This window comes from Spea bombifrons, chromosome 3, assembly GCF_027358695.1.
Source record: "Spea bombifrons isolate aSpeBom1 chromosome 3, aSpeBom1.2.pri, whole genome shotgun sequence".
NCBI lineage: Eukaryota > Metazoa > Chordata > Amphibia > Anura > Pelobatidae > Spea > Spea bombifrons.
In genome coordinates, this window is record NC_071089.1 from 85,313,294 (window position 1) to 85,374,241 (window position 60,948).

At 38.4% G+C, this 60,948-nt stretch overlaps 1 protein-coding gene across 1 annotated transcript; it reads right to left on the minus strand.

Annotated features, from left to right (window-relative positions):
* Positions 1-19,682: 19,682 nt before the first annotated feature.
* LOC128482972 (probable cation-transporting ATPase 13A4) lies at positions 19,683-57,431 on the minus strand. The gene is made up of 30 exons (XM_053458993.1): positions 57,245-57,431; positions 51,526-51,699; positions 50,525-50,659; positions 48,948-49,018; positions 47,830-47,910; positions 47,615-47,684; positions 47,164-47,298; positions 45,619-45,691; positions 44,273-44,401; positions 43,487-43,657; positions 42,597-42,754; positions 42,049-42,237; positions 41,739-41,800; positions 39,962-40,112; positions 38,369-38,449; positions 37,815-37,971; positions 36,198-36,315; positions 35,238-35,362; positions 34,886-35,049; positions 33,641-33,763; positions 33,382-33,461; positions 32,844-32,886; positions 32,619-32,728; positions 31,609-31,705; positions 30,678-30,750; positions 27,814-27,988; positions 27,295-27,485; positions 26,718-26,806; positions 26,434-26,514; positions 19,683-20,020 (listed from the first exon to the last, which is right to left on the minus strand). Exons 1-30 carry the CDS (start codon positions 57,305-57,307, stop codon positions 19,802-19,804), a joined length of 3,588 nt encoding a protein of 1,195 aa, XP_053314968.1. The 5' UTR covers positions 57,308-57,431; the 3' UTR covers positions 19,683-19,801.
* Positions 57,432-60,948: the final 3,517 nt, after the last annotated feature.

Consider the following 60,948-nt stretch of genomic DNA (forward strand, 5'->3'; position numbering starts at 1 on the left):
AACACACACACATACACGTACACTGCCCTTACACACAAACATATACACGTACACTGCCCTTACAAACACATATACATGTACACTGCCCTTACACATATGCATGTACACTGCCCTTACACACACACATATACACTGCCCTTACACACCAGCTAAAAAATACCATATTTGCTCGATTATAAGGCGACCCCCCAAAATCTGAATATTAATTTTGGAAAAAAAGAAAAAGCCTGAATATAAGACAACCCTATAGGAAAAAAGTTTTACCAGTAAATGTTAATTCATGTAAACTATTTTTTTTAATAAAAGCTATGATTGAGAAAAATATTTTGTTTTTAATTCCTTTTCTTTTCCAACCTGCCCCCCAGTTATGCACATCTTCCCCCAAGCTTGTCACTCTGCCCCATAAATGCCTTAAACCCCCTATATGCTACTGTGCCCCATGATATGCCTTTTAACCCTCTAAATGGGGTTAAAAGGCATTTCATAGAGCACTCTGCCTACAGAAATGCCTTATTTAACCCCCCCCCCAAAAAAAAAACTTACCGGTGCTTCTGACTCCCGGTGTGTTGTCCGGGCAGCGTGTAGACGTCTACACGATTCGCATAGGCAACTTCTGCTGTAGCCGCTGCGGGGGATCTGTATCCTAACCCTGCCAGACCTCGAGCTCCCTAATGTTGGGCTAGTTAGAGGGAGGTCGGGATCTCCCCAACCTGCCCTGCTCATCGGGCGCCCGCTGATCAGGGCTAGTTGGGGAGATCACGATCTTGCACCTACCTCAGCGCGGCCATGAAGACCGGCCCAGGGGAGGCGGCTTCTCCGCTCCCCCACCCCTAGAGACTCATGATTCTCCAGTCCGGCTCGGTAAGTTTTAGTACCTGGCGTATAAGACGACCCCCGACTTTTGAGAAGATTTTCACGGGGTAAAAAGTCGTCTTATACGCCGGAACATACGTTATATGTGCAAGAGTGTATGACGGGGGTAAGGGGCAATGATAGCACTGATAAGATGTTTGAGGGCATTGATGAGCTGGAGCAAATATGGCACATGCAGGCTGTTTGGGGGTTAGGATGGCACTGATAAATTTCTTGTGGGCAAAAGTGGCACTAACAAGCTGTTTGAGGCAAAGGTGGTACTCACATACAGTTTGGGGGCAACAATGGCACTGTGGGACATGTTGCTTTTTGGAAGAGGGGGTTCTAGTTACACCCCTGGAGACAAAGTATTTTGATGAACAGGAAAGGGGAATTAAATATGTTGTAAAGGAGGTTCTAATTAAGACACTTGGCTTGGATCTTAATGATATTTACTGCCCGCAGGACCAAATTAGAGGAACATTACAGTAACGCTGAACATTGGAGTATGTTTCAACATCTATAAGCACCTTAGACAGAAAAGATGACTCTCGACAAAATGGGCGTGTCTTTGTCTTCGTATACGTTTTGCGGGCGCCATGTTCATATGTTCGGTATTCGGGCTGAACAATGAAAACGCACCCTTCGTGTTCGTTTTCATGTTCGCCCAAATACAAATGCACAAGTCTAATAAGTCTAATATTCAAGTATGATTATACATATCACTCCTATTGGAAATAATAGCAGTTAACTTCACATTAGGGGCAGAGCTCAATCAAAGACAAGCCAAAGTCAAACCAAGAAATTAATGCCGCAAAGCACACCAAAAGAACACCAAAAACTGTCTCACTTCATGGACAGAGAAGAAAGATAGTGTTTGGACTAATAGTTTGCAAGGTGTGAAACACTAGATGTGTGAGCAAAGTCATGATGTTAAACTGTGCGAAGAGCAAAGTGCACAAATAACCTAAAAGTCACCAGACGCAGTTGCCCACATGCATGATGCATTGGAATTTGCACAGATGCTATGAGGGACAGTATATTAATTGTGGACATATGCTTCAAACCCCCTATATCGTCCTAAGGATCTTTTTTATAAGAACATAGGAGACTGGATTAAGAGACACATTTGGTATTTTATTTTGTGTAACTATTTTGTGTATAACACTTTTAGCACACAGTTTTCTTCATATTTTTGGCATCTGGGACAAGTGTTAATCACTGGATAATTCAATGACCCAGGCGTGATGATAAAAATAATAATAATAATTTTTAATTAATAATAATAATAATAATGTTCAGCAAAGTGGAGCAAGTTTTTAAACCTGTTAAGTGACAACTCCATACCTCAATTAGGAGACACCAATTAGACAGGCTAGTGTAATTTTAAGTATACAAGTAAAATAATTATTTATCATTTATAAAATACAAAGATTCTAAGAAAAATGGTAAATGTCAAAAAGTGGTAACACTGCTTAATAAAGGTGAAATAGAATAAGCCTCAGAACCAAATTGTATAGATCTTCCGTTTTTTTGGGGGAACATAGCCAAGAACTTGTTTGGTATGGTGCCAAAAAATTAGAGGGGATATGATATCATACAAATACATACTACTGTCCAATGGATTGTGCAAGGGACAAGAGGTCATCAATTCAGACTTGAATAAAGGAATTGTCTCCTAAAGCAGCACAAAAAAGGGTTATTTACAGTAAGAGCAATAAACATGTGGATTTCACTACAGACAGTACATTGTGCATGAAAATTCAATTGATGAGTTTAAATATTGGCTGGATATTTTTTTCAGCAAATAATATAAAAGAGCTTCATAAAACAATTAATAAGGATATTATGAAGAGAATTGTTAGACCAAGAATTCATAATCTTAAACTAGAGGGTCAAAGGTTTAGATGCAATTTAAGGAAATTTTACTTTACTGACGGGCTGGTAAATGAGTGGAACAGCCTCCAGCGAGAAGTAGGAGAAGTAGAAGAGGTTTTGCCGGGAGACTCTGGGAGAAGCGCCATTTCTTCGGTTCTCTGGGTCATCACCTGAATCCTCCTGGTCGTGGGGTCAAAAATGGTGGTGTGTGCAGCCAAGTGATGATGGCAGGAAGGCCCACCGTCAATGGTACCACCAACAGACATCAGAGTGACTACAAGTGACATCAGCAGGACCACCCAATGACATCCGCAGGTAGTACTGGCTGTGTACCACAAGGGTAGGTTCTGGGTAGCTACTAATACTAACAATGCCATACTACTAACACTAAAACTTATTGTATTTATTGTATTAAATCTGCATGTCTTCCCCAATTAGATAAATATTTTTTGCTAAAGATTTTGTAACCACCATGTACAGCAATTGGCAATAAATTTAAATTTTCTTCATCACGGAGTATTGTATAGAGTTCACACTTTTGCAGTGAACAAACACTAACTGGAGAAGTGCAGATCGACTTGTGCTGAATATACATGCACACAATAACACATGTATAATAACAGTTAAACTTCAAAAGCATGAGCTGTTAATGTAAGAATATCTAAACTAAATATGTTCCCAAAAATGTATATTTAGGCAGCACAGAAACCTATTATTTCCAGTCAAATATAATTTAATTTTAATTAAGAAAACTATGATGTGATAAAATGAAATAAGACAGAAACCTAATCTTTTAACGTTATTTATATTTTTAGGAAATGCCTTAAATATCAGTATTTGCTCGAACGTAACTATTAAAAAGACCAATGCCATTTTTATTTATTTAAACATTTTTAATTTATTTCAAATAATATTTTTTCACTTAATACTTAGTCCAAGCCTATTTCGGCATTATACACAATACACAGGCAATCTACACAAATTCTAGTCAAACTGTGAAACAATGTTCAGCAGTTAGACATTGTATATGTGTTTGCCTATGATTAATATATCGATAGTTAATATTAACATTTAATAACCTACTTATTTATTATTAAAATGCCATAAACATTTAGTCATGACATCTGTATGTTACTCTTTTGCAATAACCCGCAAGAAATGTCAGAATTTTAAGTATCCCTTATTTTCCCAAATGATTATGACTAACCGTTAGTCATTTATATTAATTTTATAGGCATGCGTTATTATAGTCCAGTTCTGATGAGTCTGTTAATGTCTTCACTTTGATTTCGTGTTTTCTGAAAAGTCACAGATATATCTTTAAGGAACAAGAAGCACAATCCCTTGAAAAAGAGGGGGCTACAATTTGGATGTGGATACCCTGAAACTAAAGCTGAGAGACTGCACTTTAAGCCCGTATTCACTATTCATTATTTTACTGTAACTTGAATTTATTTTGATAAATAACAAAACTTGTGTCAGTGTCCAAATTACCTAACTGTACATCCGACAACCATCACTGCTCTTAAAAATGACACAATCTTCATAAACCAGAATGTAATCAAAAACTTTAGTAAAGCCTTGATTAATCCATTTTATTTTATTATGTTAACATTCTTACTGCAACTTAGTTGCTTTCTTTTTGCCACTGGAAACTGAATGATGCCCACTGAGGGGGGGGTGCATGGGCTATAGTGGGCCCTGACTGTTGTGCAGAGGAGGGGTAGATTATATAAGTGTCTGTTTTCCCTGGCTTGGGAACCATTTTGTGGCCAGCCTACCTGGTTGCGTGGTCCACCCTCCCTCCTGTTATGTTTGTATTCTAGCTGTGGGTTTGTGGTATTTGTCACAGTCTGTGTAGCGGCAGCTTGTCAGGTATCCAGGGGTTAACGTGATGGTAAGAGAATTGTTGGTAACAACTGGTGGGAGGTTCTTGGCTGTCAGTGCTGGCAACCTCAGGTCAGGGTGGGGGCATCCGGGTATGTCCCTTCCTTAAGTGGTATTTGGTTCTGGTACCTGGATTACTTGGCAAGCTTTGTGTGTTTTTTGTATATATTTACATGTTTGTGTTTTGAGTCAATGTCCTTGTTTAACACACCTATGTTTATTGTTTCAGATTTTGGCGTGACAATGACTTTAATAAATAAAATTGGCTGTGGCCTCTTCTTATCCATATTCTATTGTATGTGGTTTCATTATTTGGGTTAATGGGGGGGTTAAGCCTAGCCCGGATGTCGAGGCAACAGTCATTGTTTTTCTTTTAACATTCTGCATCAACAAGACAATACTAAAAAATATTTAGCAGATGTAAAATTCTAAAAACTCCAAAATAAAAAATTGTGTCTGTCAAGACATCAGTAGTAAATGTAAGTTTAATGCGGACATTGATGGCTTACCGAAATATACTTTTTATACCTTGTAACCATAGAAACAATGAGAGCTAGATATGTGCAGAATGTTGGAACATCTACACCATTTGCTAAATATATTAAAACCTTTCGCCTACATGTGAATGGCTATTTGCACTGACTGTATGGGAGGTGTTCCTCACCCAACTAGTTTCACCCTTTTAATTGATTGTGTTAGTGCCAATTAATTTATAATTTATCATAAACGGCCTCCCACAGAAAATAACAGCTCCTTTCATTTTCCTGTCCTCAAGCATTCCCGGAAACCTCAGCAGGGATGATAAAAAAAACAATATAGTATGAATATGTGATCTGCTTTGGAATAAAGCTTGGGAAATTGAGATAGAAAAAAGTAAAAGTGGAATCTTCACAAAAATCAGTGCATCACATATTCCAAACAACCCATAGTTGCATATTCAACACTAATAACTGAATTCCCAACTTTGACCAGGTTGTTCGAATCCTCAGAACATATAATAATAGCAATGTACTAATGCCTTAACCATTATTTATAATATGCTTTATGGTACCCTACAATAAAGGGGCATCTGGTCACCTAATTGTTTTTACTCCATCAACGCAAACCTAGAGATTCAACTTGATATGTCATATGAGGAAATCTCAACAATTAGATATAAAACTACATAAAAAAGCACTATATATCATGTCATCATCAAACCTACAACAATATATAAATTCATACTTAAATAATCTCTTGTATAGATTTATGTTATGCAGGGGCCATGCTAGAGCCTATAGTTGTGCCTTTATCTTAAAAATGATACCAAAAAATCTGCATATATATAGTCCATAAACACATTACACAAACCCTTATTTGATCCAAAAGAAGGCAAAATAACCCAATGAGACAGTAAGGTCATCTCAAAGGGTAAACAAATCCTTCTTGACTCCAAGGCATTTGTACTCACTCTGGATCAACGTTACCTTATTTACTTTTGTCTGGGGTATTTGAATCTGTGAACATGTGTCTTTGGCTATGTTAGTATGTGTGTGTCTAGGTATGCTAGTGTCTGAGCACTTTGTCTGGGTATGTTACTGTGTGTCTGGTTGTGTGTGTGTATGTGTGTTAGTGTTGAGTGTCTGTGTGTGTGTTGGTGTGAATGTATGGGTGCGTGTGTTAGTATGAGTGCCTCTCCTGAGGTCAGGCTCTGGATCCACCCTTGATTTGAGCTGATAATTTATGGCACTGCTGTCCTGCTTGTACTTTTCCTCAATTGACTTTATTAACAGTGTCAAGCTGGGTATTATTGTTATTATTTATTGTTTTATATAGCGCCATCAAATTCTGTGGCATTGTACAATGGGTAGACAAGGCATAACAAGTGTGGATGAATTGTGTGAATGCGTGAGAATGAATGAATTTGTGTGTGGATTCATTTTGTGAATGTGTGAAAAAATAAATGAATTAATGTGTGGATGAACTGCGTGAATGAGTGAGAGTATAACTTAATGTGTGGATAAATTGTGTGAATGAGAGAGAATAACCAGGGCTGGCTTTGGGGAGTGCAACCTGTGATCTATGCCTGCAATTTAGTTTTTTTTATCCATACCTTTAATGATGAGTTTAAATGTGATTTCCAGTTGACCTATACCTGAAAAGCCAGATTTGTGTGTTATTCTGTCGATCAATATCTGCTATGCTATGTTTCCATGCATTATTTATGTATACCCGCAAAAACAGGGATTGTAGATCTTATTTAGTTGATCTATACCTGCAGTGCTGTTTCCATGTGTTGTTTATTTGATCCAAACCTTCAGTGCTGAGTTTGCATGTGATCCCCAGTTGATCTATACCTGCAAAGCTGGGTTTGTGTGTTAATCTGTTGGACTATACCTGCAATGCTATACACGCAAGTGTTGTTTACATGTGTTGTTTATTTGATCTGTACCTGAACTACAGGGAGGAAGGAAAAGAGAGGTGTGGCTTAGTGAATGAGGGGACAAAAGGACTCTGGGGAAGAGTATGGGAGAGAGGACCTTTCAAAGTCACAGTAGAATCAGAAGGAGGGAAGACTGCACTAACTCTCACAGTCTTCCCCTAATCTGCAGTCAGTGTGGAAAATATTTTTTTTTTGGTGTGGGAGCAGAGGGAGTGATTGCATGCTAGAGTGCGTGGAGGGGGTGCAAAGGAAATAATTGCCTAGTGTCCAATATTTTCAATATTTAAAGGGAAAATGTTTTTGTTACAAAGATTGCACAGTTAGCTGTCTTTTTTCCTATATTTAATGTATTTAAGGTACATTATTCTTACCAGTGTTTCCAGATATATATTATTGTGCTTGTTTGCACTTGCACATAAATAATTAGGAATTTTTAAAGCTGCTTGTGTTTAGCATGTATGGAGAGCTTTAGTTAACTCTCCAATAGCACTCAGAGGATAATGCCATGTTGGACAACTAAGTTACTTGGTAAAGAGTGGTTTGCTGGTGAGATTTAGGAACATATATGTTATAAGAGTGAGTGTATGATCAGTGAATATATCATGGGCATGAAGGGACATCACTAGGATTGTCTAAGGGGGCTGATGCTCTGAGTGTTTCAGTAGGCAACAACACATGGAGATTCTGGCGTCTGAAGTATACTCCAGGCATGACCAGCATCATACAGCACTTTAGCTATTACAGGGCTCTGAAACTCTTGAAAGTCTTTAATTGTGAAAATGATAGTATGAGTGATGGAGAAGGGGATTGTGTTACAATGGCAGGGAGGAGAGGCCAGGGGTCAAGGGAGAGGAGCACTGCTGGAGGAAGTAGAGGAGTGGGTCCTTAGTAGGAAGTTTGGAGGGAAATGGGACAAATACGAGAAGCACACCTTATATTGGGACGGGGAAAGTAAGTTCTGCAGCACATGCTCAGTTCGGGGCAGATCAAGGAGGGATTTGCCATCACATGGCACCTGTAAAGCCATGTCTCAGGAAATGAAGAGGGGAGACCTAGATGACCCAAATTCACCTATGAGGAGAATTTTGCCAAGTAGTGCAGACTATCCTGGGGGAAAACAATTAAAAGTGCAGCTCTGCAGAAGAATCAGGCATGGATGTGAGTGGAGGAAGCTGCTGAAATCTTAATCGTAACTTACACAGGAACATGAATGCTATAAAGAAGCACTAGACAGAGTGGAAGAGGTCTGTAAAGGCCAAAATGGAAGAAGTGGCACACCTGAGCTGCTGTGGTGGGCAAAGCCATGTGGCTTTATCAGGAATACCTGAGGGTTCTGACATAGGGAATGGGAGCACCCAGTAGGCTCCTGGTAAGTACCTCAATCATACATGCCATGATAGCTAAATATCATGTTCAACACCTCAGCATCATGAATCATGTGATCTTCTTGACATTCAGTCATCTATCTTTTTATTGTAGTGTACGTAGCCTCTACTACATTGCAACTCAGCCAAAAGATGACGACACTGATCCAGGTTACAAAGGACTTTTTATTTCAGGCTTGACAGTTTCAAATCATCATTAACAAGTGCTCTGCTAGGTTTCACAATGTTTTGAAGTTTTAGTATCAGTATGAAAGTAGATTAGGAAATATAGTAGCTATGAGGCAATGTCCATTACAACAGGATAACAGCATGTATATACCCGAAGAACAGCATGTAAATACTGAGGTATATCATCAACGACCTTGTATACTTAGAGTAATAATGTCAACTCTATTGTCTAATAATAAATACATGTTTAAATTAGCATTCATGTATTAGGGCTTGGACCATCCATACTCCATTATAACAATAGGTTTAGATAGAGGGAGATATAGGTATAGCTCACACCACAATACACATGTATGCCGGACATGTCTATGGTACAATGCGTATGTTACATATTCTTCTTTTGCTCACAGTACCTACCACAATACAACAGCAGGAGGTACTATCCCTCCCTATAGTATATAGCAGCTGTTTGTTACTACCACCAACATCTGCTATGTGGATACAACTACCATCTTCACACAAATGTGGCTACCATCTCCACTGCCTCGTCATCATAATCAGCAGGAGCAACAGTGCACCACATTGCTGGTATGACCACATGGAACAGCGATGTACATTCCATCCAATGGGCTGCACTGCGTGCTGCCACACACCAGCCCACCCTATCAGGCATCATATGCTGCAGACTCAACCAGCAAGAAGAAAAATCAAACGATACACTCATGTTTTATATGTTCAATAAATCTGCATTTAACTATACATGCTTCATCTTACATATGACTGCTTTTTTAGTTTTAGCTGAAATGTATATGTGTTTTCGGTGCAACAAATACACATTGAATGTACCGATGGATGAGTCTGTCATCAGTCCCAAGGTCTCCTTGCCACATCTATCTATGTATGACAGGTACCCTCTGGTGTTTGGTCAAAGGAGTAAGGAGCCGACATCTGCAGCCATATTCTGCATCCATTGTTTATGCAGATGTAGCATGTGTGATTAGCAATGTTGCTTCATTATATTTAGTGCATGCATGCTCTATTAGTATCAATGACTTACCCAACAATCATCGTCTAGAATGTATTCATTCATAAAATATCTATAAATGAATGCTGCAGGAAATGCTGCATTCACAATTTGGGTACTGACTGAATGGAAGTTCTTCCAGTTGAGTTAGTGTAATCGATGCCACCCTTGATAGAGGGCATGCATTCCATCTGGAAGACCACCTGCTTAACCCTAATTCAATCCATATGTGTCAGGGAATCAGATGTACCTCATTACCTTCCTTTTTATAGCTAGCAGCACCTGAAGCAAAGCTGAAACATGCTGGCTGGGTGCAGTCTGGAGACATATCTGTCTGGATCTGTACTGTAATGATCCAGAAAATAGATGGCAAAAAGCATCTTCATCATTCCATGGATTGCATGTTTAAGCAATGGGATTAATGTTTTCCCTTACCTCATAAAAGTCTGTGAGACTGTGAGAAGTCAACCTGTAGCAGTTTCTCACTTCATCACAAGCCATACCAAAGAGTGCCGCCTTGGTCCAATATATCTGTGATCTGTGCATCCTTCCCCTCCACAGAGGACTAGGCTTCTGAGGTCCCCCAACCACTGGAGCCTGTGGGCCAATGATACCATTTTTCTGTATTGTATTGACAGGTGTTCTGCGATAAATGAGTAAGGGATATACTGCAACAGTCATGTGAATGAGAGTCAAGGTAATATATCATGAAGTGGGTATGTGTAATGCTTGGATGAAATACTTGTTGTATTGCCAGCATAAGTAATGCAAATTCAGGTGCTCTCCTTCTAGTGTCCTTGGTGGTGGAACAACACCATCACCATTATACATATGGAAGGTCGGATAAGTGTTTTTAAAGGTGGAGGTAGGTGTATATAGAGAAGGTGATTGGTTATTAGCTGTGATTCACAAACGTGATTTCCTGTGGCAGGACATAATGGTCTACATGAGGTAAAAAGAAGGCATATTTATCTGTCAGCCAATAGTAATGAATTCCGTGTGACACTCCCAACAAACAACTAGTGTCCAGGAAAAGTTGACATAATTGAGGATTGCCATCAGCTTTTGCATGGACATTGCCTGCATCAGCAACACTGTGCATGCAGAAAATAGGACATAACTATACAACATCACCTATATATTGTGGGTAGAGCCATACATGTCATCATGTGTGATCCTGTGTCCCAAGAGACCGATGAAGGTTGATAAACTTGACCTATGTTTCCCAAGATTTATGCCAGCCAGATAAAAACACTACTTGTCACATTCCATACTGAGACAAAAGCAAATTACTCCATATACTTACACATTTGGTAAGGCTGAGGAATGAGATGCTGGCACGTAAGATATGTTTGTACTTTTCCTATTACTCAGTTGGCATTACAAAGGGTGACCTATTTTGTGTGGAAAAATTATCATACTCAATCTATGATATCAATATTAAGAATTTTGTGCCAACAGAGAAAAATGAAACACCCATGCCTTTCCATATAGCTCGTAATATAACAGAAGAAAATGAAGTAGTTCAGCTGTTGTCCCACAGGCCAAATGGACCCACCTTGTCAAGGATATCACATGATTTAAAAAAATTAAAAATCCACAAAAAACGTGATACTGGTGCCTACTTTGCAGCAAACACAAAACTATACTCCAAAACCACTCAAGCAATAGAAAAGGAAATGTTTTGTGCATTAACATATATTAACCCCATCATGACAATGGCTGTTTTAACATTTCTGTGGTGCTCGTGTTAAGCTGTGATTTTCTTCTTTCTGATTAAGTGAACCAAGTTATATATTGTTTTTCAAGACAAGAGGGACTTTCTTTAGATGCCATTATTTTGACATCATATCATTTTCTATAAAGAATTATAAAATATAGTGAAAAATTTTGAAAAAAAGCACTCGAAAAATCTTTTACTCATCTACAGAAGCTAATATCCAATGTTTTTATGTATTTTTTTTTTGCTTTTTTGCATACCATAGGGCATGCTAAACGTACATATTTATATAAAAGTAGCATATAGCTAGTTCAAACCCCTTATTTTTCAAATACGGTCATTCTGCCCCATGTCCTATTTGGGACATTTTTTAAGTTGGTCAGTTCAATTTACCCCCATCATGTTTGAAAACTAGACACTCCAGGGTATTTCAAATGGTAGTATTTTAACTCTTCCCATGCAATAATTCTACCACCAGTCTTTGTCAAACTTTGTGGTAGTGTTTTTTCGCATTTTTGTTTCCCCCACACACATTTTACTTCAAGTATAAATTTACAGCTCATGGTACATATCACTGTCAAACATCACTCCAGTATGTGTTCAGCAACATCTACTGAGTACAGTGATACCCCCATGCATGAGTTTGTCAGGTTATTTGGGAGGTAAAACATCACCTTTGCAAGATGTGCATTTTCTTGGAATTTGGATTTACCCCATCAAAGGATACATTTTTAAAAACTAGACACCTCACGGGCATTTAACATGCCTGTATTTTAACTCTTTCTATGCAGGAATTTTTGTGAAGAGCTAGCGTTAATTTTAGGACATATATATATATATATATATATATATATATATATATATATATATATATATATATATTTATATTACATTTTGTTGGAACTGGGATTTTAGCTACCTTTGTTTTTCTGTATCTTTATGCAACCTGCAGGTGGGAGCTCAGTGCTCTCAATAGGATCCGGAGAGACTGTCTTGGAAACATGTTTATTTTTTTAAAGAGGCAAAGTCTCTAGCAGTGTCACTTGTGACTGTTCTCCGGAGTGGTCACAGTGCGTCCTGAGGTGCATTTTGGGTGTCACTGAATGCCTTGTTATTGAGGCATTTCGACACCATTTAAGCTTAGGAGGTAATAGTTGACCCTTTTAAAGTCATGAAGTACCAGGCATGTCAATTGTCTCCAACAGGATGTTTTTCTGTGACGTGTCTAACACATCAATTGTCGTGAAGGGTTAAATATACAATATCAATATAAGCTTCTTGCTGTGTGGGAATTTGGTGAGATTTATCTTTAAAATTGCCACATTACAAAAAGCATATATTAATAAGTATCTTTAATATTATATGTTTATGAGCAACACATTTTTTTCTACATTATATGATTTTCCTCCTTTTAGCAGGATCTCCCTGGGTTGGCAGAAAGTTTTACTGAAGTATTCGCTGTAACCAGCATAGTACCTGGGCAAGATAACCGTAATAAAATTAATAGCCTGTTGGCACCAGTGGTATTTTAATATTGGGCAGTGCCCTAGGCCTGACCCAGGGCAGTGCCGACAACCACCCTTTCCGCAGCTCCTGTGCTCACTGAACAACCCTAGGATACCCTGGCACTCTGTGTCTTAAGATCTATTAATATATCCTATGTTAGCATGTACTGCCAGAGAACTCCCTTGCAACCAACCCATTAGCTCAAAAATTAGATACATTTGCAGGTAATAACTTGAATTATTTTTCCACTTGGCAGACCTATCTTCTCTGATCATCCTCTGTACTCTTTGTCATACCCATAAAAATTGAGAAGGCACCTGGGTCATGTTATTTATGAATTTATTCTTGGCTTTAGTCATGCATTTCCCTGCAGATTCCCTTTTACACACTTTTTCAGCATGAGCCAGATGCAAACTATAATGTATAAAGTGTTTCCTCCCTTTCTACCATTGGGTCCTGCACCCTTCAAAGGGTATGAACCTCAGGCAGGAATCTGGCTTAGGCCACACTTGGTTCATTTCTCCATCTACAGCCGGCTCATCAACCTTTGTGTGCATTACATAAAATACAAGCATGTGGTGATAGCATAACTTTTAAAATATAATGATAAACAGCACACTGCCAACAGAAAGAACTGATTTCCTGGTCTACGCAACTATGCATGCCAAAAATTATAGCATTTAATTTTAATGATCTAAAACACTGTATAATTTATAAATAGACACCTTCTACGTCTATAACGAGTTGGTTATGAAACAGACTCCACCATTACATATTTAATGATGCTTCTTATTCCTTTTGTTGCAACACGGTATTATTTGCTTGTACAGACAATCCCAAAAGCAAGAATTAAGCAAGTCTGCGACTTTGAATCCTTACCCAGTTCTATTCATCCAAAGAAAATAGATTTATTCTTGTCAAGGATATCAATGTAATATTTCTCATGAATTAAATATTAGCACATGATTACAAAAGCTACACAGATAGACAGGATGATATGCTTTCCCAATTTTTATGTATTCACAAACATATACACACATTGCCTTCCACTGGTATAGGGACCCTTGGTAAGTATGAGTAAAGAATGCTGTGGAAAAAAAATTCTATTTTGTAACTCTTTGATCTTTTCTTAAAACAATACACAAAAATACTCTGCTGTCGTGGATATCAAGGAAGTGCAAACACAGCACAGGTTTATAAAAAAAAAGTGTTAAATGTATGCGTTGCACAATTATTGGTTGGCAAGCTTTTAGTCAATTCTTTCTGCTACCTCCCTTTGCCAACAGAGCAGCTGTGAGTCTTCTTATATAATCAGTGGGGGCCATGCCCCCACCTACATCATGCTGTGCCCCACTGTGTGTCTCCCCCAATTGAAATGCCGTAAAAAAAATGTTTCTACTGTGAGGGAGGAGAGAGAGGGGACGCCAAAGGAGGCCTCTGCTTTGGTCGTGCTGCCGGCATTTCATGCTGAGAGACAGAATATAATGTCATATCCGGCGCTCAGCAGTGAAGCACAGCGCACCGCGGCAGCAGCAGATGCCTCACACTCCCACCGCAAAGGGGGAGAGTGTAGATAGTGAGAAAAGAGGGGATTGGGGTAGATAATGAGAAGAGGGGGTAGATAGTGAGAAAAGGGGGAGAGGGGGTAGATAATGAGAAAAGGAGGATAGTAAGAATATTTAAATAAATAAAGAGTGAGAATGAACATGGATTAATATGTGTATGAATTGTCTAAATAAGTGAGAGTATAAATTAATTTGTGGATGCATTGTCTGAATGAGTGCGTATACATTAATGTGTGGATGAATTGTCTGAATGAGTGAGTATATGCAGGGGCGTACCTAGAGTATTTGGCACCTGGGGCGGATCCTGTACGTGGCACCCCCCCCCCCACACACACAAACACTTTAAAACTGCATAGCTTCTATTGTTATATACTGGCGCAGACATTGAAGGTGGTACAGCATTACACCTATCACTATATACTGAGGCAGACATTGATGGGGGTACAGCATAACATCTAACACTATATACTGAGGCAGACATTGACGGTGGTACAGCATAACTCCTATCACTATATACTAACCCAAACATGGATGTGGTGTAGGCCTACCACTTCATTGTCTGGCTTAGGGATGCACTGGACTGAAACCGAAAATCCAGCATTTACCTGTCCGAAACCAAATATGACCCCCCCACCATAAAAAAAACTCACACTTTTATTAAAAGTAAGTAACACAGCAAAATAGCGGTCCGCCCCGGGTGCCGCTCGTCAGGGGGGTGCCACGGGCTAGGGTGACCACATGTCCCAGATCCCCGGCAGCCTCGTACCTTTTTTGCTAGGCGTCCCTCTCTCTCCTCTGTGTAAAAAAATAAAAAAGTGACGAGGCTGCCGGGGATCCGGGACATGTGGTCACCCTAGCCCGTGGCACCCCCCTGACGAGCGGCACCTGGGGCGGACCGCCCCCCGCTAGGTACGCTACTGAGCATATGAATTAATGTGTGGAAGAATTGTGTGAATGTGTGAGAGAATCAATGAATTTGTGAGAATGCATTAATGTATATGTCTAACTGATTTGTGTGAGAGAATAAATTATTGTGTGAAAGAATTATGTGAATGAAAGTGTGAATTAGTGAGTGACTGTAAAGGTTTGTGTGTTTCAAAGATGACACAAGCAGGGTGTTTAAGCCTTGGAGACCAAGATGGAACAGGCAGGGTGTTTATGGGACAAAGATGGCACAAGTAGCGTGTTTATGGGACAAAGATGTCGTATGCTGGGCTGTTTGGGGACAAAGATGTTGCATCCTATGTGTGTAATTTGGGTGCTTGTCAGGTTCTATGTGGGCAGTGTTGATGCCAGGGCTGGCCTTTGGGGGTGTGAAACCTGTGATCTATCCCTGTATTTTAGAGGGTTTTATCTATACTTTTAATGCTAATTTTTTATGTGTATTCCAATTGATCTATACCTGCAAAACTGGGATTTTGTGTTATTCTGTTGATCCATATCTGCTATGCTGTGTTTCCATACATTATTTATATATACCTGCAAATACAGTGTTTTATTGAGTTAATTTGATCTATACCTGAACTACAGGGAGTAAGGAAAAAAGAGGTGTGGCTTAGTGAATGTTGCTAATATTAGTATATATTGGCAGCAGGGTCTAATATTTATATATATTGGCAGCAGGGGCTAATATTAATATATATCAGCAGCAGGGGCTAATATTAATATATATTGGCAGCAGGGGCTAATATTAATATATATTGGCAGCATGGTCTAATATTAAAGAATGAAAAATAACTGCCAGTTCAGCTGTTATTTTGTAATTATATTGCAATCAAAGCGATAAGCACATATTATATAGTTAAAAAAGAGGTGTGGCTTAGTGAATGTTGCTAATATTAGTATATATTGGCAGCAGGGTCTAATATTTATATATATTGGCAGCAGGGGCTAATATTAATATATATCAGCAGCAGGGGCTAATATTAATATATATTGGCAGCAGGGGCTAATATTAATATATATTGGCAGCATGGTCTAATATTAAAGAAAGAAAAATAACTGCCAGTTCAGCTGTTATTTTGTAATTATATTGCAATCAAAGCGATAAGCACATATTATATAGTTAAAAATGCATGTCTAACGCATATATATATATATATATATATATATATATATATACCATATTGGCTCGAATATAGGCCGCACTTTTTTCACTAAAGACTTAAAGTGGGGGTGCGGGTCTAGTGCCCGACGCCCAGGACATGCATTCCCGGGCGCCGGGCAGGCAGCGGGGTTAGGACACAGATCCCCCGCAGCGGTGCAGGGGACCTGCATCCTACTCCCCGATACGCTTAGACAGCCTCCCTTGCCAGCACTTCCCACGGGGGGGGGTGCCGGCACGGGAGGTTGTCTAAGCGCATCGCGTGGAACGCCCCCCCCCCCCCCGGACTTACCGAAGCAGACTCCCGGGTGTCTTGCGGGGCCGGCGGGGGACGTCTACGCAATACGCGTATACAACTTGTATTGCGTAGATGTCCCTCGCTAGCCCCGCAAGACACCCGGGAGTCTGCTCCGGTAAGTCGGGGGGGGCAGAGGAGGACAGTGGTAGCATAACTCGGGGAGTGAGGACAGTGGTAGCATATCTCGGGGGGGGAGGACAGTGGCAGCATATCTCAGGGGGGAGGACAGTGGCAGCATATCTCGGGGGGGGAGGACAGTGGCAGCATATCTCGGGGGGGGAGGACAGTGGCAGCATATCTTGGGGGGGCAGAGTGGCAGCATGTTTTTTTGGTGCTTTTTTAAAGAAAAAAACTTTTTCTTTAAAAAAGCACCAAACTTTTAGGGTGCGGCCTATATACGGGGACGGCCTATATCCGAGCCAATACGGTATATACACATACACACAAATAGAGTGTATATGTTTCGTTTTATGATTTATACTTTGATCCCTGTGCCCCCATGTGCATGTATAAAAGCTGGAGACGCCACTGCGTATAATGCCTGATGAGATTGGAAAATACATGGCATAGGATCTGAGACCATTCCTCCATACAGAATCTGATCAGATCCTTCAAATTCTAAGGTCAATACTGGTAGACTCTCCTCCTCAGTTCACCCCACAGGTTTATCATGTTAATCCCCTGAGGCTGAAGACACACAGGGGTAGGTTTGAGTTTGGGAGGGGGCACTGATCGATTCCTGGGGAAACATTTATGGAACTGTACAGCATTTAGGAACCACGGCGATGCCCGCCAACAATTGGAACTGCATTGCTATGGACATCCAGCCGCGGCTATGAAACTCTGGCCTGGCTACCGCGCGTACTATTCACGGGGACGCTGTCACTCAGGGAACATAACATCTTTTGGGAACATAACATCCTCGGACCCTGAGCTCTTCATTGGCGATTATGTACCAGTCAGTCCCATCACAGGGTTCAAATCAGGGGTTTGGGATGGCCATGGTAGGAACTTGACTTTATGGTCACTAAACCATTTTTGTGTTGATTTTGATGGATGTTTTGGATTATTGTCCTGCTGGAAGATCTGACTTGCCCATTTTAAGATTTTTTGCAGAGGCAGTAAGGTGTTCATCGAATATCAACAGATATCAATGAATACATGGAATCATGGAAAACATTCCCAAAACATCAAAAAGCCACCACCATTTTTAATGAGGTACTTTTCCTTGTGGCTACATTTCTGTGTGCACCAAACCCACCTCTGTTGTTTATTGCCAAAAAATTATATATTTTGGTTTAATCTGACGATAGAATCCGATTCCATTTAAAGTTCCAGTAGTATCTGCCAAACTGAAGACAGCTGAGTTTATTTTTGGATGAGATGCTTTTTTTTGATGGATTGTAGTTTTGGGGACTTTCTGACCCCAAGGCGCATCTTACTTCTGCAATTCTCCAGCTGTGATCCTTGGATTTTTTGGCCACTCAAACCATGCTCTTCACACTGCATTGAGACAATATAGACAGATGCCCTCTTGCGGGTTGTTTCATAAGATTGCCAGTGGACTGAAACATCATAATTATTGCCCTAATAGTGGAAATAAGCTTTTTCAATGCTTTTGCCATTTTCTTATAGCCACTTCCCCAAAATTTTGGGGAAGTTTTTCCGCACATCACAACTACATTCCTTGGTCTTACGCATTGTGATGAATGGCTAAGGGAATTTAGCCCATATGCGTCCTAATATTTATACCCCTGTGAAACAGGGAGGTCACAGTTAAACAATTTCCTATTCCTAGTCGCCCCAGTATACTAAAAAATTATCAGATTACCTTACATGGTTTTTCAACTCCCAGATCAGGCTCAATAAGGTAATGAGTTACACTAGTGCCCTCTAGTGGCCATTCTTGGATTTCCTCATCCTACAGCAAACTGACAAATTAAGTTCTTCCAACAACTTATTGCACTAAAACTAAAATGTTCTTCTGTATTTCATTCTTTCAGAAATTTTCATTAACAGTGCTCTTTTGCTTGGACTCACACTTTAGACCATGTAACAAAAACTTTGGCTCAGAAAACTTTGTCTCATCGGTTCACAAACGTTATTCATTTTAGTTATAAGATATGGTTTAACTGTATAGGAGTGCTTATTTATTAATTGAAACATATACCGTATTTAGCAACTGTTCTATGTGGGCCTGATAAGAACTCTATGTTGGCTGTAACATTGTTGCAATGCCTCTACATAATGTGCTGAGCATCGTGTGACACTATAACCTGGCCCCACATATCAGGTAGTGACCAAAACCGTAAAAACCATAAATGACACACAAATTATATTTTTCACCACATTTTTCAAATTATATTATGAACTTTCATCGCATTTACTTTTGCAGCTAATTATTTTGTTGTCCAACATTTGTAATACAGACGGCTATATGTTATTGGGAATAACAAGCTGTGTGGCCAGATACAGTAAATTATGTAACATAACAGGGTTATGTCATACTATTGAACCACAACAGAGATAACCATTACTCAGCATTAAACATTAAAGAAGAGCTCTAGTCCTGTTTTTATGTTAAAGGCATACTGGAGTCTATTTTGCATGGACTCCAGTGCATTTTCCTGCATGCAAATCGGTACAGGCAATTTTTAGTTATTTATTCTGTCTCATTGAACTCCTCCTCTAGCTGACTTTACTGAAAGCAGGGAGCATACCACAGTATGCTTCTTGCACATGCTCAGTAGTCAACATGAGCTGAAGGCCCAGCAGTCAATCACATGAAAACTATCTGATCACTGATTTTTTTTTTAAACCAACTTGCATGTTCATAATGTGAATCAAATTAAATCAGAAATAAATCTACGTGATTTATTTAAAATTATTTTATTTTGTGTCTCTATTTACAACATATTTGAAAGCAGCATCTGGTCCAGTATAATATTTCCGTTTTCATTAAAAATATTTTATATACGTATGACCAATAATGTCAGGAAATCTCATTGTTCTCAAAACTTGGATTAACATAGTCTCCCATTGTGCTGGTCAGCAGCAATCCCACAGGGGCAGCATGGTCTTTTCTATTGAGTGGGGGCCACTCGGAGTCTTTCGCTAACAAACGTTGCAGCTTCTTGTATGGGCTCTTTGATCTATACTGAAACTTCTCTTTCAACCAGTTCCACAGTGTTTGGTTTTCAATTACTGCCTCCTGTAAGAAAAAAAGAAAACAAGAATCTACACAAACCATCATCAACATTGTAGGATAAAAAGGCTGATATAATAATAATATTATTGTAATTTTTACCAATGTTTTAAAATGTAAGTGTTTCTAGCGTGTATACTTCCACACAAAGCATTCTACCGCCAAAGGTTCTAATGCCACGTGACATAAAAGAGTTGGTAGATAAGAATAGCCTTACAAGATACACATTGAACAGTATATTGCCAGAGTGCTGTTTGTCCGTCTGAGCGAGTTTAATCCTGACGTGTAAGTTTATATGCTCCTCTGGGATTCTTGTGATTTTATGGGGTGCATTTGGCTTGATTTATACAAATATATATCTATATTTATATATGTCTAGACATGTAAGTTTTTAAGCAAAGGTTTATATATTTGAATACAGCTTGAAAATCCCTGGCTGAGGAAGTCATGGATTGATGAAACACGTCCCAGTGAAAGTATTGAGCACTTTTATCATAATATATCTTATTTTAAGTGGTTATTTTTTTTTTTTTTAAAAACTTAATTACTTGAAGTATTAATAAATTGTTTAAAAACTTTTAAATGAATACGAACATCTTGAGTGATTATTCTCAGAAAGGGGCAAGGACACCTCCTTAAGAGTGTCCATGGGTCTTTTATGAGCCAAATTTTTTTATTTGGCTCTGAATACGGTGAGCAGACTGTGTATACACTTTAACATTTTCATTTTATACAGTGATGTTTTTTTTTTTTGCACAATGATGTCTCTCTTTGCCTTTTATATTTCATACAATATCTGCATTTGAGAGACATCGATTGAAAACACCGACATATGCACGATTTAATTTAAGTATTTTAAGGTTACTTTATAATCTATAGATTTAATATTTTATAAGTGCTGGGTTGTTAAAGAAATACTTTTTTGTTTGTTTGTTTTACATTTGTACTATTGCATATTTAGTTGGGGGAGTTTTTATATGCACTTTTAAGAGCTTCTCACCATAGCAGCTTATTAACTATTATTGGTTATCTCATATCTTATTTTAAGTGCAGCCTTTTTTTTTTTTTTTTTTACCTCTTTTTGATCTACAGAGTGTTTAATATCCCTAAGATAAAATCTAAAATTAGTTGCGTGTCATTTTCATCTCCATGCGCATCATGCATGAAAGCATGGCCAGGTGCTATTGTGTTGACATATTTATGTTGATATATTTATGTATACATGTGCTAGTATACTGTATCGATTAAATTACATTATTTGAAAGGTCAAAGCTTATATCTGTGTGTCTGCATGGGGAAAAAAATGGGTGTGTATTTTTTCATGTTAAGGATTAGTGATTAGAATCAAGCAAATACAGTGTTGGCTCGAATATAGGCCGCACCTGAATATAGGCCGCACCCTTAAAGTTTGGTGCTATTTTAAAGAAAAAAATATTTTTAAAGAAAAAACACATTAGTGGATTGGTAAAACAGTATTATCTCTAATGAACCGGCATACATGTATTTTAAAATTTTTGGTATCTATTATACAGTTTGTCAGCATACCTTATATACAGACAGAAAACCAATAGCCATCTTAAGGTTCCCCCTTAATTCATAATGCACCTTACTTATAGATATTCCCCTCTGCTCCCCAGATATGCCACTCTGCCCCCCAGATATGCTTTTTTTTTTTTTTATCAAGTCTCAGTTTATTGAAAAAAGATAGTAAAAACAGTACAATACAGACACCAGTAATAAAAAGGCATAATACACAATGGACCATAGTGTGGTGTGAGCCACATGACAAGTAATAATACAATCATCAGGCACAGTAGTAGTAACGCCGTAATGAGAGGGTAAATCATACACATAGCGATAACCCAGACAAGCAAAATCCTCTCAAATGACATTCGGCTTGTGTAACAGAGGAAATCATGGGCAGGAGAGCCGATGAACAAGCGACTCGGACTAAACCGAGACAGGCTAAGGAACACAAAACAGGTTAACAAATAAATGGACGTGATGTAAACATGGCGAGGAACCACGCCAAATGTAAGTGGAGCTGGGGAGCGAACATATGTGCTGTGACAAGCAAATCCAAGTGACCACAACAGAGGACCGTGAGAACTGGCTATACATGAGCCGAAGCCTGGGGAGCCCAGGGAAGACCCGGTAAGATCCTCTGAAAGGCAGGGGATCCGAGGAAGGCCTGCCATGGCAACCACTTCAAATAATTGGCACAGCCAGAGCCCCTAGAGGACATCACTAGATCCTCCATTTGACAGAGGAAGTTAACGTATGACAGCCAAGCAGAAATCGGAGGAGTGAGGGGTTGTTTCCAGAACCTAGGGACAGTGGCTCTGGCGGCGTTAAGGAGCTGAATGACCAGAGAGCGTTTATAGGAGCCCAGGCTCGACTGCGTGACGTTAAGGAGGGCACCCCCAGAAGTGAGACAAAAAACGGGATCTACAACCTCCCTGAGTACCGCCTCTACCACATCCCAGAAGGGCTGTACCAGAGGGCAAGCCCACCAGATGTGGAGATAGGAGCCAACGCCCGCCTCACATCTCCAACATTGCGGGGAAACCTGAGGGAGGAAGTGGTGAAGCTCCGCCGGGACCTTGTACCACCTAGTTGGCAATTCATAGGACGTTTCCTGCAGTTTAGAAGAGGTGGCCCCCTTATGGGTGAGAAGGATGACTTTGGACCAATCCTCATCAGTTAGAGAGAGACCCAGAGAAAATATGGCTTAGCCTGAGACCGGTGCGAAACATATAAATTATACATGGTGGATAAAAGGTGGGCATGACGGTCCCTGTCCAAGCAGATAAGTTCAAAAGGGGTATACGGACGCGCCGAATCATAGACGGGAAAGTGCCGACAAAAAATGTTTAATTTGATGATACAAAAAAATTAAGCTAAAAGGCAGCGGAGTAGTCTGGGACAGGGAGGAGATCGGTCGGAGCGCACCATCCAGAAAAAGACGGTGAAGCCGAAGGACCCACACACCGTCAGGCAGCAAGTGACGAATGACACCCACACCCAAACCCGGAGGGAAGGCCGGATTGGAGGATATCGGGTACAGATGACTGGGGGAACCCAGCCAACCCAACCGCGAGAGATGTGTGCGAAGTACCCGCAACGTGGGAAGTAAAGTCGGGTGACTGGGAATCACAGGGCGGCGATGGACGTCCGCCAGCCAGGGCACAGCCGAAATATCCACCCCGAAGGAGGAATCCTCGATGTGTACCCACTGCTTAGTGGCGCGGGCCGCCCACTCCACCACCCGACGTGCATGGGACGCGATCCAATACCCCTCGACATCCGGGAGGCCCAGGCCACCTCGCTCCTTAGGACGGGTCAGGTAAGAGAAGCCAAGCCTGGGGGGACGACCAGACCACACAAATTTGGCAAACACTCTACGCCACGCCCGCAGATACGACCTAGGGAGATATACCGGGAGGGACTGAACCAGATATAAAAACCTCGGGAGGACGTTCATCTTCAGGACCCCAACCCGACCGAACCACGAAATATGTGGAAAAGACCAGCGCCTAAGGTCATCTACAACCGAGGACAACAGTGGGTCAAAATTAACCTTAACCAAGGCAGACAGGTCGGCGGGTATGCGAACCCCAAGGTAGGTCAAATACTCGTCCACCCATCGAAAGGGAAACAGCGACTGAATAGACGCCCGCAAGGACGAGGGAACGTGGGAGCCCAGAATCTCAGATTTTTGGATGTTTATCTTGTACTGAGAAACCGTTTGAAACCGCCGGAGCTCGGCCGTGACGTGTGAAAGGGACGACAATGGGTCAGAGAGCATGCAGAGCATATCGTCCGCGTAGATCGAAAGCTTATATTCGACCCCAGACACCCTAAGGCCAGTGATATCGGGATTCGAGCGGAGAGCGTTAGCGAGGGGTTCCAACATTAAAATAAACAATAAAGGGGACAGAGGGCAACCCTGTCTCGTACCATTAGCCAACAAGAAGCGCTCAGACAGAATTCCATTAACCTTCACACAGGCCGAGGGCATGGCATAGAGTGCCCGCACCTGATGCAAGAAGCGGGAGCCGAGCCCCAACCTCTCCAGGACGCGGAACAGGAAGGCCCACGAGACCCTATCAAAGGCCTTCTCCGCGTCAAAGGAAACTAGCAGGAAGGGAGTCTGCCGATGTTGCGCCAGCAGGTCCAGAACCTTAATTGTGTTGTCCCTAGCTTCCCTCCCAGGGACAAAGCCCACCTGATCACTATGAACCAGGTCGGGGATAAGCGGCGAGAGTCTGAGAGCCAGAACCTTCGCAAACACCTTAAGATCAGTATTGATCAATGAGATAGGGCGATAACTGCTACATAACTCCGCGTCTTTGCCAGGTTTCGGTATTACAGTAATATGCGCTACATTAGAGAGGGGGTCAAGGGAGCCGCCCGTAGCAAGCGAATTGAAAAGGGTGACCATATGTGGACCTAGTACTGAGAAAAACTTTCTATAGTATACGGGGGTCAACCCATCCGGGGCCGGGCTTTTACCCTGAGGGGAGGATTTAATAGCCCTCTCAACCTCCTCCAAAGTGATTGGGGAATTTAAAACCTCTCTATCCGCGCTCGGAATACGTTTACGTAAATGCTTAGACAAATAATCATCCATGAGCGACGCGATACGGGAATCAGGAGAGTGACCCTGAGAGATGTTATAAAGCTCCCGATAAAAGGACGCGAAGCAGGCGGCTATGTCCTTAGTGGCGTGATGCAAATTGCCCCCAGCGTCCCTAATCTTGGGGATAAATGAAGCAGCTCTTTTAGCGCGCAGCGCACGGGCCAACAACTTCCCAGGCGTATCACCCAGTTCATAAAAATGTTTGCGGAGAAGAAGGTAATTTCTCCGCAATTTGGAATCCAGAAGGGTCGCAAGCCGGGACCGAAGCGCCTGAAGCTGTTCCAAAACTGTAGCAGACAACGAAAGCTTATGCTGCAGCTCAAGTTCCGCTATGCGACACGACAAAGAGGACAGCTCAGCCTGATTAAGTTTCTTACGGTGCGAGCCCAACCTAATGAGGTGTCCCCGAATAACGGCTTTATGGGCCTCCCAGATCGTCGAGAAAGGGGTTTCGGGAAGGTGATTTTCCTCAAAATAGTGTTGCAGATGCAATGTAAGATCCGCAACACCCTCAGGGGTATCGAGCAAATTTTCATTGAGACGCCAGCACCAAACCCGTGGGGGAAGCAAAGGCAGGCGTAAGGTGAGGTGGACAGGGGCATGATCGCTGAGAGTCTGAGACCCGATATCAGCGGAGTGGAGGTAAGAGAGATGATGATGGGAAAGGAAGAGAGAATCAATGCGGGAATAGCGAGTATGAGGGGGGGAAAAGAAGGTGTAGTCCAATGTAGAGGGGTGGAGGACCCGCCACGCATCCACTAGCTGATTGAGGAGAAGCATACGCTTGACCCGCTTAATTTTCACAAACGGGATATGGGAAGTCCCTGCAGAGCAGTCGAGCCTGGGGTCCAGGATCATATTGAGGTCTCCACCATAAACAGTAATGCCCTCCTGAAACTCCGCCAGTCTAGAAAGAAATTTCACTAAAAAGGGGACTTGATCCCTATTTGGAGCGTAAACCGTAGCCAACGAAATTTTGTGAGCCCCCAAATATATAATAATATCTTTATAATAATAAAGATATGCTTTATAACCTCTGATATGCTTTATGCCCCCCAGATATGCCACTCCGACCCCCAGCAGGGATAAATGAAAAAGAAAAAACACTCGCCCAAAGCCTGGAACTGTGTATCCCGGGCGTCACGAATTGCACATCCCTGCTCTAAACCTCGAAAATAGGCGGCACCCCCACTTTCACAGCCTGAAGTGTGGGGGGGTGCAGCCTATATACGGGCCAATACGGTATGTTGCTTTTGAAAAACTTGCACTCATGCAGCAGTTTTAAGCAGGGGTAAGGTGAGTGTAGTGGGAAACTAAATGAAATTTATTTACGTCATCAACCTAATAAAAAGTGTTACCAAAAAAGTTAACTAGGTACAATAAAATATCTGCATTGTAGATGCCACTGCCCACTCTAAAGGTATACGTTAGACCTTTCATTTCATACATGTCTCATGATGTGTCTTGCTTAACACAGCTAAAATTCATAGCAGCAGAAGTTACAATAAATGCATCTGGCCACAGAGTAGACCACGAGTTAGACGTCAATATATGGATACCCTTCACCCATGTAATAACACATTACACAAAAAACCAATTATCACCCCAAAATGTTTTACAAGTACTAGATTGCCTTCTTCAAGAACAGCACTTAGGTTTTTTTATATGGTTTCACTTTTGCATCACATTTTTTTTGCCAAAGGCATTGCGATTATAACGCTGAATACAGCCCAAGACCATAACAAATATCTGAAGTCAAGACGTATTTCCCACTTACCTCAGTAATATAAGAAAGAGCCAATATTATAAGCAGCATTATCACCATAGACCACCGCCAGATGACAGGGGTGCAGACAAGCTGAAGAAAATCAATGGAAACAATTTAAACCACATTCTTTGCATGAATTAGAGCTTAACAATTGGATTGTGTTTGTTCCTCTATACAAATATAGGGGTTTGGAAACATTTGCATATATAATACAGTGGTCGTACAGTGGTTTGAATTGAATGCATGAAACACAAATGGAGTTAGGAGGACATGCATGTTCTTGTGATACTCACTTCCATAACAATGTACAGGTTCTCTATATGAGCAAACAGGAGAAAAAGGCAAACTGCTATCTGGACTGAAATCACGATCATGAATATATCTGAAACAGAAAAGCATTGTGTTATTAGTACGAGATTTTAAACATTTCCCTTTAAACGTGTGTCATGTCCACAGGTAAAAGCAGTGCCACTGTAGACTTATTGAAGTATTTATAATCCAAAATTTAGGGTATACAAAATCAGAATCATACAGAATAAACCAATGTTGACTTGGTTATAATGACATAAGTTTGTTACCATTGATTTTTTTTTATCTATTTATCTATTAGGCGATCGTTAACATAATAAAAAGAGGGAATATAAGAGGGCACTTTTTATTTAGACATGTTCAGTTTCACTGTGTGATGTCATAGTATCCCCCCCCCAATATTCTAGCTATAGATGTACATATTTGAAAAGCACTCTTTTGTTCTGTTGAAAAAGAAAAGTTGGCACATAAAACCGCTATATATATTTTTATCTTTTTGAAGAGAGGAAAGCAACACAAGAAAGCATAAAAGGAGACCGGGAAAAATCCCTTTGTACTTACAGTTTGTATATATAGGTTGTCGGAATGGCTTCCCTTTAGAAACCACAAATGCGATAATGAGGCAGTTTAAAGTGCCCAGCAGCCAAATGGTGGTGTTCTCGTAGCTCTGGAAACTATCGGGGTTCTGGGCATGGGTCACATTGCTCTCACTACTAATATTTGGGCTACTCTGAGTAGCAGGACTGCAAGCACTGTAAAGATAAAGGTCTGTGATAAATACTAAAGCTCCATTTTGTAAAAACATTTATAAAATTATTATATTATATAATAAATACTTTGGACTTGGGTTTTTTTTAATATTTAAATTGTCCAGCAGAGAAATCTAGATTAATACATTTTTATACAATGCTTGAGTTCACACTTCTTCTCTGACATAAATACTGAAACAAGTGACAAATGTAGTGTAAGAACATTGCTAAATTAGTTTATGCAGTCAAAAACTAGATATAATTAATTGCATAACCACTAAAACGTCAAATTCATTCTACCGTCCCAGAAAACACGACAGACCTGAATTACCTGTTTATATCATCTGAGTTGAACCATGTCTGTTTTTGGACAATGAGGAAACCACATATTTGTAATATTAAGCTCAAGATGATATTGAAGATCACAGACATGAGCAGTGGGGGGGAGACGAGTTGGGCTGGAGGCCTGTATGGGGCCAGCTTAGGAAACGCATTGTTAAGACTCACTGAAGAAGGGGGAAAAAAAAGAAAAATAACTATTAGAACAATTGTACACACACATATGCGTCACATTACACATTGTTCTGGATCCTAATTCAGAGATATAGTTTTCACTGAGAGAACGTGGAAAACGAAGGAAAATTTGTGAGGATTCCAAAGCTATGCCTTTTGTGACGGCAGATATGATGTCAGGGCTATAACCCTCATTTACTTAAACATGGAACATTAAACCAATTACCGTATATTCCGGCGTATAAGACGACTGGGCGTATAAGACGACCCCCAACTTTTACAATCCAAATATAGAGTTTGGACTATACTCGCCGTATAAGACTACCCCTCTACCCAGCGTACAACAACCAGCCAATCACGGCAAGCGATGTACCTTACCGGTGATTTGCTGGTTGATTTGCTGACATATACATACATGCACTGCCCTTACACACACACACACACACACACACACATATATAATATATATATCTATATATATATCTACACATATGCCTGTCCATACATACACATTTATACACTGCCCTCACCACACACCCCTGCCTTTACACACACATGTATATGTATATGTATATATATATATATATATATATATATATATATATACATATACACACACACACACGTATGTATATATATATATATACACACACCAGTGTGTATATGTATATATGTATATATATATATATACACACACACACACACACACACACACACACACTGGTGTGTATATATATATATATATATATATATATATATATATATATATATATATATATATATATACACACTGGTGTGTGTGTGTATATATATATATATATATATATATATATATACACACACACACACACCAGTGTATATATACCGTATTGGCTCGAATATAGGCCGCACTTTTTTCCCCCACTTTAAGTTTTTAAAGTGGGGGTGCGGCCTATATTCGGGGTCTAGCGCCCGACGCCCGGGACATGCAGTCCCGGGCGCCGGGCAGGCAGCGGGGTTAAGATACAGATCCCCCGCAGCGGTGCAGGGGACCTGCATCCTTCTCCCCGATACGCTCAGACAGCCTCCCCTGCCAGCACTTCCCACGGGGGGGGGGTGCCGGCACGGGAGGTTATCTAAGCGTTTTACCTCTGCCCACCCCCGACTTACCGGAGCCGACTCCCGGGTGTCTTGCGGGGCCGGCGGGAGACATTTACGTAATACGCAAATGCAACTTCCGGTAACGGTACCGGAAGTTGCATACGCGTATTGCGTAGATGTCCCTCGCCGGCCCTGAAGACACCCGGGAGTCTGCTCCGGTAAGTCGAGGAGGGGGGGCAGAGGAGGACAGCGGCAGCGTATCGCGGGGAGGGAGGACAGCGGATCTCGGGGAGGGAGGGCAGCGGATCTCGGGGGGGGAGGGAGGGCAGCGGATCTCGGGGGGGGAGGGAGGGCAGCGGATCGCGGGGAGGGAGGACAGCGGCAGCGTATCGCGGGGAGGGAGGACAGTGGCAGCGTATCTCGGGGGGGAGGACAGTGGTAGCATATCTCGGGGAGGGAGGACAGTGGCAGCATATCTCGGGAGGGAGGACAGTGGTAGCATATCTCGGGGAGGGAGGACAGAGTGGCAGCATGTTTTTTTTGGTGCTTTTTTAAAGAAAAAAAACTTTTTCTTTAAAAAAGCACCAAACTTTTAGGGTGCGGCCTATATACGGGGGCGGCCTATATCCGAGCCAATACGGTATATATATATACATATATATATATTTCTCCCCCCCTTTCTCCCCATCTCTTACCTTATCTTCTGTCTTCTTTCTTCCATCCAGTTGTGGGAGACCGAGGTCTGGCACTTCAGACCTCGGCTTCCCTGCTCTCTAATCACTACGCGCCGGCTATTGATGCCGGGCGCCGGGACATGACGTCATCCCTGCGTTCGGCATCAATAGCCGGCGCCTAGTGATTAGAGAGCAGGGAAGCCGAGGTCTGAAGTGCCAGACCTCGGCTTCCCTGCTCCCTCATCACTACGCGCCGGCAATTGATGCCGGGCGCCGGGACATGACGGCATCCCTGCGCTCGGCCTCAATAGCCGGCGCGTAGTGATTAGAGAGATTGGTGGCTTCGTGGGAACCTCCGGCTTGGTAAGTACCCGGCGTATAAGACGACCCCCCACTTTTAAGAAGATTTTTTGGGGTTAAAAAGTCGTCTTATACGCCGGAATATACGGTATAAGGACATAAGTTATGCATGCTTTTCAGTTCTGATTTAATTATGGGTTTTTTTGGTTTTCAGATAAAACAATTTCTATTCAAAGTGCTGTCTCTGCAGGGTCATACTGTGCTCATAAATTGAATGGTTTTAAGGTCAGGTATGAGAGGACTCATTCCATCATTGTCTTTCTTTCAGCACTGCCACAAACATACTTTGATATATAGCACAAGGAGAGGAACATAATCAGCTACACAGTTTAAAAACACCCTGACGACAGTAACCCGTTACCCGTTTACAAACTTAACCCAGCTTAGTGTAAACCTCTAAATTAACTAGGGCATGTGGATTACGGATTCAGTCAATTTTGAGTTGAGGATGGCGCCGCATTTAAAAGTTCTACTTTGGGACAGTGGAGCACAGAACTTATGCATTCACCTTGAGATTCAGTAAAATGGCGTACAACTATAAAAATACAGCAAATCCAAAATCACTTACTTGTTACACTAATCAAAGTGGTTATAGCCAGATCTTGGAAGAGGAACTGGTAATTGGAATATGTTTGTAGATGCTGAGAGTAAAAGTAAGAAACAAAAGAAAACAAAAAAAAAATATATATATATATATATATATATATATATATATATATATATATATATATATATATATATATATATATATATATATATATATCACCAGTTAGGCCGGTTACAAAATCACTGGTATTAGGACAATATTATTCGAACACAAAAAATGACTAAATATTTAAGTGTTAAGCTATACTTTATATATCATTTGTTTACATTTTAACAAAGTTGCCCCAGCTCACAAGGCAGACTCATGGTGAGGAACTTAATCATCTTAATGCTAAATGACTATATAAAATATAACTTGTATTGAAGAGGGGGTAGCTTTTATGTTTTTGTACAGTAACACAAAATATTAAAAAAAGAAATACAAGAAAAAGAAAAACACAAATGTCCATTCAGGGTTATCCTGGGGGTAAAAGGAAAGTTTTTATGGGAAAAGGTTTTTGGAAAAAAAATGTGTGAAAATGTTTAAGGAATAGACTAGGGATAAAAACTAATCTTAAAACTCATCCCATTCTTTGCATGTGCTACAGCTAGGCTATTAAATTGTGAAAATTGGGAGGCACAAAGGGACAGTCCAAGCCAAATACGAGTACTCGGCCTTACGGACAGTAAGGAAGAGAGCCAACTAAAATAGAGCTTGTGTAGAGTTAAATACTATGTAGTCCTAGACAGTGTCTGGTCACTGCATCTCTTTAAAGTAAGAGGCTAAAAACCCAACATTTTAGTTCTGTTGAAGGTGCGATAGCAAGTAGGCCGAATGCAAAGTAAGGGATCTTGGCAAATTAACCTCAAAACCTTTCTAATTGTGAAATATGAACAGCGTATAATTTTCTTACCCAATAGAGCAGCAATACCCCAATATACTGAATCATACTGTAAATAGCCATGTATTTGAAAACACAGAAAGAGGTAACAAGAGCAGCTCTTCCTTCCCTGGAACAAATTGCAATAAGGTTAGAATTAATGGATCCAGAGTAAATATTCAGGGATACAGATTTGTAAAATATAAAAGGGAATAAAGGGGGAGGGTGGCACATACATATATATGCACAAGTATGCACTTTGAGAAAGAGGTCTATTATAATAAATTGAAGAAATATGATTATAACATGAAAATAGGTGAAGATAGACAGATAGAGGCTTTGCTTTATTTAAGGATCCAAGTGTCACGCAAGCTTAAGTGTATATTCTAAATTAGTGGAGTATAGCTGAAGCGCTTAACGGACGTGCTGCTGAATCACTGGGGATAAACCCCACAGTTACCCCAAAAGAAATGTTAAATTATTTTTATGTTATGACAGCACCCAACAAAATTGCAAAAATTACAAAAATAATTGCAGCGTGATTGTAATCAATTTTCTCCGAAAAGATCAAAAGCAGATACCAGGAGGTTAGGCAAATATAAGCTACCAGATTCTTGTTTGATATTAAAAAGACGTTTACACCTCTTAACTTCCTGGTATCTGCCTTTGATCTTTTCGGAGAAAATGCATTCTATTCACGCTGTCGGGGACACCTGAAGGCTATGTTTTAAAGTAACAAATTACGAAAGGGCTAGGCAGTGCCCTGTATAGTGTAAGAGTCTCTCCTATTCTTTTTTGATATACTATACCATATGGTCTTTCAAGTGCCTAGGATCCTTATGAACATACACTATCTGTCAGGCATATGTTTTGGGAAGTATAATCTTGATTTAACTTTGTAATTTTTACAATTTTGTTAGGCGCTGACCCAAATTAGTTTTGTGATATATTCATAAAGTATACATTCACATATAGCCTCCACAATTCATTTTAGCCAGTCCTACATAATAGTACAGTATTGGATAATGAAGAGAGTAACTCACTTTATCAGCTGTGGGACACATTCGATGTTTGGAGTATTTGATGTGAAGGGTGAGGCTACAGATGCCTCTTGCTCAGATAATGAAATTCCAACATGAGCCATTTTCAGAGCCTAAAAGCAGAGGATAAAAGGATAATTAATCGCTTTTTCATTATTCGTGTCAACGATTACCTCCCAAGGGAAAAAAAAACTAAATAAAGGGTCACACTACATGTTTAGTACTTACTCCACAATCATTGGCTCCATCACCACACATGCCAACATAGTAACTTAAGGAAAAGAAATAAAAAAAAAAATCACACACAGAATAGAGGAAAACCTGGTGTGGGTATCATCAAAAGTCAGGACTAATCAATAAAATACTATTCAGCTCTAGCTTAATAGTTAGTAGAGGACTGGCAAAGGGATATGGTGTTGGGGTGAGGCAATAGCACCTTGAGCTGCTTTGACTTGAAGAGTTTGTGCTTTTCTTGTGTATGTTGATTTAAATTTTACATATCGGCCCGGGATATTTATCGTATGGACTTTAGACAACTTCTAAACCCTAACTGAATCCTACCTTTGCTCAAATCATGAATAATTCATACAGTAATTTTTCTTTTTGCGATTGTGTGTTGGGTGGGCTATATGTGTTCACATTTTTTACATTTCAGATTGCATTTTCTAAACCCAGAAGCAGTTAGAGGTCGTAAAGTACTGTATCTAGTTAATAATGATACGTAGAATATCTTAGAAAAGCCAGAGGTTAAATACATAGAACCTACCCTAATTTTTGGAATTCTTCCACAAGACTTGATTTTTCCCCTGGGGACATTCGAGCAAAAATAGTTCCATTTATCAATATCTGCAAAGGGTTAAAAGAAGGAAGATTTCACATTTGATTTCAAAATCCAGTAACAAATTCCTTACAAGAAACGACATGTTGAAACAAGTTGAACATCCTACCAAGATTAGGTATGTCTAAGCGATTTTTTTTAAAAATAATATATCTATTTTTCACACCAAAGAATGAAATGCAAATACCTTCTGCAGCAAATGGTTAAAATGTCGCAATATTACTTTGTAAGAAGCCCCAGTCATGGCGAAATGGAAAGGAGGCTTTTTGTTTCCGGTTGTGGATTCATCCTCTATGTTAAGGAAAACATCCTAAAATTATATTACAGTACAAAACATTACACAGTATATACGAATAAAATCAAAGGCGTGGCATAAAATAGAAATATTTATTTTAAACATTTTGCTGCCGGAAAAGAAATGTATTAACCATGGCAGGAGAAAACATTATTGCCCTCCTAAAAAGCTTCAGCAAGCTATATAAAATAAAATGATTATATACCTAATTTTACATTTAATTTGAATGTACCCCATTATATCACTAATCATTATTATTTATAATTTTATATAGCAATTAATTATAATCTGTACAGCTGTACAATGGGTAGACCGGGCAGAACAAGTAGTATATAACATAATTTGATTTACAGAAACAAGAGTGAGGAGAGCCCTGCTCAAAAGAGCTTACAATCTAGAGGGAGTTAGGGTGCATTACACAAGAGGTAAAAATGCCACTAATAGGGATGGACCAGCCATGCCAGTATAAGTATTGTGGGAGAGGCACTGGGACAGGTGAGCTAAAGGAATATGGCAGGAAACATGTTAATGCGTAAGTTCATAGGTGTCCTTAAAGAATTGGGTCTTGAGGCATTTTTTGAAGGACAGAAAGGCAGAAGGAAATATAGATAGGCTGGGCGAGGGCGTTGCAGAGGATAGGGGCAGCCCTTTGAGAAATCGTGTAAGAGTGCATGAGAGCTGTAAATCAGAGGAGAGGACAGATGGAGATTATTGGATGAGTGGAGAGACCAGTTAGGAGCGTTCTTAAAGAATAGTGAAAAGATGTAAGTAGGGGAAGCCCTATGATGGGCTTTGAAAGTAAGAGTCAGGAGCTTGAAATGAATCCTGAAGCACACAGGGTTGCTATAGCCCTAGGGGGGCAACTAAGACAAAAACACTGTAATTGTCTTTAATTCTTTATATTTTTCATTTGTTAACACCTGTTTAAATCTGTATCCTTATGTTTAGAGCTTCTATTTTTACATATTATAATGAAATTGTCACAATCTGTGATTCTTAATTGAGATTGTACAAGTGCAAATTAAAGTTTTATTGTGTCCAATGAAGGCTGTGTTGGAATTATGTCTCAATTGGTAAAACTCTTGAAAATGCATACATTAGTGGAAATCAGTACAAAGCTCCTATAATGGCGCCTACCGTAATCTCAGAATATTTTTGTTTGCCTCCTTGAAGCAGAGTCCATGTGATAGATGCCAAGTTAGACTCACTGGGTTCTTGAGCTTCAATAAAAACGACATTACTCCCTTCTGATATCATTCCAGAGTTTTTAGCAACAGTCACAGCTGTCTGAAGATTATCACCTGCTCGACATAAATTCAAATTTTCAACGTAAAACATGATTGTTCTCACGCAAATAACATTCACAGGTTCAACATTAATGAAACCACCCTTCAAACCCTCACAATAATATACGTTTACTAAGGAAAAGGTAATTTAGAATCAAGACACTTTGAATCCAGCATAAAATACAGGCATTTTCAATAAATACCTGTGATCATGACCGTTCTGATTTTAGAACCGTCAAGCTCTCTTAACACAGGTCTAGTTTCTAGCTTCAGTCTGTTTTCCATCACTAGGAGTCCAAGGAAACTAAGGTTGGATTCTACCTCCTCCCTTATAACAAGGAAAAAATGTAAATCAGGGATGAATTTATGAAACAATACAAGATTCTGTGTATATATATTTTAAGAAAGGAAAAAGTATATATAGATGAGGAGAAAGAGAACTTTGGGACAGGAAGTTCACTGTGAAATCGCCACTGTGAGACACACCTCATCATCCATAACATGAACTACAGTATCTCCAAATCAATTACAATGACCGCCAAAGAAAAAAGAAAAAAGCTACAGGTAGTTTTGATGAAAGCACGAAGCTATACTAAAAGCTATGATGATGATGGCTCTCCATTAAACCTCTACCCTACATTATGTGTACGTGTTTTGTAAAGTCTCTGCACTTGGACTTGTGGGCTGGGAGGTAAAGTCCCAGTGTTCTTTTATACAGGTAAGGTTGGTGGATAAACTATGGTCCTAGGGTCCCAATGTAATTGGGTGATCAGTTCTCAGATGGTTTTACGAACTTAGTTTAACGAAACCAACCAATACATTCCATAGGCAGGTCCCATGTCGTGAGCTTACAGTGTGTTTTTAAGGGGCTAACAATTCGTACACGTTTTTTGTGGCGAAGATGTGAGTGTAGACAATACATGGAGTTTGCATGACGTGTATAGGAATCACTGGATAACCCAAGTTTGGTTAAGAACAGCAGCTCTGCTTTGCCCAGCAGAGCCTGGCCATCTTTTCGATGGTAATGCTGTCATGACCCTTTCCCAAGGCTGCAGAATTATTTTAGGTAAAGGTCTTTGTTAAGGTAATTGTTTACATTACTAATTCATTATTCCTTCCTGCATTTTCATGACATTTTACACAGGATATATTCTTGCTCTTACCTCTTTAAAGTGGATAGATTAAAATGCTCTTTTGAGTCCATGATCTTGTAAGCCAGTCCAATAACTCTAAACCCCTGCTTTGTATAATGTTCAAGCTCATCTGAAAAGTTGATGGGAACTGTTTGAAAGAGATGAAAAAGCAAAACATCACCGTAAGTACAAACAATTCATTAAGAGGTGTCTGTCCAGTCAATATTGTAACCTGATACAAGTGTAATCATGTTGGAATGAAATCAAGGAGAAGGTAGGGCAGAGCTTAATTATTAGTAAAAAAAAAAATTAAAAAAAAAAAAAGGAAGCAAGAAAAAACCCTTATATCTATTTTTATACTGTGTTGGTTTTTTATGAAACTATTGTGCAAAAATTTTTGTGAAGGAAAACTAAAGTCGCACAGTTGACTAGTGGCCTTAAATACATTTGCAACAAATGGAATGTTAAGGAAATATTTGAAGACAAATAGTGTTTTATAAATAAATTACAGACTAATGGACATCCTTGAAGACTCATAATAGAAACTTAATGTTATCCTGCAGGCACGTGGCCCAAAATATTCTTGGGTATTAAAACAATTCATCCAAAACTGCAGATATTTTAACTCACTCAACCAGAAACCATGAATAATCCAACGAAACAAAAGCCTAAAACGTTTACAAATAAGAAAGCAAATGCATAAAATCAATATTTTTTAATGAACCCCGATGCCAGCTATAAAAATACCTGACCTATATACCAGCAGAAGACTGTGTGCTAAATATATCCAACATATCACCTCATTTCTTTAGTGAACAGGTTTAACCGATCCTTATGAAAAGCATGGTAAATCCCGGGTTTTCTGTAAACTATAGAAACGCAGAATTTCAAGGCACATAAGAACTGTTCGACCCATCTACTCTACTGATTTAAAAACGCAGACCTTAATCAGCCTTGGTTTTGTCTGAGATTCTAAAAAGCTTTATTCCTACATCATGCGTGTTTAAGTTCACTCGCTTTCTAACTTCCTACTACTTCTGCTGGGAGGCCGTTTAACGTAAGGTAAATATAAGTACCAACACAAAAAGAAAAACAGCCAGTCTCCGTTTGGCACAGCCCCTGTTGTAAATAGTAGATTTCAATGCAAGGATTTTTTTTTTTTTTTTTTTTTTTTTTTTTTTTTAGGGGGGGTATTCTAATACATACATTTATTGCATTCTTATAGTAAAAAGCAAGTAAAAACATGGAAAAAAAAACTAAAATTAATTCTAAAGATAAACATTTAGGGGTTAAATGTAATAATTATACTAAACATACAACATTACAAAAATACAAATTTCCACAAATATGACACCCCTGTTGAACAGCTGGTGCATCTGCTTTTGTGGAGTACAACATAGGCCCTCATTATTTATGTTGAGGGTCTTGGGCGCTATAGTTCACAAAAAATAATGGGTCCATGTTTCTAATCCAAAACTGTATTTATATGCACATATGAATATATTCCAAACACATATTCATATGCACATGCTAAGCAATATAATATTGTTGTCATATTTCCAGGATCTCCACTGGTCATGGTTTTTTGATGACTAGTGTGTATGACCATGTATGCATTTCCATATCAAAGCATTTGTGAAACAGAACCTGTATCAGGTATGCAAAATGAAGCAACCATCTCCGGTGCTCCCTTCATGTAGACAGCATATTCATCCCCATTGAGAACTTGCGTGACGACGGACATGCGCTGCAACCCAGAGGAGAATGGGAACTGCTGTAGGACAACTATGCCTTCAACATCCACCTGTGGAGGAAAAAATGTTTTTAGGAATAGAAATTGATCATTATCAACAGTGACAGACCTCTGGCATTATGTAATCTACAAAAGAAAGTGTTTCATTACATTTGGAACAGTCAGCATTGCAAACAGAGCCCAACGCAAGTAGCATAATAGACATATAATACCTTCCATTTTTTTAATAGTGTTCTCCACTTAGTTAACTATGTTGTATTGTTGTTTTATTTTTCATCTAGCACTTGTAATTTAAGGCAAAGAGAACTGTGGAGCCTACCATGAGAGGTTCCCATGTATGATTACGGTATTAAAGAAATGAAAAAAAAGAAATAATGCTGTTTTAGAACTTTTTAAGCACTTAAAACCACAAAGTAGTAATAAAGCGTATACATGTAATTTGCCTTACATTGCCTGCACTTGGACCAGGTTTCACAGTCATTGATTGCATAGACTCCTCTGTATTATCCTCCTGACAGTGAGCTATTACCTGGTTAAACAAAGCCAAGAACCAAAGTATATTTGGTTAATTAAAGAACGCAAAAAACAATCAACAATAAGCAACTCAATATTATTGAGGAGCTAAGCATGCACAATACAAAGTAAGAAAATTAATATACACAATGTGTAGATCTACAGCATATATTTAAGGCATACACATTACTGTAAAATATAGGGTTTTTGTAATGTGACAAATAAAAATATCCACTGTATAATAATCTAACATTTTACCGCAGTTTAGAATGGGTTTAGTTTGGGTGTTGGTGTGGCAGAGCCTGTCCTGGTGTGTGTATGAACACAGAAAAGAACCCCAGCACTCCAATCAGCTTCCAATCCTTAGGTTACTTTATTCAAAGAAAGCAAAACAAAAAAAAGCAACGTTTCGGCCAAACAGGGCCTTTGTCAAGCTCAAAAGGCCCTGTTTGGCCGAAACGTTGATATTTTTGTTATGCTTTCTGTTTTTGTTTTGCCCTTTTTTCCTGCTAGCTCCCAGCTTCCTGGGAGTTGAATGCTGAACCATTTCTTCTTTTTTTAACTGTCCTGGTGTGTGTGTGTTTGGATGTCGGTGTGGCAGAGCCTGTCCTGGTTTGTGTGTGTTTGGATGTCGGTGTGGCAGAGCCTGTCCTGGTGTGTGTTTGGATGTCGGTGTGGCAGAGCCTGTCCTGGTGTGTGTGTTTTGTTATCCGTTTCCTTAATTTACAGTAATTTCATTTTTACTTATCCAGAGATAAAATGCCCTCCTGAATTTGTAGTGACTTCAGGGGACAAAACATTCAAGGCTCTGAAATCATTTAGTGGAAAAGTTAAGGTATTGTGTTATTTACTCCATAATATTTATTTCAAGGATTAGTCGCACTAAATTGTGGCTTCAGGCTTCCCATGTTGAATGACAAAGTATTATGTATATGTATGTACATATATGTTTTTTCATAAAAATGGGCTGCTTAGTCTGAAATGCCTTGGCCTATTTTTTGTCCCAGTCCGGGCCTGGTACTTGGCCTCAGAGTATGTACCCCGTTTTGGATCTAAACAGCTGTGTCTGGGTAACAGGGTAATAACGTGTGAAAGCAGTACTAACTTATGTGGGGTTTAACTACGTAGCATATCAATGCAAAGGTGTTCCAAAGTCACCAAAAGTCATCAAATGCAGATGTATGCTACTACAATGTTCAATATCTGGGCAGTAGAATGTCCTTAGGTGAAGCTCATTTTCTGCCCGGATGGCCCTGCCCCATGGCTAGTCGCACTGCTAAGACAGGGTGCTTGGGGCAACTCCCAGGCTTTAATTAATAAGCATTAATAAGCTGTGGTGACATGGGTAGGCAAATAACCTCCCATTTTAGGGTCACTGGTTGTAATCCATAGACTCAGGGACTCCATTTATCATCTTGTGTAATGTTACACTCACTAGGAAATCGAGAACTTGTATACAATATAAAATATTAGATTTGCAGTGAGCAGAACTAAATCTTTAGTAAATAATGACAGTGGCCAATTTTACCCAGCCAGTACATTCAAACATTTTCAGGTCCAGTGGATCTCCTTGTACTTTCCCATCCAGTACAATCAGTGAGTGGCAGGATGCAAGGGCTCCAAACAGAGGCCCCCAAGGGAGGGTTGAGTCTTCAGACATGGGGATTATGTTCTGAAACCTGAACGTAACAAAAAAATTGCAATTTTAAAGGTTATAAATCACTAAGTCTCTAGGTGAGTTGAATAATTAAACTCACTGGTCTTTTGTGCATTAAAAAGAACCAGCCCCAGCAGGGTTCTCTTGTGAAGGGTTGAGATGACCCTACATAAAGCATAGTGAATTTGACAAGATGTAACAAGTAACCCCGCCATAATGAAAGCCTCATTGGGAAGATTTTTCTATTTAGAAAATAGCAGCATAAGCCTGCAGTTTTAAAAGCAGTGGTATACCTGTCATTTAGAAATGCATGTCTTCTTGTCAAAACATGAAAAATGATGTCCTGTTTCAGCTTGTAGATCTGCTCTAGAATTATTATATTCTTTGATGTGTAACACGCACGCATGAAAGCCTATTTCAGTATATGAAACTAACTGAATAGATTCATAATACATACGGTTTTCAAACATATATGAAATACCTTTCCAACTTTATACACACCAGGGATAAAGAAACATCTTATCACCACTTTCGTTCAAAGATAAAGTAAGCATGCATTGTTCTCCTACCCTTAATCCTTTCTTTATCTCATACCCTTAATTAATGAAAAAGTGTATCATCTTATAACTACTCTAATTGCTTTATGACTTAATATGACCATATGATGGCATTGCCATTATTACCATTAGGGAGGCATTACTCATTACCCCTGCTACCCAACACCAATGATAACAGCAGCATTCACAAAAAAAGTAGTCTAATTAGGCTCAGTGGTGTTTTTAAACTCTTAAGAACCACAGAAATCCAAAATATACATTTTTGTGATGATAATCTGCAAAAACGACATTCTGCTGCTTGATAATATTATTCAGTGGGGAGATATGGTAATGACAGCTTCTGCGTAAATATAATAATAATAGAAGGATGTCTTCAGCACCCGCACAAGAAGAAAAAAACCCACAAATATATTAAGAAATATTCATGTAAAGTTGTAAACCCATGTTGTTTGCATGTTTAAGGATGTGGTATGTTATTAATGTTTTAATAGCACATTCACCTAAGCTGAGCTAAATAAAAATGTGGCATTACACATTTCATTCTGATTGATGATTTCACCATCAGCCTAGGAAAGGGTTCTTCACAGTAAGAACTATAAGAATATGGAACTCTCTGCCTAAGGATGTTGTATTATCTAACTCTGTTGATGTTTTTAAGAAAGGTCTGGATGCTTTTCTGGTTAAGCATAACATAAAGCGCTGCAACTGCTAAAAGGACAGTCAAAAGTTGATCCAGGGATTCCACTATGGAAACAAGAATGATTTATTTTTCCCCTGTTTTAATGGCTTAATTGGTAATTGCCCCAAGTAGGGGCTTTGTTTATCTTCTTTTGGATCAACTTTAGAACTAGGTATGTGTGAAAGGTTGAACTTGATGGACTGAAGTTATTTCTTAACCTACTATACTATGCAATTCAAATGGATGTATTCACTAACCCAGGAGCAATTCAACTCCTTATCACTATACATTATGAAAAAACAGTATTTATCAGATATATGTATGTTCAACAGGCTCGGACTATCCATCAGACCAAATGGCACCTCCCATGTACCTTTTGTGCCACTCAGGTGGCATTGTTTTAATAACTTACTGGTATCCGTTGGAAGGGACTATTCCCCAGAGATCCATCCCATCTTCTGTCAAAGTTCCAGTCTAAAATAAAAACAAAAATGCCAAAGATGAATGAACATAAATAAATGTATAGTGAGGTAGAATTAGAATGACTAATTATAATAATTTTAAATATAATTTTTTAAAAAATCTTATTTACAGTTACCAAATTATACACAACATAACCTTAAATAATTTGCCGTTGACAATGAAAATCTAGTTGACCAATACTTTCGTATGCTGTGTACTTCTTCTTAATCTACTAATAGGATACATATTTTCTTGAGTACCTTATCAAAGCAGAAGAGGTTTAGTGCCCCACAAAGGTTGATCCTCTGGGGGCTGATACAAAAGATGCCAGCTTTCTCAAGCCTTTTCTGGGCATAAATGATTCCAGCTGTAAGAGCAGCTGGGAGCGCTGGAGGAACCGCAATAGTAATCACATCCAGGGCCTTTTTCACCACCTCCCCAGCTGGAGTCTGTATCAACAGAATAAGACAAGTATGTGTGATAGATCAACTAAAATATACATTTAGATATACTAAAATAAAATAAAAAGACCAACAGGTCAAAGGCTATGTACAAAATGAATGCATTTATTTCTATGTTGACCTAACAAATGATTAGCTTTTTTATCTTTTTTTTTTTTTTTTACTTTTTAAGAATGAGATAAGGGCGTTTCTAATTATTGAAAAGAACTCAAACTTTCCATTATCAACAGCGTTTCTGTAAGATAGACATTTGGTCACCTTTTGCCAGGAAACCATAAACCAGATAATTATTAAAACCACTGTATTTTATAACATTAAAATGAATAACCATAAACAAGTCTGCATACCCCAGCTAGAGAAAACACACAAACTGCAAAGATCATCCCAATGAGGGCCAGTCCAATGAGGCAACAAAGAAATATCAAGGCATCTCTATACATCTTGTAGTTCACTGGTTTGGGGAAGAGAATGGACCGTACCAGATCCCCTTTGGCCGTATTAAAACCTGACAGTAAAAGAAGAATGTTAAGAGTGTATTATCTGACTCATCACATTTACCTCTATGTCATTCTTAAATAGTCCTATCTACAAGTAGACTCCCAGACATCAAGTTTTACAGAAGACTAAAGGTACTAAATTATATTGTTAAAGCAATTTGGGGTCCAGGGATTTTGTTTTCCTTTTTGATTACAAGTTACCACTTTATCAGAGTTGACCTACAGATAGGCTTAAGCTCTTGGAGATATCCAGTGCCTGAACTACATACCTTGACTTGTTGGTCTTTGGTATAAAAAAAACCTCCACTCTTTATCATCCTTTTGAAGAGGGGATTCATAAAATGATGTGCTTAATCCTGCTTTTGGTAACTATAGATGCCCCATTGTAGAGGAGCTTAAACGTGGCTGTGACTAGCTAGGTCTTGGTGATATAAAACACCAATGTATAGATGTACTTTGCTAATCACTCGGTTGATATCCACATCTGGAAAGCAAGTTACACTGATGTGCATGAGCTTTTGTTTTAAAAAAATAAACCTTATCAGGAAAACAGATTAATCTGCTGTTTATATAAAAAAAAAAATTCATATTTTTTCCATAAAACATCATGTAGTGTAAAGCCTAGAAACACATGCACAGCTTTACATGAATAACAGAGCTGGCACCTTTAAAGTAACTGTCCTAAAGTACAAGTAAATTGGTGTATCAAATTTTTTACCAACACTTTAAATTGTTCTCACCTGTTCTCATTACAACTGCCTTCAACGGGTTTCGATCAGAAGCCTTTGTCTGGATGACTTGTGTTCCACAGAAGAGAATGTGCCTTTTGTAATCATGTGCGCTGTGAACTTTCCATGGCTCAGTATTATCAGTCTTAGGCAAAGGAGTCTTGGTGACTGGAATACTTTCACCTGATCAGAGTGATATCACATATCAAGTTCATTTATTTGGTGAACCAAATGAATAACACAGTGTGTACAATAGTACGGGTGATTATTCCTTTAAGATAACAGTTCCAACTGGCCCATAAACAACTGCCCACTTTAGGCGGCCCATCAGCATCTGACATATGGTAGATAATATACATTTTATAAATGCAATTTATATCCATACTGTTTAGTTAATACATAGCAGGACCAGAGAGGGTTTGCTTTTGACCTACTACTTTTGGGCTACTTGTTTCCCTATACATGAAACATTATTTGTATTTAAAAACAGTGCCAGGTGTATATTTCCACCTTGGCCAAACTGCCATATAACAGATGTCTCCCCGCGCAGATGACTTGCTTCTTTTAGGCACACCTCTAAGACAAATACTTTGGTTTTTACATTTGGCCATACTTCACACCTGCCCAGAGATGATGTTCATTGTAATTTGCATTAAGAGGATCAGAATGGTCAGGTCCATGTCCTGGAACATGCAAACTAAATACTAATGCACTGATGTGTACGTACCTCGGATATTGTAGAAAAGGGACTAGTAAAACAAAATGTAAAAAAAAATAATTCCGCAAGAAACGCAGTACCTGTAAGCATGCTTTCATTCACAATGCACATGCCACTGATAAGTAACGCATCACATGGCAGTATTGTGTTTCTTTTTATAACAAGAATGTCGCCAGGAGCCAGGTGTCGGGATTCCTGCTCAACAATACCTTTAGGGAACACAAAAAGGGAAGAAAATAGTTACATTGTTCGGTGATATGCTAAAAAGCCAACAATGGGCCAACTGTCTCAATTCAAACGGCTGTTCCTTAAAAGTCATACCAGCTTCTGTGGTGTATTTTCATAAGCACTCTCCACAGTCTTGTTAAGCCCTACCTATTTCAACGATATTATATGTTGGTCTCCAACAGGCTAGTATGTCAATTGGGTTTATTCACTAAATGGAGCATTGACAGGAGAGTTTGCAGGGCAATGGGGGCTCGGCTCCTTCACCTTATTGTGTATTCTTTGAACTAGCCTCCTTACACATTGAACCATGCATTATACGGGGCCAGATAGGCCCTTTACACTGCTAGTGTTGGCCCAGAATAATGAAGGGAGACCGCAAAATCCATAACTCTCCAGAAAACCCAAATGGGCAAAAGGGAGATGCACCTAGAACATGTGAACTCTACCCATTGCCAACTTGGCGCCTGGACAAGTATGGTTTGTCACAAACACTGCATCTAGTTCACTAAACCGTCGTTTTTTGTGGGGGGAAAAAGTGATGCAGCTGTGTCTTTACCTTGAAGTCATCAAACTGCAAAGACTGGGTAAAAAGCAATAATCATAAAGGGTATTAGGACCAATTGTCATCTATGTTGTCCCAACAACAAATTGACACAAAATCGCTAAAGAATGATTAACAGCATGGCAAATTATTTCTCACATTAACAAATCAGGTCTGCTTTGCTTACAGGGACACTCCAGCTATCATACGCACTGTAATATGACAGCTGAAAGGTCCCGTTTGAAAATGCATGAAGGGATCCCGCAGAACACTTCTCCTTGCACCAGTAGGGTCCAGTGCAGGCTCTGCGAAAGCTGTGGATTCAGAACAGCACCCACTGACAGTAGCTATGGAGTTTAGTGCTGCATTTCTTTATAAAGAATGCATATTAAAAGTACTCACATAGTACTTCAATATAAATTATTTTTATTGGGGATGTCAGGGACCGTAAACGGTATCTTTAAACAAATGATGGTAATTCAAGGGTAATTAAATTAATCCATGTTTTGTTCTGTTCCCAAAAGGAAACATATACAATACTTATGTTTTCATTTGGTGTTATCAAATTTTAGTTTTTCATTAATATCCAAGATGGCAATAAATATAAAGAGAGGATTTTTTTTTTTTTTTTGGGGGGGGGGAATCAGCTCGACTCACCTGTTTCTTTTCCATAAACTGAAACCATGATGTTATTGTGAGATTCAACTAGTCTGTGAAGTTTAACTGATTGCTGTAAATTGGGGAAGCAATTTTATGTAGAGAGTTAGAAGCACGCTGAACACTGTAAGCCGCATATTACAGAATCAGGAAGCATTTTGTGGGAAAATAAAGCTAATTACACATCTTATGAACTCAACATTCGACAAGTCTCAGTACCTAAATAAATGCATTTCTGGAAATCTGCAAATAAAAGTGATGGGCCACATTATCAAGCAATTCATTCAGGACTCTCAAATAACAAATCTTTTTTTCATTATAGCAGTAGTATTTTCTTGCATTGAGGTTGTAAAATTATAATTGGATTGTGCTTTAATGAACTCAGCCTGTCCATAAAAGACACATAACATGGAACCAAATATACAGATATATATATATATATATATAGATTATATTTATATATTACGTTCTAAACACACACATACATATATATAAACGTTGAGAACTTAATTGCCGATTATGATTTGGGCTTCAATAAAGGACAAAGACTAGCTTTATAGCATCAAGGTATCAATAAGCATGATGATGATAGTTTAAAGATGTATAACAAAAGACAACAGATGAACATAAGGCTAAAAAGGATGTAAAATACAGAGGGGGCCATTGCCAAAAATCCCAGTATAATAATCTAAAATGAAGGGGGGGATCCCACAATGAAAACATTTTAGAGCAATAGTAAAAATTAGCATTGATTTAATAGAATAAAAATACGAGTAAGAGACACAGGAAGAATATAAGCAATCGGAGCAGATCTATTTATCCACCCTAGTTAATCTCCTATTGGGGTTGGAGTGTTGACCAGAACTATGAGCATTGGGCAGAATAGGCTTGGTTAATGCAAGCATGACATGAGATTAAGGGAAAGGCTGGATGAAAAACACAATTTGTCCTAAAAACTCAGAGTTTCCCTGCCCATTTTGTTCGAAGAGGAGTTCATTTTTTGGGTCAGATCCAATTTAGAGTATCACCCGTCATTGATTTGTAAATTTATATCAGAAGAGTGACTGCCTTGGGACTTTAGTAACAACATTCAACACCAGAACAGATTATAGAATTTGTATTTATCTTTATCAAAGTGCTTCCTCATTCAAATTACATGACTCAAGTTCTAATAGCAGACTAGTATGCCCTGCAAAGTGTTGAGTGCTACCTGATGCTTCCCCAATGCACATACAACGTACATTTTTAACTTATCTATTGTTTGTATCGTTCAATAGCAAATCACAAACTGCGACCTCAACAGAAAACCAGGCTTCACGTTAGCACATTTTCTCATTAGATATAGAACAAAAAAAATTGCATGAGGTAGGTTAAAGAACTAGGTGACCTCCAGGACCAAGGACCCCTGGGCTAAGCCAAGATGGGATTTATCTTAGGCAACAATGAAGTCTTTATGAGTTATTTTGCCACCACCTTACTAACGATATAATGGCTGATAATGTATTTTTGTACATTATTGTTGAAAATGTATTGAGTTAAACTTACCATTCTTAATGTATAGACAGACAAAGCTATACAAATTAATGACATAATTATGATTGCCACGGAATATTCAATGTATTCTTCTGCAAACCAAAGACATACACTGAAGAGCTGGAAAACGTAGAAGGGGTTTAGGACCTAAAGAAAAGAAAAGAAAAAAAAAAAGTTCGGATACTTCATATCAAACTTAATGTGTGCTACAAAAATAACACCAAGAGGTAAATTTTCTTATTGTGGAAAGTTCCATTTACATTCATTGTACATAGATTTTTTTTTTTTAAAAAGTTTATATTATACATACACATATAGTTTGAGTACTTTTCTTCCAATATGTAATGGACAGGATTGGAAAACGTTTCATAGGAAACCTAAAATAATATCACCATAGCATATAGATTGTTGAAACTGTAAAATATGCTCAATAACATGTTATTATAATACAGAGTAATCTTACTTCTTTAAACAATAACTTCCAGATTGGAGGAATTCCAACATCAATGATATTAGTTCCACAGATAAGTCTCCTGCAAGAATACATTTTGGGAGAGTTAATGAGCTACCTTTGTTTATTTTGGATTTTTTAGAATATATTATACATACATATATTACATTTTGACAAAACGCCAGCTCATCATTAATATTTAACAATTTTCCCTCAGGCACACTTACCTAAAATCCTGTTCTTCTCTTGTAAAACCAGAACCAAAGTTTTCATGTATAGATTTACACGTATAGCGATCTTCTAGGATTCTGCAATAAAAACAAAATAAATAAAGTAGAGCTGACCATTGAAAATCATCGTGACAGTGAAGAGGAACTTTATTTCTTTATTTGCATCAAGCGTTGATTAATGTTTCAATTTTGTTTCGAAATAATTTGAAGAGCTCAGTGACTTTAAATATAGATGCAACAAATCAGTTCTTCCCTGCTACATCTGCCCAGGCACAGCCGGCAATACCTATAGGCAAGGTCCACAGTACATAGTGTATACAATGGGGCGATATGCCATAATTATACCAAAGAAACAATAGCTAGGCATGAAATGTATTTTCCATCAATGTTTTTGCTCCTGTGATGCACCCCCTTTTGTCGGCGTGCGAATGAGATGACCCTAATTTTTCTGGCAAAGGGTGATAAGGGTTGTTTTCTACAAGAGCTCGGATCATCAGACTTTTTAGTTTTGGTTTCTGTATGTAGAGTTTCACAGGTAAAGTGGGAACACCTTTACAATTACAATATCTGTTTCCTGCATGTAAGTGCCATAAGGACTGGGCTGGTGATGACGTAGAAGCCCTGGCATTTTCAGGCCAGCAGCCACCAACGGCTACTGTAGCTACACACAGTCTTCGTTTTGATGCTCAAGTAGTGTGTAGCTGGGCATATCTAGCACGTAATCTGTTGGGGTATGTGGCACAGTCTGTTGGAGTATGCGTCTCTGGCATTTTCCCGGTGTGCCAGATGGCCAATTGGATACTGCCAGCTATACTGACATCTAAAACATACAGTTAAACACTCGGCCAACTATACATCTCATGAATGGTGGACACTGAGAGTTTATTTATAGCTGTGGTCGAATCCAACATCTCTCAATGCTGTTCGTGAAGCAGTTTAAGCCAGCAGCAAGCCGACTTAAACACCACCTCCACAATCACAACTCAACAAGACAAGTCTGGGGTTTGGCTTGGGTCATGCTGTGCCAGTGGCCACTTACTCACTCTTAAATTTTATAGAATAATAAAGTAGAAAATAAATAATTCACACACATAGCTTAAGCATGAGATACTTACCCAGCTTTTGAGAATTGTTTTGTATAGTCATCCCAAATGTACCGTATCTTCTGCACTTGTATATATCGAGCCTAAGTAACAAGAAAAGGGTTTGTGATAAAAAAATGTAAATAGTAATTGGAATCAACAGAATTATACAAAAGGAAAACTAATTCAGTAACCAAGGTTCCCCCCAGAATAAATAAGATAATTTTATACAGTGTGTCATAGTGGATAATAACACCCACTACACATCAAACAAATTCCATATCATGTTAAAGCACAAAAAAAAAAAAATAGTACAATGAAAGAATTCGGTTTAGTGTAATGGGAACAAAATAGGAAATGTGCAGAGCAAGAACAGGTCACAGTTACAGACAATATAGCTTTTGGGGTGGTAGTGTCTGTGCCATGTTTAAAATGCATTTAAAAGGGTGTAACTAAGTGTCCTGAAGCATTAGGCAGTAATCTAGCTGGGGATTCCAGAATATACCTTGTGCATGTTGTGCAATAAAACTCTAACCATTCAACTGTCACATATATGGCACTGTAGGGAGTTCACGACTATGAAACAGGGCAATAGCTAGAGTATCATATAGCGGTAGGTGATCAGAGACAGATATATATTGGTCTCACAGTGATCGTGGTAAGCAGTGTAATGACAAATCATTCTTGCCTTCATCTATTCTTGTAAACAGCTTGAACTACCTTAACCTTTACAGTGCTAGGAGTATACAGAGAGCCAATCGTTCCATGTGTTGTACTGATGTGTGAATGACTGCTTTAGATGTGGCATCCACTATGGTGGATTTATTTTTATTTTTTTAATGTCCTACAAAAAGCCACCAAATTGTATTTGCAATCCAGGTGCTCTTCTATAAGGACGAAAGAGGAGAAAAATCTTGTTCAAGACTGAATTGTTTTTGTAATCCACTGTGTAATTCCAATCATTCCTCCAGTTTTATTTTATCATTTCGAAGTATATCCATACAGGTGTTTCTGACCCTCTTGCCCTCGCCATGTTAAATGTATCAAACTTTGTTCTTCCATGACATTGTATTGGCTTCTAAAGTGCTTAGTTGGAGATCTGGCAAATTATACCAACAAAAGTGTTTTTTTGCATATATGCATGCCCTTCAGAAAGCAAATTCAGACAGGAAGAAAACAATGACAATTATAGTATGTGTCTACAAACAATAATAAATGTTTTACCATATTGATAGTATCAAGAACTAAAGGTATTCCATTTTTTGAAGAATAAACAACATTGTAAGTACAGCTTAAGTTAATAAGACTTTATTAAATGATAAAATATTATTAAATGACACATACTGTAGCTTCATGAATAGTCTTCTACAGGAATAGAAATTCTAACTGTGTTTGAGAGCAGTGTTCTGAAGGTAAGGCTTAGGGACAGATCACCGTCCCAACTAATCTCTGTGTAAAAACTCTACAAAGCCATGAAAGATAAGTAAAATTTTAGATTTTAAAGCAGAGATGATCCACTGACTAAGTGCTTAGGTAGCAAAGCACACACAAAAGAGGAGTGCGATATAGGCGACAGCATACCGTGCTTCCATGTAAAAGCATTTACTTACATGGAGTTGTGGCTTTTTCACAGCTCTGTTAATGACGGAATCTATATCTTTAGTGACCGAGGCATAGGACCTGTACTCTGTGTCTGATAACTGGATCCACAGTACCTTTTTCCAGGTATGCTCTTTAAATTGATCCTACAAAAGATAAAACAATTTAGAAGCCGGTCTTAATTGCAGCATCAATCTTCAAAAAAAATAAATAAAAAAAAAAGTGTCTCATGATAATTGTTTGCTTCTGTAAAATGGCCAAGTTTCTTTGTAAGCTTATTTTCCTTCTGTAAGGCCATGTAAACAAGGTTCTTATTCTTCTAAATACATTAAGGAAACAAATGACGGGAACAGAAATATGGGAGACAGGTTTGTTTCAAAATGAAAGATGAAAGTGTTTTGCCATTTATGTCTTTTAAATGTTCCTGATACCAGAGAAATACTACATTTCAATGTACTTCTAGGTACGGTACTTTTGTGAGCCCCATGACTCCCTACAACATCTGCACCATAGGACAATTGTAATTTGCAGTCCCTTTTTTATGTGTGTGTATTAGAAAACACTTTTTTTGTTTTAAGTACAAAAACTCAAAAGATAATTGCAAAATGTCTAACGTGTTGGCTTTTCAGGTTTCACAAGTAAGACAAGTTCTTAAATATACATATGTATAGACTGACTGTACAATGCAATTTACATAAATTAGACATACCTGGAACAAAACGTACAAATAAAAAGAAAACAATGTACTAATCATTTTCAATAAATTGGGAGGTTAAAAAAAAAAAAAAAAAAAAAAAAAAAAAAGGGTCAGCTCTACGGACTATATGGTTTATTTAATATTGAGCTTGGTGCTGTCTGCTGTAAAACTTCAAACAGTACTTCATCCTTGGCTGAGTTTTATGTTTAGATTATCATCATGCCTATCCTATGCTTAAAATCTCCCATGGTCTTCGGCTTTCATTGTTCGTTATATCAGGTTTACGTCAGCCCTGAACAAAATAACATTACTTACCGTAGTTCTGAGCAGTACAACATTGGCATCTTCCAAGGAACATGGAACACAGTTAGCCCACACATGCCATTCTGGCTTCCAGTATAGTATAAGCCAGGAGAAACCAAGAGAGAAAACATATCCAAGAATGCACAAGATTTCTTTGCATCGGTGCCTCCTGAATCCAAATATGTCCTATAAACCAATGAAATAGGCGAGCTGAGTCCAATAATATACAATGCATTTCGGAGCTGCACTTCAACATTTTGTGCCTATATGGGGTTTTTTTTTTTCAAGGGCCTTGTTCAACTAAGCTTCGAGTTTGGATTTAAAACACTTTGTAATTGCTAATCATGAATAAAACAGTAAAAAGACGGGTGTGGAGTACTTGACTTGTATTGGAAACGACAGAGTAAATTGCAGTGGCTGTGCACGAGTTTTAGGCAAGGTTATCCAGGGCTAAGTAGGGCGGTGCATCAAGAGGTTACTGCAGACACATTACAGCACGTTAACATTTTTTTTTTTTGCTTAAGACAGATAATCTAAGAAAATGCAAATATAAAAAACAGAATCTTTCTAAGCATTGTGGTAAATACAATTTTCTTATCTTAAAGAAAACAAATGAATCATACATGTATGGGAAATGAAACTGAGCAAATAGTGTTATTTATAATAAAAAAAAATAATTTGAGAACCAGAATTAGAGCAACAAAAATTATTGAGTTTTGCATTGTGCAACTGTTTCAAGTATCACTTACATGACCAAACCTTGCTGTCAAAAATAGTATAGTTGACAAATTAGGATACAAAAAGCATTTAATATTTCGATTTGACAATGACATATATACTCATGGTTGTAAAAACATTTCAAGCACCTATAAAGATATATGTCCATAGTTTATGTTGGAGTTTGATCAACACAATTGATCAAACTCAAAGGCTGTATGGTAGCAATTCTTTTTATGTGGAGAGCTTGAATTATATTGGTGGGTATGTTTAAAACTTACTGTCATAATATCTCGCAGCTCTCTAACTTACACCATTTTGTATCTACATAAACTGAAACTTAAGGAACAATAAACCAGAGAGAAGAGGAAACAGTAGGAAAAGTGATAAGAACAGAACAAGATGAGAGCTCTATAGTTGTACGAATGCGGATAACAACTTTTGTGGTGATCTTAGTGTCAGACACGTCTCCCAAACAGCCTGAAACTTGAGCATTTTGTCTCACAATTCGGCCGTTATTTTTTCCATCATGAACACCTTGGGGGTGGGCTGCACTCTGATTGAGAAGGGGCTGGAGATGAGATGGAACACATACTGCCACACAGGGGCAATCCTTGCACAAGTGCACCAAATGGAGATAGAAATGTAGAGAGCAAAGGCAGAGAAGACCCATTCAGCCCTTCTAGTATGCCCAACAGATAGTCCATCTTCTTCCTTCCAGAACATAAAAAATAACTACGTGGGGTATGTGTGTAATCAGGGAAGTTATTGATCGCAAATTGGATCATTGCTCATCAGGGCACCTAATGTGCAGAAGAAATTAGCAAAAAAAGATTTTTTACATACCAGCACTCTCGATTATTTTTTGCATGCTTCTATGGTCAAAAGGATATATAATTTGTGCTGTTACATCAAACAAGGAAAAGAGGAATCTTAGTTCAACCCACATATGGAAAAAAAATGGCAATGTAACAAGTTCTGTTTTATTCCTCCTTCTGAGGAAAAAATGAAAGGCTTATTAGCATATTGAAGAGCTCAAATAATTATGTTTTGTCTATACAGAACAACACGTGTAAGATTTTCCCCTCAGTAGTACAAATGTATGAGGTTTGATATGTACCTTAATGGAAGTTTTTTTTAAGTACAGATGGATTTGTATTTAAGTCATTAGAAATCAGTGAGATTATCTGTATGGTCACCTGTTTGTTTTTGGTCACAAACACACCTTGAAATATGAACACAGTTCTCCAATGGTCCTTTTTGGATTTTTATTATTGTTTTTGCAATATGACAAATTCCACTTGTTTCCTAAACCTTCAGACATTTATAAGCCAGAATACAGTTGAATAAAGTATTTAACATTCCCTCAAACGTTTAAATTAAAAATGCTCATCTGTCATGTAGATTTATTTTTTTACAGGCAAGGTAGAGACCACAAGAAAGCATACACGGGGATCACGCAAAACAGTTTAAGATGCTATTCATTAATTGCGCTCTCTTGCATTTTGGACTAAAAAAAAAAAAAAAAAAAAAATAGACCTTTCATCTTATTCTTTTATTTCAGTTTTTCCACAACAACATACCACTGAACACAAGAATTAAGCATCCCCTGAAAAAAAATTTCAATAATGCAAAATTATTAGTATTTTTTTTTTTTTTTAAATGGTTTTGGGTATTCTATAATAATGGAAAAAATGTTTACACACAGAATTGGCTACATTACATAATAATACAGTTTGACAACTATAAACCTACAGATATAGAGTCATAGTTAAAAAGCGGAATCAGCTAAATATTTAAGAACTTTAATTAAAAGCTTAAATGCATATCTGGCTACCTAACAACTGCTAATCTGTTTTGTCAACCTTCTCAAAGAATTAACTATATTTTCTAAAGATCATTATACTGTTCTTTTGTACCTGGTGTGTTCGGATAGAAATATTGTCATGAAGCAGGAAAACCATAAGATCTTGGAATGTATAGTCCAAGGCTGGTTCAGGGATTGGGGAGAAAGATTGCACATATGTATGTGTTTTAGAGCGAGAATGTTTACCATGGAGGCTGCTTGTAGAACTTCCCAATACAAATTCTTAAGGTGTTTGCCCCTGCTTCCTACGTCTGTGAATATTGCCACATTAGTTCCTGAGAAAATAGGACCTATAGCTATTAGTGATACTTTTCAGAATGCTAGCGTATTCAGAGAGTAAAAAGGTAGACTCTCACACATCTGAAGTCTCGAAAGCTTATGTTTGAAATATTATTATAAACACCAAAACCGTAAGGAGAGCACGTACGGAGAAAAAGGTATATACAAAGTAAATCTTTATTAGACAATATGATTAAATACATATAAAAAAATATATATAATAAAAAAGCATCTCGGCACCAAGACACATATAGGAAGGTACATATGAACAAGGGCACAGGACTACAGGAACTAGGATGGAAATACGTATGTATATAAAGGCACAAATAAGAAACACAAGGATGACCACAGCGATAAAGTAAAAAGGAACAAATGAAATAACATACTGCAGTGGTACATCGGTGCTCAAAAGTTACTAACCAAACCTAGAAACAAGGCTGAAAACAGCAAAAAAGACTGGTGATAAATGGTGCCAAGTCCCAACGTACGTTTCACTGCAATGAGCTTCGTCAGGGGGCACGTCTCTCTACCATTTTTGGTAGTTTGTTCGTTTTTGGTGATTTTTGAAATATTATTGTCAAAATTCTTGCTACAGATATTTCTTAAGCTTTGATATAATCCAGACCACCCAGGGTTCTAATTATTAGCAAATAATAACAGATACAGTAAACGTAAAAAAAAAAAAAAAAAAAAATGTACTTTTGCACAAAACAAAACGTATGTTTAGTTTTAAACATACTCTCCAATTTATCTGCTTGCCCACCATTTATTACGGGTCCAAAATGCATTGTTTTCAATGGGTTTAGGGACCGCCCATTTTCCTTAAAGGGTTAAAAATTTCCTTAAGGGTTTTTTTCTGTGTTACGGTATACACTGAAGTGGGTATTTCATGGAGCCCTGCATGAAGTCAAATATATGTGGAAGAGTGGGGTAGCTTATAAAGGTTTTGCAGGGGGGGTACTAAGCTATAATTACATCATTTAAAAAAAAAAATTAAAAAAAAAAAAAAAAAAAAATGGAGGCTAGGCCGGAATTTGTTGCTGAACACGGCAAAAAATGTCTGTGAAACCCAAACAGCATATAATTGTGCAATAAGATGTAGTACCGCTAATGTATAAATACATTATACATAAAAAATGACTAAATTATCAGCTATATTGCATCTGTGATTGATAATTTATATATGATGTCTAAAAGCTAGCAGTTTTCTTCATACATATTAATCCGTATGCACAATTTAGGTGTTCTGTAACCTTCAGTAACATTTTTTTAACCATCCAGAATATTATTGAGCAATCCTAATAGAATGCGGGTAGTTTATTGGAACATTTAAGGCCATGTGTGTGCAGTCTATTCTTTGGCACTTATTTCTAACTCCTTCTCTGCCAGGGGAGCTTCATTCTTCTAAAAGTTCTGTTTGCAGAAGGTAAATAGCTACTCAAGTTTTCACCAACACTAGAATTGCTTCATAAAATACCAGGTTTTTATTTTGCTGCCTAATGAAAAAAATGTACTTCAAAGACTGACAAGAAAAGTCTTAAGCCCAGAAATGTGGTTGCTATAGCAATGGATAATAGGTTTAAATGCTTACTAAATAAATACCAATTGTTTTCATGCAACCAAGAAACAGTTGGTATTAAGTCAAACGTGGGAAGATTGGGGTCATATTTATGATGAGCAACAATGGGCCAAAAAAGGATAAACATGAAGCGCTCCTCAAAAGCAACCATCGTAGAGTGCTTCACTTACCACTTTTTACAAGATCTGCTCTTTAAGTTTTGGGTTGATAAACCACATTTGCCTTCTTGTATAGATAAGATATGCTGCAAAGAGTTGGAGCTATGGAGACCCAAGCCAGAAGACTACAACTTTATGCACTAAAGCCAGCAGTTGCAGAGATTTTAGGTTTCAACTTGTCGATTTCATTACGTATGGCAAGAAAGGCTGACGTCGACCTTTTGATACACGGTTAAATAATTGAGATGACTTTTAGCAAGTCTTAACCAGGCTCTCCTTGCAGAAGCTCACTCGGGATTGCACATTCATAATGTCAAATAAGTGAGGGGAAACTGAAACTCTCAGAAAAATGTCAGTTTTAGTGAATACACCCCCAAGGTAAATATTAGAATGCATTTATCTGAAACTAGTTAAAAACAACATCTACCCCATTCTTAACTCTGATCTGTTCGTCTAGAAGTAATAAATTATGGAATGACAGACAAGTAGGAACTACATACACAAATAAAACCTATAAAACTATAACAGATGCATAAACTTAAAATGTTTTGGTGTGATACAATGGAATGGATACAATGCCAGCAATATATAATATGTCATTGAATATCAGCCCTGATGTAGACTGCAATGAGAAAAATGAAAATAATAATACATTTATAATTTATAATACATTTACAATTAATAGGTGTCAGGTTTTAAATGGTCAAAGTGGCAACTTCACCATCTGGCGTGTGGCCACATATCATTTAGCCGCCACTGTCCTTAAAGTCCCAGTGCTGCCGTTCTCCTGTAGTCTTTCCCTGGATTTAACCTTTTATTATACAGGGCCATCCATGCGCTTCATGCAACAGAAGCTCACCATGGTTGGTCTTTCCAAATGTGCAAACTCTCCCTTTAGTGAGTAGACCCAAAAGGATGGCTAAAAACGTCATACTTTGGAATCCCAAACTAGGTGCTATTATAGCATGCTAAAATTCTAAACTAATTTTTCATAACAAATGATGTTAATACATTCTACTGTTTGACTTCATCTTGGAGGAGAGCAAAATACAAAGCAATATCTTTCCATACAAGACCAACACTGAAATTGTTTAAAACGTATTGAGATTTTTGGTTAGTTTAGCCACTTACCATCTCATTTTCCTCTCCTTTATTGAGCAGGGCATGATGTCCTTCCCTATATGTTTCACCCATCAATCCCACATAAAAAAGTAAGAGGACTGACTACAGTTTATTGTGTGTCTAGTAATCCTGTTGGTATGATATTTCAGTAATCCGTCTCGCTTGGAAATACCAGGTGCACACAGCCCAGGATAGTCACAGAAGCATGTCCCTGCTTTTTTCTGTGAAGGAATTAAAAGAGACTCCTCCTTCTAATGAAGTCAGGAAGGTAACCCTTTAGGTGTTTCTAGAACTTCATGGACATTCCCAAAACGCCAAAGCCCTTTCTAGCAGAGCCAGGTATTGTAGCCCTGTTAATTGCGCCTGAGAATTGTATGTACATTGGCAAAGGCAGACTCCTCTTTCTGATACAGCCAGGTGTTGTAATCATGTACACTATAGGTACGTGCAGAGGTGTAATTTGACTACTAGTAGACATACAGCTTGTGGCAAACTTTAAAATAAAAAAGGGGTAATTCCTATTATTTTGCCAATGACACCACTCTTCTATGATTTGAATAAAAGACTTTAAACACATTACACTTTATGCACGATGAATCCACCAAATATTTCAATACATGATCCACACAAAAATCAAAGGTGGGGTAAAGGTGGGGTAAAGGTGGTCCAAAATTCCCATTAAACACGCATCAGCCATCTCATACCTGCCAGCAAGCCTAGAACTTGACTTTATCCAACCAGCTAATGTCTCGCTCATCAGGTGTTGCTGCACTTGTTTATTGGTACCTTTGCATGTGCAGTTCCCAGATCAGACATTGTGCCTTTAGAACACATTTTTTAATATCTGGGCCATTTGGTAACCCCATTTAACTTGTGATATCCCTGATGTCTGACTTTTCCTAATACGCTCATCCTCCCACCCAATTATACCACTCATAACGTTACCATTCCCAAAATATTAACTTAATGCTATTTAAAGCAAACCATTTATATGGTCAAAATATTAGCTGCTCCTTATACATAACACCCAAAACTCCCTACCTGACTAACACATGAATAGAGGGTCTGACATGTCTAATTTATTTTAGTATTATTTTTAATTTACTATAATGATTTCTTACTATGTACGGAGTAAAGATGAGAGCAGAGAACCTACTGGTTCTCCACCCTATTGTTGCTGATGGACTTTAATTAAAGATGTTATACAACCTACCCTTACAAGGGAACTATCACAGCATCTGGCAAAACTAAATTAATTATAAACAACCTATGGCTTGCCTCTTTACTTTGATAATTCTCTGTGTAATTGTTATAGAGAAAATGGTAAGGGCAAAAGGAGTCTACAATGTTTATTCACTAAAGCTGAGATCAGACGTTAAATAATAAATACAAGCACAAATGACTTTTACCACATAGTAAAATAGGCTGTTTGATTGTTTATGCTAAATGTGGACACTTATTAATGGTGATCCTTTCCTGTTCCATGGAAATTAGGACACATGTATTTGAAAATCTGAGTCTCAAATAGCCTTAATAAGCAAATCTGATGTTAGACCAAAATAAAATGACTCCTCTCTTTTATGGGTGCTGAATCAATGTGAAGAATAAAATAATAACCAAGTATAAAAAACAATTAAACACATTCTTCTCAACAGTGATTTATTTTGTTTATAGGGGTGTTGTTATGAGGCAGGGCCTTTTTTCAGTCTTATATGACTTTGTGGCCTATTGGTAGCCAGTTACATAATTGAATAAGGCATTTAAAAGATTTATGTTTTTTTAGTTTACAGTAGTCATACGATCTTTAGGTGATCAAGCTGAAGAAGCCAAGCTTGGACCAAGTCAGATCCCAGGTTTCTTCACTGAGACAACAGAGAAATATAAATCAAAAGCTTCGTGAAGAATCTTGAGGAAAAAGTGGAAGTTAGTGGAAATGAAACTGTAAAAAAACTGCAATACTCTCAGTTGTTTTTAAGACTATATGCTCATCAGTGTTTCTTCAGTGATGGGCTGCTGTGCCACAGTTACCAGTGGGGTGTAATAATTGGAGACGGCAGAGTATATGTAACCATTTTGGCTCAATGCCTAAACCTATACTGGTTGGGTATTCACACGGCAGCATTTGGAAAATAAGCAAGAAAAAAAATACCACAAGACTCTTGGCTAATGAAATGTCCTAGGTTGTCTGTGGTTTTAGGTCTTGATATGTTGATGGAGACAATGCTTTGGACAATGCTATGCTTCCAACTTTGTGGGAACAGTTTGGGGAAGGCCCTTTTCTATTCCAGCATGACCATGCCCCAGTGCATAAAGCAAGGTCCATAAAGACATGGTTGGATGAGTTTGGTGTGAAAGAACTTGACTGTCCGGCAGTCATGGCCTCAGCCCCATCAAACACCTTTTGGGATGATCTGGAACAGAGGTTGCAACAATGTGTGTGTTTGTGGAACCTATGTCTAAAATTAACTTTTAAAACACATTCACAGGGAAAGTGACATCATTGATTCTGATCTGTTAAGCCAATGCAAAAGCATTGACATCCATTAAACTATCCAGCAGAGCAAACATGATATTTACTTTGTATCCCTGATAATACTTAAGCCTGAACTTCTTTTCACAGTTGAAATAAAAACCATTGATAAAAAATGGTTGCTGGAAAGTTTGCAAATGTTGATGGACCCCCCCTTATCCTCTCCACCAAAAATTATATGAATTAAAATTAAAAAGGGAATCTCTTCAAGCCAAGTGTATGGCACATTTTAATATGGTTGTCTGCCCATTGCTACACCCATGTGATTTGACAAATCAGACAAAAGTTTTCTCCAGGTTGTGAATATTCAGTTCAGTTTTCAGTCAGTATATACTTGTATAATTTGACATCATTAAACATATTTCATTTACAGAATGGGTGTTTTTATTTAAGTAATATACTGTTTGACCATTTGTTGAGTTACAATGCATATTTGGTACTACTTTAAAAAAATAAACATTGCTTATGTGGATCTTTTTCTTTATCTAGATAAATATAACAGTTAAAGAAAGTCAGTATACTTAAAACAAATTGTGTTTTTTACAGTTGTAAAATCTTGATGTTTTAGTTGTTTTGTGGGCACAACTTTTACTGATTTGCTGTATCTGTATCATACACACACCGTTAAAGCATATAACTTTTTGGTTACTGATTGTTTTCTTGTTTGAAATAAATAATTCCTAAGGATGTTCTATTACAGGAACAATATATTTGTGATATGATCTGTAGAATAATGACAGTAACGACAGTAAATGTTTAATGATACAAACAACATAGCACTGGCAAATTGTTTTATTTGAGGCACTTGAAAGTTCTCTATAAACCTGTTTTAATCAAGGCTAATAGATTTCACAGTTAGGATTCTGTATAGTGATCATTTCATTTTTGTTTTGTAATCCACACCTTTATTTTAGAGGCATATACTCAATGTCTACATAAAAATTTCTTAGGTAAGACATGGTACTGTCTCTTGCAGGCACTTGCATGCTAACATATATAAGAGTATCAATGTGGCACTTCCGACCAGCTCATTGCACCCTAAAGCATGAGGTTGGCCACATGATCAGCAATAAGGCACATGGGAGGTGCCATTAGCCACTGGTCCATCAGGTATTTGTCTGGTTTGCCATATATTCAGTCCCTGCCTGCTTATAGAATAAACATGGCAGCTTTGTAATGAGTA

Excerpts from the sequence above, each read along its gene's own strand:
- LOC128482972 (XM_053458993.1), bottom strand. The coding sequence starts at position 57,307 with ATGGGTGAAACATATAGGGAAGGACATCATGCCCTGCTCAATAAAGGA. Across the intron at positions 45,692-47,163 it reads CTGTCTATACATTAAGAATG|CAATCAGTTAAACTTCACAG; the intron begins GTAAGTTTAACT and ends CCCAATTTACAG. Across the intron at positions 32,887-33,381 it reads GAAGAATTCCAAAAATTAGG|TTACTATGTTGGCATGTGTG; the intron begins GTAGGTTCTATG and ends CTTTTCCTTAAG.